Consider the following 70,536-nt stretch of genomic DNA (forward strand, 5'->3'; position numbering starts at 1 on the left):
TTTGAAACAGGGTCTCACTGGACTGCAAAGGGATTACAAGTGTGTACCACCATGCCAGCCCAGGTTCATCTTTAATACTTAACATCAAACTGTTTTTCTAGAGTGCCTCTACCAGCTTATGTAACAACCAGTATATAAGAAATTCAGCCAAGGGCAGGGGTGCACACCTGCAATCCTAGTACTTGGCAGGCTGAGACAGGAGGATTGCAGGTTCAAGGACAGCCTCAGCAACTTAATAAGACCCTGTTTCAAAAAAAATAAAAAGAGCCAGGTGTGGTGGCACACACTTGTAATCCCAGCATTTGGGAGGCTGACACAGGAGGATCGTAGTTCGAGGACAGCCTCAGCTACTTAGTGAGGCCCTTTGAAAATCAGTGAGACCCTGCTTCAAAATAAAGAATAAAAAATAGGGCTGGGGGTGTCTCTTGGAGGTAGAATGCCCCTGAGTTCCATCCCCAGTACAATAAATAAATAAATAAATAAATAAATAAATAAATAAATAAGTGGGTTGGAGGTGTAACCCAGAGGTAGAAGATCTTGGTTTCAATTCCCAATACAAAAATCAAAAGAAAAGGAAAGAAATTCTGCAGCTCCAAATCCTCACCAACACTATTTATTGTTAGTCTTTTCAGTTTCAGCTACACTGGTAGAAACTTAGAACTAAGCATCCCACAGTGGTTTTACTTTTCATTTCCTCAGGGACTAATTAGTTGAACAGCACCTGCCGATGTCTCTTTTTCAGTTTCCTAACTGAGTCACCTGCCATTTTCATACTGACTTATAAAAGTTCTTTTTATCTTAAAAAATAAAAAGCTTTATTGTCAGACATAGTGGCACACACTTTTAATCCCAGCGCTTGGGAGGCTGAGACAGGAGGATCGCACAGGTTCAAAGCCAGCCTCAGCTACTTGGTGAGGCTCTCAGCAACTTAGTGAGACCCTGTTTCCAAATAAAATATAAAATAGGTCTGGGAGTATAGCCCAGAGGTAGAAAACCCCTGGGTTCCACCCCTAGTACCACAAAAAAAGCTTTATTAAGGTATAATTAATAAATAAATTGCATGTTTACTATATACAACTTGATGGGTTGGGGCCAGTGCATACAGCTGTGACACCATCACCACAGTCAAGATAACAAACCTCCATTCCCCCCAGGGGGTTCCTGGTGTCCCTCCTCTCAGCCTCTCTTGCTCGACTCCCTGTTCCCTCTCTAACCTCAAAGGGCACAATATTTCTGACCTCTAAAACTCATGCTTGCACCTCACACCCTAATAATAAAAATCCAATGGTCACACACAGTTAGCAGGCGGTCTCGCCTTTGCTGGGGCCACCCCAAAGTCCTCAGGATATTGACAGAGCCACCCAAAAAGTCCTCTGGGTATTTCTGAAGAAACTCCATTCTCAGCCTGTCCTCCCATCCAAGGTACCACCTTCAGTGGTACCTTGACCCTCCCCCATCAGAGTAAGCCCCAGGCCCTGAAAGCCAGAAAGCCAGTGCACACCCAACTCCCCAAATCCAAAGAGTCAAGAAGCCCCAGGGGTACACCTCTGCCCAAAACGAGGCTAACCACAGACACATCTGTGCAGCACAGCTCAGCTTCAGCCTGCATTCCTCCATTCCTAGGAAGCCCCATCTCCTCCTCCAGAGAGACAGAATGCAGCTGGAAGCCTGATGTCAGGCTCCTGACACCATGGTCTACAGTGAAGGTTGTGTCGGCTCCGCTCCAAGCTAAAGGCCTCCACAACATCCGCTCCCCCATCCTTCCTCCATCCACGGTGAGCTCAAGTGAGCCCAATGTGCGCTCACACTTACTGAGCACTTACTAGTGCCCGGCTCTCTTCTCGCCCTTCACATGCATTATTTTAAGCATCTAACCTTCGGCAACCCATGGGGCAGTTACTGTTACTGTTCTGATGCAGAGGCTACCTGACTGTCAGGTCTCTGGTGTGCCAGCACCTGAACGGCTGCAGGGCCCTCCCATCGGCTCAGGGCGCCTCTCCGCTTGCTTCTTTCTGAGACAGTCACAGCCCCTCCCTTTCTGCCTGGGCTGCTGGGAAATTCAAGTCAACGCCGATTCTCAAGTGCAGCAATCATACCACATCTCATGGCCTTGGTTTTGTTTTTTCCCCAATGAAGAGGCCTTCGTTTTCTATTTTATCATTAATCATAGCCTGCTTCTTTCCAGAGAGGACTTGGGAGGCCACACGCTTCACAGTCATACCCAACACTAGGCTCTGAACATAGAGATCTGATAGGCCGAGCTGCCTGGCAACGGATACTGCAATTAAGCCTCAAGGCATCCAGGGCGGAAGAAAAAATCTGACCTGCTACTATCTGCAGGAAGTGGACTGTTTGCTCTGTTGGGACATGGTTTTTTCCCTTAGAATAGATTCTATTAAAAAAGTGCTCACATGGGTCTTGATAAGAGAAATGCTGAATGATGAAATCCATTGACTATGTGCTAAAAAAATATATTTTTACAGCCAAAGGAAAGCATTATTTTTTCATGTGACTCTTGACCAACGCTGAGGACACTGCACCAGCAATGCTCAGGGACATAGAGTCCTCCAGAAGGAAGGCCAACTTGCTCCAAGGACAGACTCTTCCAGTGCAGGGTGGTCCAGCAAATACCAGAACTCCGAGTACCCAGAGATTAGCTGACAGCTCAGCCCTCGACAGATGCCCTGAACACCTCTGAGGCCAGAATTTGCTGAGCCACAAGTGGAGTGGTCCCTTGAGGACAGGCCAGGTCCTCCCAGTCCCGTTACTCAAGCTGAATGGGTAGGTGGAAGGCAGCTGGATGGTTAAGGCCAGCCCCATGTCTCTCCTGCCCCTGGCAGCTGCTCTCCCCTTCTGTAGAAATAATGAGCCCCAATGTGTCCTGAGGTACATGGCCACCCATGGTGTTTCCCAGCACTCCTTGCAGCTCAGGGGAGTCACGTAACTGAGAACTGGACAATAGGCTGTGACGAAGCTGGAAACATACTCTCCCTTGCCTTGTTGCACTTTGGCTGAAACACAGAGATGATGGTGGTCAGCTGTCTTGGCTCAAACTTGACCATCAGCCCATGGGGCAACAAGAAACAGCCTGAGACTCACACTTCCACGGGGCTGTGTTCTGGTCTGGGATAGAAAATGAAGGCTCCATCTTGTTCTAGCCACTGTTATTTTGAGTCTAATGTAATAGACAAACCTATAGACTAATGTTCCTGTGAACCCCGAGGCTCCCCAGGACACAGCACTGCCTTCCCTCCCAGGAGCCTCCAACCCAGCCCTGGGCATTATGTTTGGCTGCGTGGACCTGCCCTGAGGCCAGGTCACACCGGGATAGCACCCTGGCATGGCACTTGACACTGTCCCTGTTCTACATGTGGGGAAATGAGGCTCCGAGGCAGGGATGATCCTCCCAAGCGCTCAGAGGCCATCACCACTGGAGCCCGTCTTCCAGCCTCCAGCTCTGCCTGCTCCAGGCTCTCAGCCCCACCGCACCTCCAAGAGAAATGGGTGTTGTTCACCTTCTCAGCCGAAGAAGCCGTTCTGTCTGTGAGGAAGTGTCCGGTCTACTGGACAGGCTCTGACCAGATGTCAGAGGGAGGCTCCTCTGCCTTATAAGGGAGAGACAGAGGGGAAGGAGGTTAAAGGCACAGGGGGGGGAGGGGGCTGGGAAGTGAGAACAAGGCCAGCTGCCCCCCCATTTCAATTAGGTCTTCCCCAAGGGCAGCAGCTGGGAGCCCTGTGGGCACCGGTGAAGGCCTGAGGCCTGTGCCGACGCTCTAGCTGCCACACGCCACGGCACATCAGTGGAAGGAAACCATCTGTGCCTGCAGTCACCACCACCTCAGCCTCACACTGTGTGCCGGGCTTTGTGACTAAAGATGGCTTGTCCCCAACACAACCCACCGAGTGCCAGGCCTGGTGGCCATCCCACAGAAAGGCCCTGGCATGGACAGTGACCCGTGTGCACTGAGCTGCTGCCACACTTCAACTCCCTCCCGCTTAGGGGCGGACCGCAGCAACTGGCTTACGGTGCTCAGAGTCTGAAGGGATCTCAGGCTAGGCATAGTGTATAATGGCGATTTTTGTCACTGTGACCAAAATCTCTAACAAGAACAACTTGAAGGAAAATTTTGCTTAGCTCACAGTTTCAGAGCTAAGTTGGCCAAATCTAAGGCAGAAACATCATGGCAGCAGAGCAGAGGAAAGCTGCTCAGAGCAAATGGGAAAGTAGAGTAAAAGAGAGGAAGGAACCAGGGACTGGTGGAGTCCCCGGGCCACACCCCAGCGACCCCCTCCACCCTACCTACCTACAGTTGCCACCCAGTGAACCATTCCAGTGTGTGTGTGTGTGTGTGTGTGTGTGTGTGTGTGTGTGGTCCTGTGTGGTCCTGGGGAATGAACCCAGGGACATTCTACCTCTGAGCTATACCCCCAGCCCTATTTTTTATTCTTTATTTTGAAACAGCGTCTCACTGAGTTGCAAAGGGCCTCACTAAGTAGCTGAAGTTGGCCTTGAACCCGGATCCTCCTGTCTCAGCCTTTCAAGTATGGGGATTATAAGCATGTTCCACCACACCTGGCTCCAATTATTAATCCATCAATGGATTCACCCATTGATGAGGTTAGAGACGGAGGTTAGAGCCTGGATTCAATCATTCACCTCTGAACCCTTCTGCATTGCCCACACATGAACTTGTCAGGGGACTTTCATATGAAGCCAGAACAGTGATGGAGCCTAGAGGACCAGGCCCGGGATGACATGGACATCAGGGCAGGTCAATGGCCCAGCTTCACTCACATCTCCAAGGGGCACTATGACTCAACCGGGACCATCAGTGGAGCCAAGGGACTCTCCCAGGGGATTCTTCATGCCATGTAGGCTTCTCACAACTGGATGAAGGGCTGAGAGAGGTCCAGCTGAAGGACAGCATTCCAGGACACCCTGGCCACGCTGCCTGGCCTTTTATCCTCTATGCTTAGCTTCCTCTGTCCTCTAGTGGTAGCAGCAGTCACAACCCACTCAATTTCAAGGAGAAGGAGTAGCCGGGCATAGAAGTATACAACTGTAATCCCAGTACTTGGGAAGCTGAAACAGGAGGATTATAGGTTCAAGACCAACCTCAGCAACTAGTGAGATCCTGCTTCAAAAAGTAAATAAATAAAGGTCTGTGGATGTAGCTTGGAGATAGAATGTCCCTGGGTTCAATCTCCAGTACCAAAAAAAGAGGGGGGAAGGCAGATGAGCCCCCAATTCCATCGGAGCGATGACAAAGAATTTAGGACCCTGCCTTAAACTGCCACAGCCACAACACAGTAAGTGAGGGCCACTGAAGTCCCCTCGGCTGGTATATATTTATGAGGTCAGATTGTTCCAGCGTTTAAAAAAAAAGTACTCCCCTTTCCACAGCTGATGCCAGTAACTCTTGGGAAAGCCTTATCTTTGCTTTTAGGGGACTTTTGTTCTAAAGCAGCTCCCCTCAGCCCCCAGCCCCCACCACCCTTGGGACTGGCTCTTTGGGGCTTGAGCTTTCTTAAGCTACCAGATCTTTCCAGAGATAACAGAGGCTAACAGAGGATGCCAGAGAACTGGACCATTGTGTGTTACTGAAATTCCCTCCTGACTGGATGCCTAGGAGGGAGGGAAGAAAAGGGGGGTCTAAGGTCAATTTGGCCAATGTCACCATTGAGCCAGAGGCTGGGCCTCCCCAGGAGCTTCTGCCTCACCCCCATGGCACACCCCCTGCCACCACAGCACTGGCTTCTGTAAGACAGGACTCCATCCAGCCCTGTGCTTCTGAGTATTCTTGCCCCCTCCTGCCTCTAAATGCTGAGGGTACACACATTATCAGTGGCACAGCTGAACAGGCAGCTATTCCTGTCCCCAGTCACTGGCCACTATCAGAATATTTGGTTTCTTATCTCTTTAGCCTTCATTCTCTGGCTTATTCCTCCCGCAATTGCTTTCTCACCTCCCATAAGCCTCTTGGCCTCTCAGGAGGCTGATGTCCCTGCTGCTGGAAGATGGAGGACTGACAAGGTTTCCCTTTGCCACCCCATCCCTTATATCTCCCCCAATACACCTTTATCCCATATGCAAATTTCATTACTGAAACACTGGAACAATTTCAAACAGTAATTATCCAGCCGGGCGTGGTGGCGCACGCTTGTAATCCCAGCATTCGGGAGGCTGAGACCGGAGGATCGCGGTTCACTGACAGCCTCAGCTACTTAGTGAGGCCCTCTGCAACTTAGTGAGACCCTATTTCAAAATAAAGACTAAAAATTAGGGCAGGGGGTGTAGCTCAGGGGTCGAATGCCCCTGGGTTCCATCCCAAAACCCACACACAAAAAAGTAATTATCCCTTTAAAAAGAGAAACAAAATCCTGATGACCTTGGGTTCTCTTGAGTTTCACAAGGAATGCACCTAAAGATGGGCTTTCCAAGGGAGGGGCCCCACACACGCCCCCATCCCTCTGCTCTCCTACCCTCAGGGATCCTGACCCCTCTCTCACCATCCACTCCCTCCTTCTGGAAATTATCTGGCTCCAGCATTCTGTCCCTCATCTGCCTTCAAAACATGCCTCAGAGATGATTCCTGCAGCCCCAGATACACCTCAGACCTCAGCAGGGGGAGAAGAGGTAAGGCCTCGCCTGCCCACCCTCAGGAGCACTGAGGGAGAGACTTAGAGGAACTGCAAGCTGTCGGTCCCTAGGTACAAAGGGAATCCTGGAATTTGCTGCCTTCTCAGAATCCCCACTAGGTGGCACTACAGACCCACCAGTTCCTTCTCAGGGGGCTTGCGCCTAGATGACGTCAGAGCATCTCCTAGCGACCAGTTCAGACTGAGGAGGAAAGAGCATTCCACGTTTGCAAGGCACCTGTCTTGCTCCAGAGGTCCCATCATTCTTTCCAGAGTCTTCCATTTCTTCTTGGTCCCCAGGGCCTGCTAGAATCAGATCAAGGGAAGGGTTTGGCCGGGGTCCCTTGGATTCAGAGCTCTACTATGAACAACTGAGCGTCCCTCTAACTCCCTTTCCACACTTTGAGTGCCTTGAGAGATTGTATGAGGGATCTTTAAGCTGAAATAGATCCCCCCTCCCAGCCCATGGCATAGGTAATGGAGGATGGGAGTGAGAGACACCATAAGGCCTGGTGCAGCCTCAGACAAAGCCCCTCAGCTGCCAAAGGCCGGGACTCAGAGGAGACAGAAGCCAGTGTGTCTGGAGAGGGGGGGACAGGTGGCCTTTGACCTGCTCACCAAGCAGGCTTTCCAGACCTCTTCATTAAATAAGTAGCAGTGAACAGAGATCACCCTTCCCCAAGCTGGGAGAGGGAAAGAATGGGGGTACCTGCTTTTTTTCAGTACTGGGGATTGAACTCAGGGGCACTCTACCCCCGAACTATACCCCCAGCCCTATTTTTTTTGTTCTTTATTTTGAAAAAGGGCCTCACTAAGTTGCAGAGGGCCTCACTTAGCAGCTGCAGCTATCCACAAACCTGCAATTCTCCTGTCTCAGCCTCCCAAGTACTGGGATTACAAGCATGCGCCACCATGCCCAGCTGGGGTACCTGATTTTTACCCACTCCTAGTCGGGGAGGCTATGCTACCCTCTGGCTAGCCAAGGAGGGTTTGCGAGTCAGCTTTTCATCCCTGTAGCAAAATGGAAAGAAGGAAAGGTTTGTTTGGGCTCGTGTGGCAGAGGTTTCAGTCCGTGGCCTGTGGGCTCTGTTGACTCGGGGCCTGAGATGGGCAGAGATTCATGGCAGAAGGGCATGGTGGAGCAAAGCTGTCCATCTTATGGTGCCCAGGAAGCAGAGAGAGGAAGAGAGAGAGGCTGAGGGCAATAAATGCCCTTCCAGGGTACAGCCCCCATGACCTACCTCCTCCCACCGGGCCCTGCCTCCTAACGTTTTTTACCACTTTCTAATAATGCCATCAGCTCTAAGGCCGTCAATGGATGAACCCACTGTGGAGGTTGGGGCCTCAGGATGCCCTCCCTGCCCAAGAGCCATACCTCTGGACATCACTGCGCTGGGGATCAGGCTCCAACACGGGAGCCTTTGGAGACAGCCTGACCCAAACCACAGCAAAGGGGAAGGTCCAAGCACCACGGAGCCCAGTCCTCCCCAGCAACATGATTATGTTTTGATCATGTTCCTAATTTTATTTCAGATGTACACCCCTTCCCTGACCCCAAGAAGCCCCAGTGCTGTGCTGGGAACTGACTCCTCCATCAGTTCTAGTCTGGGCATACAAGACCATGGCCACCCAGTCTGGTCACAGATAATGGCAGTCACGATGAGCCTGTGAGCCTCTTAGAAAGCCTCTTCACCCTCCTAGGACAGCCTTCCAAACTGCCTCCCTCCCTCCCAAGACCTAAGCCAGGAGACCAAAGTCTTGGGAGCCTCTGCTCCTCAGGCCACACGGGGGCTGCAGTCTGGTGGGGGCTGCGGTGTCTGCCTCTGGTCGGTCTCTGGAGCAGAATCCCACACAGTCTCCAACCCTGATGTTAACCCCAGCACACTTCTCAAATATGTGCTCCCAATGGGTCCCCACACCCACCGCCCACCTTGGGGGAGCCTACTGGGCAAGGTCCAAGGAATGCAGATGAAGGGAACACAGCCAGCCCACCAGAGAGGCAGACAAATGATCCACAGGGTGCTGAGTGCCAGAGGAAAGCCTGCCCAGCGTGTGCCTGAGAGGCCGGCTGGTGCCCTCGAACCTGAGCAAGAGGTTCAAACCAAGCCTCAGTGCTGCTATCAGAGCCGCTGCGGGTGGGGCTGCAGGCCTCAGGCCCCAGGGTACCCAGCATGCAGGTAGGGCAGCGGGCAGCCTCCTGAGAGGTGTGATTAGAAGGGAGGGTGGCTGTGGGGGCAGGAGGGGAGAGGCTAGGTGGGGAGGGCGTGAGGAGGCTGAGGATATGATGTTATCTAGAGGGAAGCAACCAGACAGGAGTCTGGGAGTAGCCTTGAGCACAGGGCAACATGGTCCAACAGGAATTCCTACAGTGGGAAGCATTTTTATGTGATGTCCACCGTGGAAGCCACCAGCCACATGTGGCTCCTGAACATTCGAAATGTGGCTAGTGAGAATGATTGATTTTATCACTTTGTTTAATTTTAATTAATTCAAATTTAAATAGCCACAGGTGCCTAGTAGCTCCAACACCGGCTAATAATTCATTCTTTCTTTCTTTCTCTCTCTCTCTCTCTCTCTCTCTCTCTCTCTCTCTCTCTCTCTCCTCTCTCCTCTCTCCTCTCTCCTCTCTCCTCTCTCTTTCTCTCTCTCTCCTGGGAATTGAACCCAGAAGCATTCTACCTCCAAATTCCATCCCCAGATAGATTTTATTTCTTACTTGGAAACAGAGTTTCACTATGTTGCTGAGAGCCTCACTAAATTGCTGAGGCTGTCCTTGAACCTACAATCCTCCAGTCTCAGCCTCCCAAGTACTAGGATTACAAGTGTGTGCAAGCATGCCCAACTGGCTAACCACCTCTATTTTTTCTTTGTTCTTTTTTTTTTCCAGTGCCGGGGATTTAACCCAGGGGCATTCTACCTCCGAACTATACCCCCAGCCCTATTTTTTATTCCTTATTTTGAAACTCACTAAGTTGCAGAGGGCCTCACTAAGTAGCTGAGGCTGGCTATGAACCCCCACAAACCACCCCATCTCAGCCTCCCCACTTCTGGGATTACAAACACGTACCACCACACCTGGCTGCTAATCACCTATTAAATGTCCCACTGCCCAATACTATTGGGATGGCAATGAAATTCCAACATGCAACCAGGTGTGGTAGCACACCACTAGTTGGTAGCATACCAAGTACTCCCAGTACTGACTGGGAGTACTGACTGAGAGGCTGAGACAGGAGGATGGTAGGTTCAAGACCAGCTTCAGCAATTTAGCAAGATCTCAACAACCTAGTGAGACTATGTTTCAAAACAAAAAATAAAAAATGCTGGGACTATATAGCTCAGAGGTAGAATGCCCCTAAGTTCGATCCCCAGTAACACACACACACACACACACACACACACACACGTTAACATGCATTTTGTAGGGGACATTTAAGCCCCATCCCACAGAGCTTACCTGGGGGCAACCGCCCCCTGGCATAACTGGGAGTTGTGTCCCAAGCACACGTTCACAGGCTCCTTCATCATGTGGCTTTGTCGCTCCCTCACTAAAGGTGCAGGTTACTCCTTGAATCTGGGTTGGCTTTGTGACTTGCTTTGACCCCTGTATTGCAAAAGTGACACCAACTTCTTAGGACCCAGCACTATTAAAAAAGCTCAAGTCAGCCGGGCGTGGTGGCGCACGCTTGTAATCCCAGCATTCGGGAGGCTGAGACCCGGAGGATCGCGGTTCGCGGCCAGCCTCAGCTACTTAGTGAGGCCCTCTGCAACTCAGTGAGACCCGGTTTCAAAATAAAGAATATAAAAAAAAAAAAAAAAAAAAAAACAAAGCTCAGGTCAGACTCTAGAATGAGAGACCAAGAGGTCAGAAAGACGCCCTGCCACACCGGCTTCAGCTTCCCAAGTCGCTGAGATCACAGGCATGTGTTACTTTACCCGAAACCAGTCAATTCTGATATGTATTCGCCAAGGAAGTGTTTTTGTACTGCTAGAACAATGAAGTACAATGGACCTTAAGTAAAATAGTTACGGCAAAAATGAAATTCTGAGGCCACATTTGCATCTTGCATAAAATTCTTAAACATATTTGGCCATTGTTCCATGTAGAAGTTTGTTTCACATAAGTTATAGCTCAGAAATACATCTTTTATATCACTCTTTGTGGGGAAAAGATGAGCTTAAATTTAGTAATATGGCATTATAATCCTTGGAAATAAAATTAGATTTATCCTGTTGTACTGACAAAAGGAAGTGCTCTATCTGAAATTGCGTGGTCTCATTTTTTTCTAAAAATTTTTCTTCTCTCCCAAAGGGAAGGTTTTAGTACATTTCTTAAAGTATGTTCCCTTGAGATGCTCTTCTAGACAAAAAAGAAGGGGCTGAGAATGTAGATCAGAGTGCAATATGTGCCTAGCATGCATGAGGCCATGATTCAATCCCCGGCAACACACACACACACACACACACACACACACACACACACACACACAAGAAAGGAATTGTTTGGCCAAATTTACTTGGAAACCCTCCCTCTCTCCTTAAAAAAAAAAAAAAAAAAAAAACCAGGGTCTCAGCCGGGCATGGTGGCACACACCTGTAATACCAATACTTAGGAAGCTGAGAGGAGGATCGCAGGTTCAAGGGAAGCCTTAGCAAGTTGAGAGACTCCCATCAACCTAGTGAGACCCTGTTTCAAAACAAAAAATAAAATAGGGCTGGGGTGTAGCTCAGAGGTAGAATGTCCCTGAGTTCAATCCTCAGTAGCACAAAATTAATAATAATAATAATAATAATAATAATAATAATAATAAATAGGGCTGGGGGTATAAATCAGAGGTAGAATTCTCTGGGTTCAATTTCCAGTACCAAAAAATAAAATAAGATAAATTTTAAAAAAGGCAGCCAGGCATGGAGGCACATGCTTATAATCCTAGTACTTGGGAGGCTGAGACAGGAGGATCACAGGTTCTTGGCCAGCCACAGCTACTTAGCGAAGACCTCTGCAACTTAGTGAGACCCTGTCTCAAAATTAAGAATTAAAAAATATGGTTGGGGGTGTTGCTCAGATGTAAAATGTCACTGGGTTCCATCTCTAGTACTGCAAAAATAAAAAAAGGCTGGGGATATAGCTCAGAGTTTCGATTCCTATTACCACAAGAAGGAGGAGGAGGAGGAGGAGGAGGAGGAGGAGGAGGAGGAGGAGGAGGAGGAGGAGGAGGAGGAGGAGGAGGAGGAGGAGGAGGAGAAAGAGAAAGAAAAGGAGGACCTGGGGGTGACCCTGTTTAACTTGGTAACACAGTAGTCCTCAAGTTTGTTTGCCATGGAACCCCCTCTCATGTACACCTATTAGAGCCGATGGGTTAGAGGAGCAGGAGCTCAACTTGCCTCAGCCCGGGGGAGGGGAGGTGGGACATGTCCCCTGCTTCCTGCCAAATGGTTTTGAAACATTCATCAGTTCTCTCAAATGACAAATGATGAAATATTGTTTCTACTTTTAGTTTATTTTCCCTACAATCCCTGTAACATTTGGTATGTGATAAAGGCTTTTTAAACAAAAAGACACATTCAAAATTGGGAACCAACAGGCCACAAACTGTTACATTTACCAGCCACCTGTGTGTCTGACTGCACTCTAGAAGTTTCTATAACCTCTGGGATTCTCTCCCAGGTAGAGAGCACATTCTCAGCCAGTTCCATAGCTCTGTCCCTCTTTACCCAGCCTGCACACCCAGAAAACATGCTGCCTTTCTTCTTTTTTTCTTTCCTTGCAAATCCATGAAGAGTGGCATCTGAAGAATGAAGAGTATTGGAAACATTTTGGAGTTATTTGATTTCCTCACAAACTTCATTATTGCTAAATCCAAATGATGACAGTATCTGCAGGTCTACCAGCTGTCCCCCATAATAAACTCTGCATAACATTTCCCCAAGTTCTGGTCCTGCCAGCAGCATATCATATGATCACTCCAATGTGCCTCTGTTAGGTTCTAGCACCTTCTGGGAGGTGACGTGATTTTTTGCCAGAGAAAGCTAAGGAGCTATGACACATTTACAGTTCCCCCTCCTCTACCCAGTGATCAAAGAAAAAAATTCAAGAAGTGATGCTGTTTGCTCAAAACTCTATCTCCTATCGGCCCTTTTTGTACAGTGAACAAAACAGCAAAAATCCCTCTCCTAATGGAACTGGCATTTGAGCAGATGGCTTGGGCAGACAAGTTTCCAGCTAATATGATGGCTCTTATCATGAAAGCCAGTCCAAGAAGGAGGCAAATGCATCCTGGGCATGGATGTTCTGCAAGAATGGGTTGCGAACAGTGAAAATAGGAGGGCTTGCCGATACTGCCAACCTCAAATGAGCAGCAGCTCTCGGGGGCTGCAGGGTCTAGGCTGCTCCAGAGGATGGGGGTGGGGGGTGGCTCTGCAGAGAGAACCAGAGCACAGTGAGAGCCCAGGAGCCCCTGTGGAAGCAGTGGAGGCCCAGGCTGGGGGCCAGCTGAAATCTGGGCTAGGAGATGGGCAGGAGACCTGGTGTCTGCAGGGAGCAAGGTGGAGGCACAGCCAAGCCGAGCTCAGGGAGCCTGCCGTGGTGGGGAGTGAGTTAGCCAAGTCAAGTCCCAGGGCAGCACGGGGCAGCACGGGGCGAGACGGAACATTCTAGCTCAAGTCCCTCTTCTCACCAAGCCACAGTCCTGTTGGACTAAGGACCCACTACTATGGCCTCATTTAGCTTTAATTGCCTTCCAAAGGATCCCACCTCCAAATACCAGTCACTTTATGTTTCCACACTCTTAACACCTCCAAAAAGGGAATCGATTTTTTTTTTGTGTGTGTGTGTGTGTGTGTGTGTGGTACTGGGATTCCTAGAAGCCCTTCTACCTCCGGGCTACACTCCCAGACCTATTTTTACATTTTTTAAATTTGGAAACAGGGTCTCCTAAGCCAGCGCACGCGGCTGGCTTCAAACCTGCGCGATCCTCCTGTCTCCGCCTCCCAAGCACGGGGATTACAAGCGTGTGCCACCACGCCCGGCAAGGGAATCGATTTTAACGTGAGTTTTGGTGAGGACATTTGAACCATAGTGATGCCCTTTGCTGCACCCCACTCACCCCCACCCCCTTGAATTTGGCATCGCCTGGAACTGGCTCACCTGGGCTGGCTCTCAGGACCTGGCTTTCTGGGACATAGACATCTCAGAAGCAGTTACAATGTAAGAAGTAAGAACCAACCATAGTAGTCAAAGAAAGCACCCAAGGTCGGTACCCAGGAGCAACATCATCCCCCACAGGTCCAAGAACAGAACATGAGCCTAGGGCAGGAGAACAGGAACTGGACGGTGCACAGCTACAGTGGGATCACAGTCAAATGGTTCAGGACAGAGGCTAAGAAGAGGGTCTCATCTTGTAGGGTGAGGGCTAATGAGTGGGGGGTGGGCCAGCAGCAAGGGCCAGGCAGGCCCTTCCATCCTCTCCTCCCAGGGCTCTTTGTGGATTTCAACCATTCATGTGCACTATTTACTGAGCTCCTATTATGAGTAGTACTTGAGTTCAAGTACTCCCCATGAACAAACACTATCGTGGGCCCTGCTCTCATAGGGCTTATACAACTCCAGAAAATGGACATCAGTGTATATCTGAACACATGAAGGAAGACCCAAGGGCAATCCCAGGATGCTATGGGAATGTCTCCCAGAGACCTAGTTGTCTGGAGGGTGTCAAGAAAAGAGTTCCCTGAGGAAGGGACCTCTCAGGCCTTAAGGAGGAGAAGACTCAGCCAGGCAGACAGTGGGCAGGGGGAGCAGGAACAGCACTTTCAACATCTAGAGAAGCCAGGTGTGGTGATGAACCAGTACTTGGGAGGCTGAGACAGGAGGACTGCAGGTCCAAGGACAACCTCTGCAAATAGGGAGACTCTCATCAACCTAGCAAGACTCTGTTTCAAAATTTAAAATTTGAAAACCAGCCTGAGAGTGTATCTCAGAGGTAGACTGTCCCTTGGGTTCAATCCCCAGTACCACACACACACACACAAAAAAAGTCGAGGACATGGGGCAAGTGGCTAAAGATGCAGAAGGAGCAGAAACCCAGGAAGACTCCCCCTGGGAACCCAGAGAGGATTCTTATAGTCTATTCTGTGAGCAACAGAAGCAGCACTGGGGCAGGTGCAGTGATAAACAGGAAAGTGGCAGGACCAAGACCATCAGGAGAAGGACAACACTTTCCAAGAGGTAGAATGGTCCCCGTGTGGTGATGGGCTGGCTGCGGCCAGCAAGACGAGAGGGGAATCAAGGACGGCTGCTAGGGAGGAGGCGGTACCACTGGCTGGGAACAAGGACAGGCAAGAGAGTCGGTTCCTTGGCTTGAACCAAAGCCCCATGTCAGTGTCTCCGCGAGCCCTGCTCTGGCTGGCACTACACCCTGCCTACCACGTTCCTGCCCCTCCGCCTGGCTCCGCGAGTCCCGCCACGCTGGCCTCTTCCATCCGTAGGCACGCCCAACTCATTCCCGTCTCAGGCCTTTTCACCCGCTGTCTCTCTGGCAGGAACACCGTGCCCCAGCAATTCCTTGGCTGGATCCTCCTCCTGGGTCATTTCTTGACTCAAATGTCACCTCCCTGGAGAGGCTTTCCCTGAGCATCTTCTGTAGCATAGCCCCTAGATTCGTGGCATGGTCCCTAGCTGCAATTACAGCATGTCCTCATTTACTGCGCCATCCATTACCCCTTGCACCTGAATCTGAACTTCGAGCTGGATGGGACACCTGTTCTCCGGCACCCAGATTGACGCTGCCCAAGGTAGCTTCTCCAGAGGACTCTGCAGAACGGATGTCCCAGCTCAAAGCAGGGCACACAGAGGCGCCCTCCAGCACGAGGAAGGGGCTGGGCTAGGAGAAGCCGGCCAGAACTCTGAGGAACTGGCAGAAAATGCTAGAAAGGAGGAGAGGCTGGCCAAGCTAGGGAGAGGGGAAGACAGGCAGGAAGCAACCAAGACGCCCTGGGGCATAGTCAGCAGCTGGGGGAACCTGGACTAAACCCAGGCTAGGCTGCCAGAGAGGTGCCCAGATCGAAAGCGCCACCATCTCATCCTCTGAGCCCAAGTGCTCATTCCCATCACCCCACTCTCCTGGGAAGAACCAATGTCACACTTGGGTCAGTCCAGTCACCTCCCAGACTAGAGGAGAGTAGAGCCAGCAACTGCAGAAATGGCCAGGAGAGGCTAAAACAAGGCCTGAAGAGAGGATATCCAAGCACTGTCCCAGGGCTGGTGATCAGGAGAGGGGTGGTGGCCATGCTGGAGAGGACTGAAGGACGAGTAGGAGGCCAGGAAGTAGGGGTGACACGCAGGGCGGATCCTCAAGAAACTTGGCCATAGAAGAGTAACTGGAGGAGGCAGTGGGGGCAAAAGAAGGCTATTTTAAGCCAGAAGAAACCCGAGTGTCTCCATGCCAGAGCCAACAGAAGAGCAAATAAAGAAGCCCAAGCTGGGGGTGCCGGCAGCTGGGCAGGACACAGAGGGGTGTGGAGGCAGAGCAGCTCTCCTTGGCTGCTCCTCTGTTCTGTAAGAACTAGGAGGTGAGGGCGTCTGAGCAGAGGAAGAGGCTCTGGGTCCCAGGGGCTGAGGAAAGCAGTGTGGTGAGTTAGAGCTGGCTGCAGCCATGGTCAGGCAGTGCCAAGCCACAGGGAGTTCTGAGTGCCACCAGTCTTCCCAGGGGTGTGATGTTCTTCGGGGGCATTCAGCAGCCCGTGTGCAAGTCAGACACCAGTCATCCAGGGCTGAGGTTTCACTGGGACAGTTCTATGGAAGGAGTGAAGTTAGGACATGGGCAAGAGTGACTGCGGAATCCAAACGGGAAGAATGGGAAGAGTCTGAGGGGCAGGGAGGAAGCCAGGCCACGAGTCAAGAGACCCCAGTGAAAATGTCAACAGGAGCCGAGCATGGTGGTGCACACTTGTAATCCCAGCACTTAGGAGGCTGAGACAGGGGGATTGCAGGTTTGCGGCCAGCCTCGTCTACTTAGAGAGGCCCTCTGAAACTTAGTGAGACCCTGTTTCAAAATAAAGAATAAAAAATAGTGTAGCCCGGAGGTAGAATGCCCCTGGGTTCCATCCTCAGCATCATAAATAAATAAATAAATAAATAAATAAATAAATAAATAAATAAATAAATAAATAAAAATAAATAAAGTCAGCATGAACAGGCTAAAGGTACAGCACCTGAGTACTCAGTGAGTAGATGCCAGGGCTCTAAACGGGACGTGGGGACAGACAGGAACCAGGGGCGTGGGGTCTGTGACTGAGGCCTCTGCAGCTGCAGGAAAAGCCCTGGATCCCTGGAGTGGGCTGATGTGATTCTTCATGTTTGTTTTGCTTTATATTGCTTTCTTTTGCCTAGGTGAGACATGTGCATTGTAAACATTCATATAGTACAAAGAAAATGTACTATAAGAAATAAATCTAGTCCTCTCCCCACAACAGGTTCTGCAGCCCCAAAGAACCGTGTTACCACTTTCTTATGTGTTGGGGCTCCTTTTTCCAAGGCTAAGGGGTACTGGGGTGTAGCTGGAGAAAGCAGCCCCTGGGATCGCAGCTTTAGGGACTGTATATGGTTTCTCCTCCCTGGACCTCTTGCTTCCAGCCTCCATGATGAAAGAGCGCAGCCTTGGCCCCTCCCTTTCTACACTTCCTGCTGCCATTCCCTGAGACCCACAGTCTCCAGCCTTACATGGGCTGAACTCAAAATCTCTAAACTGCAGCCGGGCGTGGTAACACATTCTTGTAATCCCAGCATTTGGGAGGCTGAGATGGGAGGATTGCGGCTCACAGCCAGCCTCAGCTACTTAGTGAGGTCCTTTGCAACTTAGTGAGACCCTGTTTCAAAATAAAGAATAAAAAACCGTGCTGGGGGTGTAGCTCGAAGGTAGAATGCTCCTGGGTTCCATCCCCAGTAACACACACACACACACACACACACACACACACACACACACACACATCTCTAAACCATGAGCAAATAAGTCTTCTTTCCTCTAAGTTACATGGTCAGTTCTCTAGTAGCCATGAGAATGCTAATGCATATGGTCACCCAGCCCAAAGGTGGGGAGATCGAGCCACAGAGAGGTGCAGGGCCCTTCTCAGGCCACAGTTAATAACTGCGGTGCCACAACCCAACCCATACCATGGGATTCGCCAATGAGGGACCAGGTGAGGGCCGCTCATTACTGGGTACCTCTAAGCTGGCCTTCACCAATCCCAGATGAGCCCCCTCTGCTCTTGGAGCTTTGGCCCCAGGCATGTTTTGCTGCCCATTTTTACTTCAGTCTTGTGAGCCTGCTCTTTACTAGACCGTGAGCTCTTCCAAGGCAGGGCCACTCCTCCTGTCCAGTTCCCAGAGTGAGCCAAGCCCAGCGTTCACTCACTGAAAGAAATCGAGTGCCTCCAAGGATAGGGTGGGTGTTCCCAAACCTCTCACCTTTCCTTCTCTCCTCTCCTCTTCTCTGAGGTGGTCAAGTTTAGAGCAAATGATGACAGTATCACATGACAGTTAAGAGTGCAGAGAGGATCTGATCAATGGACAAGCTCATTACCCACTGGATCCTCATAGTGACATGGAGGAAGAAACTGAGGCTCAGGAAAGTGTGCGACTTGGAACTCACAAAACCCAGTCTCATTTCATAGCTCTGGGTGCCCAGGTAGGAGTCTAGATTAGATCTCCATCAACAGATCCACTGGTTCAAACAAGTGGTGCTCTTGCCCGCACTGGCCACAGGGGGGCAGCCAAGTGCTGGCGCGAGGGCCACCTTCTTTCCCTCCACCCCCTCCCCCCATCCACCCCAGAAAGACTTGGTTCTGAGAGTGGAAGAGAACGGTCACCACTAAGACCAAAGGAGGGCAGCCAAGGCTGAGCTTACTGTATTGTTACCTGCTAGACTAGGTCAAACCGGAGGGGGATAATGAACCACTAATTCCAAGACTTGTCATGGGCTAAAATCAAACTATATGCCTGCAATGTGCATTACCAGCATATTTAGTAACAAGCCACAGAAAGTGATGGGGACACTGCTAGATTGCTGGGGCTCCCTACGCCTCCAAGTGGGTGGCACGGACTCCAGCCCTCAGCAGAGACAGGCCCATGGCCTGTCAGACCATTGCCCTGCACCAGGCAGCCAAGGGCTGCCCCATGGCTGCAGAGACCTGGTGGGCAGAGGACACAGCTAGCATCTCCCTGCACCAAGCACTCAGTGTGTGGCCAGGTCAGTGCCCCGGACACCCAGCAGTCACAAGAGAGCTCATTAGTTCCTGGAGCTCCTATCTCCGGGGCTGCACCCAGCAGTACAGCACTGCTGTAATCCAGTGAGGTTGAGTGGTGCAGAGGCAGTAGCTGGGTGCAGGGATCCCAGGAGGAGGAGTCACCACAGTTCAGGTATCTCTGAGTCAATTTGTAGCACAAATGGGTTGATGGTGGCAGTGATTCCCTGGTGCAGCAACTGGAAGGAGAGCTCCAGAAGGACCACCCACAGTTGTAAATCTGTAAGAGATGGCCACCCCCATCGCAGCTGGAGAGAAGCTGTACTGTGTGGTGGCCAAAGAGGGGCTCAGATAAGCCCCAGAAGCCTATTCCAGTTCAGGTTGAACTCAGGCTGGAGGAAGGCTAAGGCAAGATCCCAGCCAATCAGTGCCCCAGGCCTGCCCCTATGGACAGCGCAGGCTCAGCAGGCTAACCCAGCTCACTGGTACAGGATCCTTTCAGGACCCTCAGACCTGCACCCAGCCCCCACCTTTCAGACCCAGCTGGAGCCCGAGAAGAGGTGCCAGCAGCACCCACTTTACCATTTTCCAAATTATTTTTGTTTTAGTACTAGGGATGGAACCCAGGGACATTCTACCTCTGAGCGACACCCCCAGCCCAATTTTTTATCCTTTATTTTGAAACAGGGTCTCACTGAGTTGCAAAGGGCCTCCCTAAGTAGTCGGGGCTGTCCTCGAAGAGCGATCCTTTTGTCACAGCCTCCCAGATGCTGGGATTACTAGCTGGCGCCACCACGCCAGGCCCTATTTTTTATTCTTTATTTTGAAACAGGGTCTCACTAGGTAGGTAGCTGAGGCTGTCCTAGAACCACTATCCTCCCATCTCAGCCTCCCAGATGCTGGGATGGCAAGCATGCCCCACCACGCACGGCTCCTCCAAATTCTTTTTCTCCCCACTCAGCCTGACCAGGGTCAGAGTTCCATAGGAAACATCTCAGTATCTTCTCCCAGGAACACTGAGGTCCCCAGCATAATCCACACCCATTCTGCACACTGAGCTAAAGGAACACCAGAGGCAGAAGTTGGATGAAAACAGCCTTTGCTTACCCTCTCCTACACCCCAGCCCTGTCCTGGGGAAGAGCAGACACACTAGGGGCACATCCTGCCTTCCCTCTAGCAAGTCACTCTACCCCCAGCACTACAGGAGCTTCAACTAAAGGCCACCCCGAAGTCGTCACTCTGCTCTGACCGTCATCGAGTCCAGGTAACCCTCTGCCCTTCCCCACTTCTCAGGTTCAGGCCAGGAAAGCTGAGTTCAGCTGGCTGGGGAGCCACATCGACGTCAGGAAGACTGTCCCAGCAACAAGGAGGTGTCTGAGGAGGCTGCTGGGGAGGAGGGACGGCACGGCAGGCACCATGGCTCCAAGTCCCTCAGTAGCCGAATGTGTGCGACTGAAGGATCGTCTCTGAGGGGGAGGCCAGAATTTGGACCACCCCCTCCGACAGTGGTGAGAAAGCAGGCAAGGAGAAAAGACAGAGCAGGGGAGCAACCAAAGGGAGAAACCCGAAGCCCAGGGTCCGGCTCCAGCTCTGCCATTCGCTTGAGCACGTCACTTGCTTCCGAGTTTCAGAGTTTTTCTTGGGGTTCTCTAAGCTTCCCCTTTTGTAAAACAAAGGGATGTCCAGGTATCTGGAGCCCCTCCACCCCAGTTGGAGAAGAAGAGAGGACAGGTGAAAAAGCAGAATGCATCCTGATACAATCCCTTCCCTAGGGTCCATCCAGCAGAGCAAGGTGCACACGCATGCACGCGGACACACACACACACACACACACACACACACACACACACACCTCTCACGGCCCCGAAGGTGCTGAGAGGTGTCCCCCTGAGGTGCGAAGTTGGCAGCTCAGCAAGGCCAAGGTGGCCAGCTGTCAGGATTCCTGCCAAATCCTGAGCTGCCCAGCAGGACTCACACCTCATGTGGGCTTCAGTTTTGTGGCTGCTGGGCTCACACCCCCATTCCACCCCCTCCTCACAGGCATCCAGCAGGACTCACTCCTCAGAGGGGCCCTGCCCTGCCCCAGCCAGCAGGGTGAGGTTCTGGAGTGGGAGGGACGAGAGGTCAGCCACCCCCAACAAACTGTGCAGTCCCCAGAAGCCCCCCAGGAGCTCCTGCTCACACAGCTGAGCAAGGGGAGGGGCAGTGGCCGCTCCCCCAAACCAGCTCGGAGCTGGCCTCAGCCTGGAGTCACCTTGTCGACACTCTGGGCCACCCAAGCCCTTTCCTCCAGATGGTTCTTGTCCTTGGAGAGTCAGAGGCAGGAGACCCAGACAGAGCCCCACAGCTGGGAACCCTCAGTCCCACTTCCCGGAGCAATGTGCTCCTGAGGCCTCTCAGCTGCCAGCAACCTGGCCATCCACACGTCCCGCACCACACAAAGCGTGCTCTAGGCTACAGCCGCTCCCCAAACCTGAGTAGGAGAGGGGGAGGCACATCTCCTCACCCCAGGGCCACCCAGAGCACATTCCCCTCTGGGGTCCTCAAGGCCAGAGTGAGTTTTACTCAGACCCCTTCCAGAGAAAAGTCTCCCAGAGGAAAGGAGGGGAGCAAGCTGAAGGCGAGGCTGGCTGTGCCTCCTGGGGCTGTTTCTTCTTAGCCCACAGTGCAGAAGGCAGCACTGGGCCGACTGGGTTGGCCTTGGTACCTGGTGGAGCTGGGGCAGATGCGGAGCGTGGGCAGAGGCGTGGGTACCAGGAAAGGGCTCCAGAGCACACTGTGGCCCCTCCAGATTCCCTCCTGTTTGATCTGCCTACCGCCCCCTCCCACGGTTACACACACAGCGGCATCTGTTCCTAGAAAAAGAACATAGGGGGAAGGGGGACACTTAAGATGGGAGGACGGGCCTCAGTGCGGCAGGGGACAACCCAGAGGAAGGAGAGGCACACCAGATAGCTGTGGCCCAGCCCTGTGAACCTAGAGCCCAGAATCAGCCTTGCCAAGAGCTGATTTTCCAGACAATTGCCTGGCTGCACTAAAGAGAGGCACCCGAAATAAGTTACTACTACCCCCTCATCCCCCAGTCCACTCCCATCCCCTCACCTGTGCAAGGCACAAGAGCTTCGGGGAAGGGCCCTCAGTTCCACAGCAGGAGTGGTGGTGCGCTGGCCGGCACCTCGCGCAGGACTCTAGTCACCTCTGCTGGTCTCCACCTCCTGGGACCCGCGCTGCTCAGGAGCCAGCAGTGCTGTCAGGCCCTGGGCTCGGAGGAGGAGAGCCCCAGCCAGGAACAGGACCCCACAGAGCACAAGCAACGCCAGCACGCCCAGCACGGCTGCCTGCACCACGCGAGGTCCCTTGGCGGGCTCCGGCAGCACCCCCGACTGGTTGCAGCAGCTCAGCCAGGGTGCAGGGGCCGCTGTGCTGGCCTGTGACACGTTCATGCTTCAGTGCTGGCTGCCCAGATGTGCTTGGGCTGCCAGATGTGCCAGAGCCCTGGCCGGCCTGCAAGGCTGTACAGGGGAGGGATGAAGAGCGGGTCCCAGGGGCCCTATATCCCCAATCCTTGCACAGAGGGCTCAGGCCCCTCCTCGACAGAGAGCGCCTCCAGTGTATTTTTCCTTGTCTCCAAGATCCACACACCACATACATCCAGCCAAACAAACCCAGGGGCCCTGTCCCCAAGGATCTCCTCTCTTAGCAAAGAAAACCAAGAGCTGGTGTCTATCTCAGAGCCCTGAAAAGATCCTCAAGCCCAGCCCAAGTGCTGGCTGTGGCACAGTCCATTTTGAACAGGAACAGGACAAACAAGGGCTTTTTGTCCCTAGATCAAAGTTCAACGCTGTTTGTTGGCCCACAGGGCTGCTGGAACACGAGGCAGACGTGTAGCCTTAGGGATGTTTCCCCTGGGGCAGACATGCAGACCAATGCCTTTCAGACTCCAGGACAGGGGAATGGAGGCTAGAGCAGGGTACCCGGAATTCAAAGCCACTCTCACTCCCTTCCGCCTGCCACTTAGGCCAAGGAGAGTCCAATAGGGCCAACAGGAAAACAGATCTGAGCCGTCAGAGCTCCCATCTCCTACGTGGAGTAATCATAATGCCAAAACGGATGGGGTGTTCCTCTTCTGTCCACCAAGGACAGCAGCCTTGGGGATCCTGCAACCCAGCCAGAGTGGGAACATGGGCAAAATCTGAATGTGGATAAATAGGAAGCTGCCAGGAGTGTGGCGCACGTTTGTAATTCCAGTACTTGGGAGGCTGAGACAGGAGGACCACAAGGTTTTAGGACAGCCTCAGCAAGTAGGGAGACTCTCATCAACCTAACAAGACTCTTTTTTTTTTTTTTTTTTGCGGGTCTAGGGATGGAACCCAGGAGCATTCGACCTCTGAGCTATACCCCCTGCCCTTTTTTGTATTCTTTATTTTGAAGCAGGGTCTCACTGAGTTGCAGAGGGCCTCACTAAGTAGCTGAGGCTGTCCATGAACCATGATCCTACGGTCTCATGCTGGGATTACAAGTGTGCGCCACCACGCCCAGCAAAGACTATGTTTCAAATAAAAATAAAATAGGACTGGGGATATAACTCAAGAGACAGAATGCCTGAAAAAAAAAAAAAAAGGAAAAAAAGTAGGAAGTCTGGGAAAGCTGGGATAAAAACAAGACCCTCCTGCCCAGATCTAGAAAATCCTGTACAAGTTTGAACCCTTTTTCTTTTTCTTTTTTCTGGTACTAGAGATTGAACCCAAGGACATTCTGTTTTATTATTTATTTTTGAAACAGTATCTCACTAAGTTGTGGAGAGTCTCACTAAGTAGCTGAGGCTGCCCACGATCTATGATCCTCCCTTCCAAGTACTGAGATTAAAAGCGTGTGCCACCACACCTGGCTTGAACCTTCAACCTTATTTTTTTAAAAAATAAGCTGGGCATGGTGGCGCACGCTTGTAATCCCAGTACTTGGGAGCTGAGACAGGAAGATCACAGGTTCACAGCCAGCCTCAGCTATTTAGTGAGGCCCTCTGAAACTTAGTCGGACCCTCCCTGTTTCAAAATAATAAAGAAAAATAGGGCCAGGGATGTAACTTGGAGGTAGAATGCCACTGTGTTAGCTGGACATGGTGGCACACGCTTGGAATCCCTGCACTTGGGAAGCTGAGACAGGAGGATCGCACAGGTTCAAAGCCAGCCTCAGCTACTAGTGAGGCTCTCAACAACTTAGTGAGATCCTGTTCCCAAATAAAATATTAAAAAATAGGTCTGGGAGTATAGCCCGGGGGTAGAAAACCCCTGGGTTCCACCCCAGTACCAAAAAAAAAAAAAAAAAAAAATCCAGCATAGTGGTACATGCTTGTAACCTAGAGAGGCTGAGATAAAGAGGATCACAGCCTCAGCAAACAGTGAGACTCATCAATTCTTTTTCATGAATAAAAATAAAATAGGGCTGGAATATAGCTCAGAAGTAGACTGCCTCAGAAGGTGGCCAGAGTGGTGCATGCTTGTAACCCCAGCATTTGGGAGGCTGAGACAGGAGGGTCTGGGTTTACGGCCAGCCTCAGCTACTTAGTGAGATCCTGTTTCAAAATAAAGAATAAAATATAGGGCTGGGGGTATAGCTCAGAGGTAGAAGGCCCCTGGGTTCCATCCCCAGTACTGAAAAAAATAAAACAAAAAGACAAAAAAAACAGCTTCAGCAACTTAGCAAGATTCTTAGTAACTTAATAAGACTTTCAAAATAAAAAGGGCCTGGAGGTATAGCTCAGAAGAATGCCCCTGGTTTCAATCTCCAGTGACAAATAATTAAGTCACAAGGATGGGGTGTAGCTTAGTGATAGAGCACTTGCCTGGCATCATGAGCTCCTATGTCCACTTCCCAGGACCACAGAACTAAAATAAAGTAAAATAATTTTAAAAATTACTGTTAAGCCGGGTGTGGTGGCGCACCCTTGTAATCCCAGCATTTGGAAGACTGAGACCGGAGGATTGCAATTCGTGGACAGCCTCAGCTACTTAATGAGGCCCTCCGCAACTCAATGAGACCCTGTTTCAAAATAAAGAATAAAAAATTGGGCAAGGGGTGTAGCTTGAAGGTCAAATGCCTCTGGGTTCCATTCCCAGACCTGGGGGAAAAAAATCACTGCTAGCAAACACTAGTTACCAGTCAACATCACAAAAGGAAAACAGGAGACCCACTCCCACCCCAGCAGACATGCCGTCAAGGACTTTCCTCCCACTCACTGATACCCAGAGATCAGAAGTAGAACATTATAAAACCTATCAAGAAAGAGCACATGGCCTAAGGATGGGGTTAGCATAGAAAAAACATGCAGATATCTCCTGGCCGTCCTGGCTACCTACTATGCTCCAGGATCAAGGGCAGAACACCTACTCCCCCCAGCTCTTTTCCCTTAGCACCCCTCTCTACATACTTATTCACTTAAGTTAGTTAGAACTGCCCCAGATGCAGCCAAAAAGCATTGCAAAATACAGAAGAGACCACAGAAGCATAATATACAACAGGGACTGTGTGCGTCTGTAAAAGCGAGCGTGAGTACCAAAGCAAAGCCCCACGTCAGCAAGGGCGGCGCAACCTGGAAGTTCACCAGATAGCAGGCCCAAGCTGGCCAATCTCTCCCAAGACATCCCACAACAAATGACCTCTCCAGTGTAGATGGGACCCATTGGTGCTCTAGGAAGACCGAGAAGATAATCTTTGGTACTGTCTGGTTTTACCATGAAGTAAAGTTTTACCATGAAGTAAAACCAGACAATACAAAAATCCAGGATGTCACGGCTTCCTTAGGAAGAGAAATGGCTCAGTCATACCCAAAAGCAGCAGACCTTAAACCTTCCTTCACTCTGAGCCCCACATTCATGGGACCAGCCATGCTCGCACGGGGTGGGTAACACCTGCCTGTGTGAATGTTCAAAAGAGCGCAAATGAACTCCACCTACCCACTCCCTCATCTTGGAATAATGCCCTCAGCAAACACCATGTCCAACAGGAAGGCCACAAAGCACTAGTGCCACAGGGCAGGACACAAGCCAAGGGAGACAGCTGAACCCAAACTCGCCTCTCAACTTTTATTCACCATCCCCATGGAGGCTCTGCCACAAAAGAGAGAACGGGAACCCCACCGAGGGCCGGGGCGGCGACAGGCAGGACTTGACAGTCATCAAAGGTTACCAGGATGGCAGCCAGAAACAAGGAAGCCAGGGGCTGCCCCTTTCAAGTCTCCCCAGGACCAGATCAGACTCCAGAGCCCCAAGAGCCAGACAGTACAATGCCCAGAAGCCAAGGTCTAGAAGCCATCACCAAGCTCCCAAGGCTCCAGCCAGGTCTACAGGGCAAGGGTGTCTTTAATAAGCCTGCGCATGGTGGTGGTGACTGAGGTGCCCAGGGCATCGGTGATCTGAAAGGAGATCTTGTAGAGGTAGGGCTGCACGTCCCGCAAGCCTGTGTCAAACACGTTGTCCACCTCCGACTGCGTGGGCATCTTGGGCAGGTACTCGTGCCGGTTCATCACCTCCACAATGTTGATGATCTTCTCGCAAAGCTTCTCGCCCACCTTTTCCCGGCAGATCTGCCGCTCCTGCTCGGTGGCCAGGGCTACCACGTGCACTTTGACTGTCCACACCTCCCATGGGATGCACTCATCTGAGAAAGGCCAGCGAGACTTCTTCTTCTGATAGAACTCCAGGGACATCTGGCCCAGCCCATCACCACCCGAATTTCGTAGCGCATCCTAGGGAAGAAGGGGTAAGAGATGAGCGAAACCAAGCCTCTGGGTTCCCGCCCCCTGAGCACCTGCTCCTGCGCCCCTGGGAACTACGCGCTCCCATCTCCTCAGTCCTTCAGGGATGGCAGGGAATGGTGCCCAGAAAGGGTTAAGGGTTTATGTGTGGTGACACAGGAAACCGCCGGCCTGTGTGGCTCAAGCAAACCGACACTCTCTTCTCCTAGCCCAACTCGTCCTGCCTGGGTAAGAACTGATGCTACAGGAGTCGCTCTGGTCTGTAGCATGTCTTCTGTGCCAGGAACTTTTTTTTTGTACTGGGGATGGAACCCGGAAGCGTTCTACCTCCAGGCTGCACTCTAGCTCCTTTTTATTTTATTTTTTTGTGGTATTAGGGATTGAACCTAGGGGCATCCTACCTCCTAGCCCGTTTTTTTATGTTTTTCTTTTGAAACAGGGTATATCGCCAGATTGCTGAGAGTCTCACTAGGTTGCTGAGGCTGGCCTCAAGCCTCTGATCCTCCTATCTCAGCCTCCTAAGTACCAGGAATACAGGCGTGCACTGCCATACCCAGCTCTGTGCCAGGAACTTTTTTTTTTTTTTGCTTTTAACTACAGCAGTGTCTATTTATTTATTTTTAATATTTTTATTGGTGCATTGTAATCATACATCACATTGGAATACAAGACTTGAGAGGATATACAAGCACACATTATCCAATTAGCCCTCATCCAACTCCCATCCCATCCCCCCCCTCGATCCCATGCTTGATTGGTGATTATCTTTGATACATTTGTTTATGTACCTCCTGAGTTTTTGTTTGTGGGTTTTTTTGGTGGTACTGAGGGTGGAATCCAGAGGCTTTCTACCTCCAGGCTATACTCCCAGACCCATTTTACATTTTATTTGGAAACAGGGTCTCACTAAGTTGCTGAGAGCCTCACTAAGTAGCTGAGGCTGGCTTTGAACCTGTGCGATCCTCCTGTCTCAGCCGCCCAAGCTCGGGGATTACAAGCCTGCACCACCACGCCCGGCTTACCTCCTGAGTTTTAAAAAGGTTCCATCCTCCCCATCCCATCCCCTCTGATTGGTCACCTTAATTGCTTCTCAATAGGGCCCTTTCTACTACTCAACCTCCTCCTGTTACCCCTTTCCTCCTAGTTTTTGCTAATTAGGGGAAGCATCTGGTTTTTATTTTCTGTGATATTTCTCTGTGCATGCCGCACTGCAAGTTCCGATCCCACTCTTGACGGCCCCAGTAGTGGCCTGGCAACCCGGAGGACTCTGATTCCGAACTTGCTGGCTCCAGCACCGGCCTTGCCTCATAGAAGGCCCGGATTCTGGCCTCGCTTCTGTGCCAGGTGCTTTTAAACAACGCCATTGGCTCTTCTCAACAATCCTATGAGGTAGGTATATTACCTCCATTGACTGAGATAAAAGAAAGTACATAAAGACAGGCATGGTGGCGCACGCCTATAACTCCAGTGCTTGGGAGGCTGTTACAGGAGGATCACAGGTTGAGGACAGCCTCAGCAAGTAGTAAGACTCTTATCAATGGTAGATTGAACCTCTGGGTTCAATCCTCAGTATATATAAAAAAAATGAGGTACACAAGAGAAGGTAATTTGTGAGCCGGGCGTGGTGGCGCACGCTTGTAAATCCCAGTACTTGGGAGGCTGAGACAGGAGAATCACGCAGGTTTGAAGCCAGCTTCCGCTACTTAATGAGGCTATCAGCAACTTAGTGAGACCCTGTTTCCAAATTTAAAAAAAAAAAGGTCTGGGAGTGCAGCCCAGACGTAGAAAGCCTCTGGGTTCCATTCCCAGTACCACCAAAAAAAAAAAAAAAAAAAAAGAAAGAAAGAAAAAGAAAAAAACAGCCACACTAGAGTTTGAATGCAGATTGTACAACTGTGAAATCCTTCCTTTCCTACTGAACTCAGGTCCTCACTCGCTTTAGACAAGCACCCTGCCACTGAGTTACATCCCAGCCCTAAACTCCCCCCTTTTGCCTTCATATCCAGGGCTTTCCCCTTCCACAACCCACTCCTTTGGTCCCTATCTTTCACATATTCTCCAACATTTCCTTCTCCCTAGATAAACTCTATCTGCTTTCTCCACTGTCAATTAACATCCTTCTGCCTCATCTCATGACACCCAAACTTCCACACGGGCTTTCACCTTATCTTTATAAAAAGCAGGAAGTGCTGAGACCGATTTTGCAGACAGCCTCAGCTACTTAGTGAGGCCCTTCACAACTCAGTGAGACCCTGTTTCAAAAATAAAGAAAAATCTAAGCATGGTGGCACATGCTTGTAATCCCAGCATTCAGGAGGCTGAGCCTGGAGGATCGTGGTTCGTGGCCAGCCTCAACTACTTAGTGAGACCTGTTTCAAAATAAAGAATAAAAAAATAGGGCAGGGGATGTAGCTTGGAGGTCAAATGCCCCTGGGTTTCATCCCCAGTACCACAGAAAAAAGAAAAATAAAGAAAAGACTAGCAGGGCGTGGTGGTGCGCCCTTGTAATCCCAGCATTCGGGAGCTGAGACAGGAGGATCACGGTTCACAGACAGCCTCAGCTACTTAGTGAGGCCCTCCGCAACTCAGTTAGACCCTGTTTCAAAATAAAGAATAAAAACTAGGGCAGGGGGTGTAGCTCAGAGGTCAAATGCCCCTGGGTTCCATCCCCAGACCCGCAAAGAAAAGACTAAGAAATAGGACTGCGGGTATAGCTCAGAGGTATAATGCCCTTGGGTTCCATCCCCAGCACCAAAAAAAAAAAAAAAAAAAGCAAGAAGTGGTGACTGTGAGGCCTACTGATCATGTTTATATAAAATGAAACCAAGAAACAGAATGAGGATGGGAACCTGAAGGACAGAATCTTGGAAGTTTCTCCTCTGAGTAGCACATAGAACCAAATAGTTCAAGTATTCTCCCTTTCCCACCCGACAGCTGTAAGTGGCCCCATACTCCTCCTCCTCCTCCCAGCTAGGAAGCACCTTTCCACCTGAATTAGTATAGACCCAGAGTAAGAATGCCTCAATCCTGAACTGCTCACCAGGGAGGTCTCTCGGAGGTCCCTGGATAAACAGAGGTCATGCAACCTTGACACATGGTAAAAATGGCTAACAATTCAATACTTACTGTGTGCCAGGCTCCAGCCAAACACTGAACACACATCTGATTCATTTAATCCCTGTAGTATATGCACCCAGTGGAGTCCCTTGCCCTAGGTCAGACATGGATGGCACGGCCCAGTGCCAGGGCCCATGCTTGGTGCCACCCTGTTCTGCATGCCTCAGTGCCACATGGAGGACAGAGGAGGAACACCACCACCTCTCTTGAAGGGCATCCAGGAAGCTGCACAAACCTGCCCTTTCTGGGCTTATGAGGAAGGGGACGGGGGAGGCAGGGTTTGAATACTGTGGCTGGGTGAGAGTCCATCTGACACCAGGAGGACCCCTAAAATGAGCATACCATGCCTGGCAATGGAGGGGCTCTGCAGACATTTGTGGAATGGAAATTAGACAAGAAGGGAGGGAGAGGGGAGGAGAGAAAAACAGAATAAAAGTAAATTATCCGTTGGATATCTGGAAGGAAGAAAGGAAGAGAAGAAAAGAGGGAGAGAAAGGAAGAAAAGTTTCTCTTAGGTATTTATAATTTTAAAATAGCCACTCACTGCCGGGCGTGGTAACGCACGCTTGTAATCCCCACGCTTGGGAGGCAGAAACAGGAGGATTGCGCAGGTTCGAAGCCAGACTCACTGGCTTAAGAGACCCTGTTTCCAAATAAAAAATATTTTAAAAAAAATAGGTCTGGGAGTGTAGCCCGGAGGTAGAAGGGTTTCCAGGAACCCCAATATCACCAAAAAAAAAATATATATATATATTGCCACTCACTGAAATAGTGGAACACTGTGACTCTCAATGAAGACAACGTTAAAAACCATACTGCCATTCCCACCACCTGGGGTCAGCATCAGCAGCCTGGTGTGTCCCTTCCACAGAGCCACAAAAAAACACATGCCACACTGCCCAAAGGGACAATCTATCTTGGGTGGCAGCTGTTGGGCCAAACAACCCTACCTCTGAGGAGTCTCAAAAGGGAGAGGCCCAGCTGGTAAAAGGAAAAGTGGACATAAAAGCAGAAAAGAGAAAGGCACAGAGCCAGAGAAAGTCAAGAGCAAGAGAGCAATGGCCTCTCCAAGGGAGCCTGGACACCATCACTGCAAGGGCTTCATGCTCTGCCTTCTTCCCAGGGGAACTTTGTGCCAGCACCCCCACCACAGCCAGACACACATGCCCTCCTCCCTGCGGAGTCAGCTCCGCAGAGCCTGAACAAATCCAATTCAGTCTCAGGAGGTAAGCTGCTCCAACAGCAGCAGGGTGGAGGGGCATTCCAGGGCCACCTGCCATGGCCGTAGCACACGCCTACCTTGAATTCCCCAACAACCTTGCGTAGGGCACGGTCCAGCTCCTCAGAGGAGACGCGCACATAGGTGAAGTCGATGAAGTCACAGTCCACATCCTGAGTGCCCACGGTGCCGATGGAGTAGGTGCCCTCCTTCTTGTAGTGGAACTTGCCTGTGCTGCGGTGCAGAAGCACTGTGTGCAACACGGCCAGCATGGCCTCCTCCACCTGCCGCCCCTCCACCGACACCTCCAGCACCTCCGAGCGACAGTTCATCCTGTAGCCACACCAGAGCAGGTGACAGGGCAAAGACTGGGAGCTTCACCCCACCAGGGGCCACCTGCAAGAGGAGCCAGTCAGAATGCGGGCACCCTGGATGGGAACCCTGGCCTGCCACGGCCCCCCTGTGGGATCCCAGGCAATCAAGGGAGACAGCAAGAACCACCACCTGGGAAGGTCTGAGGACTGGACATGTGAGCATGCACAAACCACCAATGCAGTACCTGGCAAGTAGTAAACGCTCACTAAGTACTGGCTGCTGAAATTCTTTATGTTGTTACTCACGAGAGGTGAGGCAAGGCTCCACTACACCAGGGGCGGGGGAGTGGGAGGGAGAGAACAGAGGAGAACCAGAACTTAGTAAGTCACCAAATACAAGCCTAGAGGAAGAGGGAACACTCAAGTTTCTTTTTGCTTTCTTTCTTTTTTTGATACTGGGGATTGAATCCAGGGGCATTCTATCTCCAAGCTATACTCACAGCCATACTTTATTTATTTATTTATTTATTTATTTAATTTTGTGGTATTTGGGGATGGAACCCAGGTGCATTCTACCTCCAAGCTACACCCCTTCCCTATTTTTCTTTTCTTCTCTTTCTCTCTCTCTCTCTCTCTCTCTCTCTCTCTTTTTTTTTTTTTTTTTTTTTTTTTTTTTTGGTGGTACTGGGGTTCCTGGAAACCCTTCTACCTCCGGGCTACACTCCCAAACCTATTTTTTTATATTTTTTATTTGGAAACAGGGTCTCTTAAGCCAGTGAGGATGGCTTCAAACCAGCATAATCCTCCTGTCTCCGCCTCCCAGTGGAGATTACAAGCCTACGCCACCACGCCCGGCCTATTTTTCATTCTTTATTTTGAAACAGGGTCTCACTGAGTTACAGAAGACCTCACTAAGTAGCTGAGGCTGTCCTCGAACCCGGATCCTTCTCTCAGCTTCCCAAATGCTGTGATTACAAGGGTGTGCCACCAAGCCCAGCTCACAGCCATATTTTTAAATTTAATATTTTGAAACAGGGTGTTGCTAAGCTGCAGAGGGTGGCCTTGAACCTTCGATCCTCCAGTCTCAGCCTTCCAAGTACTGGGATTATAGGCATGCATCCCCACACCCAACTTACTCAAGTTTATCTGCTTTGCTTAGGCCTGCAATTTGCAGCCTGACAAGGAATTTATCAGTTATTCTTCTGCTGAGGGGATCCAGAGCTTGTGCCTCAAAACACTGGTTTTAGTTTTGTTATCACATAAAACAAGTCTCACCCCTTTTCCATAAGTAAGCTTTTCCTGTATTTAGAGGCAGCTCTTGTGTCACTGAATCGCCCCCTCCCCCATTCTAACAAGTTAAAGGTCCTTAATCCCATAGACACGCTGCTGGACACCACATATGCTGCTGGACACCATATATCGTCTCCTAGGGGTCCTGGCAGCTCTCTTCTGAGTTTATTTCCATTTGTCTCTGCCCCTCTTAAACACTGGTGCTCAACACTTGACCCAGGTCAGCCTTTTGTGGACTGCCAGTGATCAGGCTGGCTGGCCTCTCCCTTGGCAATCAGCTCCCGCCTACCCTTACTACCAGGTGTTATTCTCGGCTCTCCTACAAGGTAGCCATTCCTGTAGGGCAGAAAATATTTCCTACTCATCACAGTAAACTTAGGTCCTGGTACCTACTACAAAGGAACAGCCCAGGGAATCCTGCCATACACATTCCAGGTCCTTCCAGGGGTAAGGGTTGCTGGGTTTGTTTCTCTAAGAACAAAGGCTTGCTTTTTCTTTTTTTTCTTTTTTGCTTTTGCCCATTTCTGCCCTCTAGCTTAACTCCATCCTGTAGTTTCCCACTTAGAGCCTCCCAACTCCGGTCCACAACTTCCCCGCTTGGGTCCCCTACAAACTTTTATTTTTCTTTTGCAATACTGGGGACTGAACTTAGGAGCATTCTACCTCCGAGCTACACCCCCCAGCCCTATTTTTTATTCTTTACTTTGAAATAGGGTCTCACTAAGTTGCAAAGAACCTCTCTCTGAGTAGCTGGGGCTGGCGGCGAACCTATGATCCTCCTGTCTCAGCCTCCCAAGTACTGAGATTATAAGGGTGCGCCACCACCCCCGGCTCCCCTACAAACTTTCATACAGGCCACAATCTCCCTCCTTTGGCCCCGAGCTCAGGCTCTACTCAACGTCAGCGCTACCCTCTGCCTGAGCCCAGGGCCCTCCGCACCGCAGCTGCATCTGGTGCTCCGTGGTTCTCGCGCTCGCTCTGTACCCACACGCTGCCGCGGCGAGCGGGGGAGCTCACCAGGGACGGTCTCGCCCAAGGCGCCCCGAGGGGGCAGAGGCTGGCGCGCTCCTGGAGCTCGGAGCAGGCTGGAGTGTGGCCGGGGACCTGGACACCCCTTCCCCGCCTCCGGCCTCCGCTCGGGGGCTGGGCGGCTGGATGGAGAAGCACACCCATGGCTACACGGCTGCGGCGCGAGAGCCAGGGCCGGACCTGGGCCCGGGCCGCGTTCTGTGGCCACCGCCGCCCGCGCACGTCCGCGGCGCGAGAGACCGGACCCCGGCCCGCGCCTCGCCCCCGCCCCGGCTCCCGGCGCCGAGCCCGCACAGGACCGGCTGGCGGGGGACAGAGACCGCCCTACCTTCCCCAAGTCCTGCCGCGATGCACTCCACCCAGGCGCTCCCCGCCGCAGCCCGACCGACCACCGCCAGCGGCGCCGGGACCGGAAGCCCCGCCCGGGCGGTGCCACCCGCGCCCGAGGGTGCCCTGCGCCCCGCCCGGCGCCCCGCGCCCGCCCCGTGGCCGCCCCCGGGTCCGGGGCCCCGCCGCAGCGCGCGCAGGAGGCTGATCCCCTCTGGAACAGGGGCTATCCTCTTTTACTGACTATTCCTGGGCTCGTAAGGTTTGATGGAGAGGCGTTTCCCCCCCTGATTTGGACGAGTCCATCCACTGCCACCAGCGAGAATGTTGTTTGGCTGGAACAACTCAACTTCCGCCATAGAGATGGGAGGGAAGGAGGAATCCACGGGCTCTACGCTGCCTCCCTCGGCCGAGAGGACTCATGGGCGGTGAGCCGGCCTCTGAGACTTGGTCCCCGATTTGGAGCTGAGCGTCCCAGAGAGGGAGGGCATCGATCCCCAGAGATCCGGGGCAGACCATCTAGAGAGGGGTGCCGGAGCTGAGCGCACGCCGGTGTGCTGCATGACGCCAAGTGGATGGCAAAACTTGAGCTGGTCCAACATGCATAATAGGCAGGGCCCTTGGCCCTCAACCCAAAGATGCTACAGAAAGGGTCTTTCTTCGTACAGTAGCACCACCTGGGTCTCTACTATCCCCGATCTGGTGACAGTTCTTGTAAGGCTTGTAATTTTTTTTTTTTTCCAGGCACTGGGGATTAAAGTCAGGGGCATTCTACCTCCGAGCTACACCCCGAACTCTATTTTTTATTCTTTTATTTTTGAGACAGGGTCTCACTGACTTTCGGAGGGCCTCACTAAGTAGCTGAGGCTGGCTGCAAACCTCTGATCCTCCCGTCTCAGCCTCTCAAGTACTGGGATTACAAGCATGCGCTACCATACCTGGCTCCTAACCTTCCTGATTTCCTCTATCAACAGGGATCTGTTATATGAAAGACCTTCCTGGCCTATAGAGTGTCCTATGAGTATTAGTGAATTTTTAGTGCTGTATACCTTCCTAGGAGCACTTCGCTTCTCTATAGATTTATAAACCCAGGGCTGCCCGAGTTTCAGTTGTTCAAGACCTGCAGAGCCTGGCTTTCAACTTCTTCCAACAGGGGGCACTCCTGAGTTGTCTAACTTGAAGATTAAGATTCTGGTTTTCCTAACACATCTCCCAAAACAATAATATAGATAACATTTATTGAGTAGCATTAAAAGAGCATGATTCTAAGCAGGGAGCAATGGCACACACTTGAAATCCCAGATAGGTCAGAGGCTGAGGCAGAAGCATCACAAGTTAAGGGCTCCCTGGGCAATTTAGTGAGAGCCTGTCTCCAAACTAGAAAAAGGAATGATTCTAAATGTCATATATTTATACCTGATACCTTTCAATCCTACCAAGTGGAAGGTTAAGTAACTTACTCAAGGTCACTCAGGAGGCCACAGAGCCTGGAATTCAAATCCAGTGCTTTTATGCCTCTACTGATGATGGTCCATTTCTAGTTTCTCCAGTATCACACCCTCCAATACACTCCACCACCAAGGAGCATGCTAGGAAATGTTTAACTCTCTGGTTGGAGCTGCCTTGATTTGTAGTGTTTTTGCCTTTTTCTATATTTTTTTCTTTCTTTCTTTCTCTTTTCTTTTCTTTTTTTTTTTTTTTTTTTTTTTTTTTGTACTGGAGATTGAACCCCAAGGCATTCTACCTCTGAGCTACACCCCCAGCCCTATTTTATTCTTTATTTTGAAACAGGGTCTTACTAAGTTGCAAAGGACCTCACTGAGTCACTGAGGCTGTCCCTGAACCTGCAATCCTTCTGTCTCAGCCTCCTAAGTACTGGCGTTCTTACAAATTTTCTACCATGGTAATTTCAAGATAGAACAGCACTGAATTCAGAGTCCAGAATGAATGGGTTCATCTTTTCATCAGGAATACAATAGATTCCTTTGTGGTAGCACCTGCCAGCTCCAGCATACACTGTCACCTGCCCTCCCTCTCCCACCTGTTCTTTTATACCCAAATGTACCACCCCCTCCTCTGGCCAGGCTTCTCCCCTCCCTGTCCCCTTTCTTTCCTACCCATGGTTCCGCTGTTGTTCAGCCCTTGCACCATCACAGATGTGGATGATTCTTGCTGGGCAATCAGTGAGTTTCCCCAGGGGCTGGACAAAGAGAAAGCTGCCTGCCCTGCAGACCAGCAACCTCTTCTAGAGCCTGCAAAAAACCAGAAGACCACCAGGAGAAAATGGTGAAAAGGGAAAACCTATAAGAAGGAGTTGGAGGGCCTAGGGTGGGTGGAACCAGTCCTGGTAAGGGGGAAGAACAAGGGCCTAACCCCCACAGCCTATCAGCAAATAAGGGGAGTGCCTGACATCACTTCTCTGCTGATGTACGCCATCCCAGGCCCTTCGCTGCCACTATACAGCATTGCAGTCCCATCTCTGAGCCTCACTAGTCACCGTGCCAGCACTTCACAGGCACTGCTGTGCCTCTCGAGGTAGGGACAAGTCTACCCTCCAACCCCAGTTTACAGATGATAAAACTGAAGCTCAGCGCCATGAAGGGTTTGCTGCAGTGGTTAATTTTATGTGTCAACTTGACTGAGAAGTTGTCTGGGTTATCTATTGAGGGAGGGGGTCTTGACCAAAAGAGTGGGACTGTGTGGTATGAAGTGTCCTCTCCAATGCCCTTACTCCCGATAACCAAGATGCAAGTGTTCATTCTTTCATTAATTCATATGTGTTACATATGTGTAACTGTCCACATGCCAGGCCCAAGTAATACCAAGGAGAACAGGTCACAGTTCTAGCCCTCTGGGAATGCAGAGTCTTACAGAGAAGGTGGACCAGTAAACACACCCGGGCAAGAAATCCTAACACATGGTTGGTATAAAAAATAAATAAATAGCCAGGCGTGGTGGCGCACGCTTGTAATCCCCGCGCTTGGGAGGCTGAGACAGGAGGATCGCACAGGTTTGAAGCCAGCCTTAGCTACTTAGTGAGGCTCTCAACAACTTAGTGAGACCCTGTTTCCAAATAATATATAAAAAAGGTCTGGGAGTATGGGCCGGAGGTAGAAATCCTCTGGGTTCCACCCCCAGTACCACCAAAAAATAAATAAAAAATAAATAAATAAAGCTGGACGTGGTGGTGCACACTTGTAATCCCTGTGCTTGGGAGGCTGAGACAGGAGGGTAGCACAGGTTCGAAGCCAGCCTCAGCTACTTAGTGAGCCTCTCAGCAACTTAGTGAGACCCTGTTTCCAAATAAAATATAAAATAGGTCTGGGAGTGTAGCCCAAAGATAGAAGGCCCCTGGGGTCCATCCCCAATACCAAAAAAAAAAAAAAAAAAAACAAGCAGCAGGGTCTGTGGGAGCCAAGATGGAGGCTAGTCCTGTTATCCCAGAGTGGTGCTGATGGCCTGAAATAGAAAGTGGCACATTCGGGCCGGGCGTGGTGGCACACTCTTGTAATCCCCGCGCTTGGGAAGCAGAGACAGGAGGATCCCGCTGGTTCGGAGCCAGCCTCGCTGGCTTAAGACACCCTGTTTCCACATAAAAGAGTTAAAAAATAGGTCTGGGAGTGTAGTCCGTGGGAGTGTAGCCGGAGGTAGAAGGGCTTCCAGGAACCTCAGTACCACCAAAAAATTAAAAATTTAAAAAATAAAAAAAAATTTTAAAAAAGAAAGTGGCACATTCAACTTTTTTTTTTTTTTAATTGGTGGTACTGGGGGTGGAACCCAGGGGCTTTCTACCTCCAGGCTACACTCCCAGACCTATTTTTTATACTTTATTTGGAAACAGGGTCTCACTAAGTTGCTGAGAGCTTCACTAAGTAGCTGAGGCTGGCTTCGAACCTGCGCGATCCTCCTGTCTCAGCCTCCCAAGCGCGGGGATTACAAGCATGCGCCACCACGCCCAGCTGAAAGTGGCACATTCAAGCCCGGTGTGGTGGTGCATGCTTGTAATCCCAGCATTCGGGAGGCTGAGACCGGAGGATTGCAGTTTGCAGACAGCTCAGCTACTTAGTGAGGCCCTCTGCAACTTAGTAAGACTCAGTTTCAAAATAAAGAATAAAAAAAATAGGGCAGGGGGTGTAGTTCAGAGGTCGAATGCCCCTGGGTTCCATCCCCAGACCTGAAAAAAAAAAAAAGTGGCACATTCAGAGCACAGAGGAGTCCCAAGCCCTGCCTGCTCCCAGCAAGGTAGAAGTGACTGGGCACCAGAGGAAAAAAGGTCGGTTGCAGAGAACAGAGGACAGCAACCCGAGGAGGTGGCCAGGCGGGCAGTTTGGAGGCTCCCAGAAGTGGTGCAGCGGGGGTTATTCTGGAAAGGCTTTCTGGAAAAGGGGAGAGGCAAGGCTGGGGGAGAGGTCTCTCTGAGGGATAAGGGTGAACAGGACTTTGAGGGAGAAGAGGTGAGGTTAAAGGAAGCCAACTTCTCAGCCTGGGCCTAGAGCTCCAGCCAGCCAGGCAGACAGGCCAACTTCTCAGCCTGGGCCTAGAGCTCCAGCCAGCCAGGCAGACAGGCCACCGAACAGCACGCTCTCAGCCTTGCCCACAGCAAAGGCCTGCGAGGGACCTTGAAGGCAAACCCAAGGCCATAGAAGTAGGCAGCTGGCATTGCCTGGTGAGTGTGGCCTCAGATGGCCCACCTCATCCTGGGATGTGCCAGAGGAGCTGAGCCTGAAGCTGGGCCTGAAGGTCACCCCAGCCGCTGCAGATCTGACCCCAGTGGCGTCACAGGGAGTGACTCAAGCCCCAGCAACAACAGTAAGTGGGACTCACGTGAGGTCAGGGGCTCTTGACGGTGGCCAGCCAGGCTGGAGAGCCAGCACCCTGTCTGCACACCCTGTGACTGCAGCGAGGCTGTAGGGGCAAAGAGACCCGTGGCCTCCTTCTGACATCTGCCCCCTGGGATCTGAGGCAGGGCTCCTCTGCCTTCCACCCGTTCTAGGATGTCACTCCCAGCTCCCGCCCTCCACGGCAGAGGAAATGGCTGGGCCAGGAGAAAGCAGCAGAGAGCGTGAGAAAGAGGCACCTCCCAGCCCGACCTGCCGACCTCATCAGGCAGCCCCAGCCCTGGACCAGGCTGGGGCATGTGTCTGCCGGCTATTCGGCTAAGGGCTGAGGACCTGGGAAGGGATGTGTGTCTTGTTCTCCTGGAAAGTCTACTAGTTTGTCTGGCCAAGTTGGGGTGGGTGTGGGGCTTTATTTCTGGGCATCTGTCCCTAGGAGGTAAGGGATCATCTCTCCTCCCTGCAAGGGCTGTGTATCTGCTCCTTTGGGAGGCGTGGGTCTATCAGTCATTCCTAGGAGAAAGGCTTCCCAATGACTGTCCTTGCAAAAGGGAAAGGCTGTTTATCCATCTTGGTAGGGGAGGGTCTGTATCTCTACCCCTGACAGCTGTTTTTCACGCCAGGCAGGGGGCATCTCTTTATCTATCTTCATGGTATCCCAGCTACCTGGACCCTTGGAATGGGGTGTAGATTTCCTGCTTGGTTACCCCAAGGCCAGGCTCCCTGGTGGGGGCCCCAGGCTAGAAGGGCAGTGCCAGTCAGCACCTCGTCTGCCTGGCTTGCAGCTGGGCACTGCTCCCTGCTAACACAGCATGTACCAGGACAGGCCTCCCAACACTCCCCTCCCTGGCCCAGCTACTATCCCCAACCCCCGCAGCCCTGGGAGTCTGATTTATGGTCCTGAGTTGAAGCTGGACGGTGCCAGCGCCTGGATCAGACCTTGAGCAGACCTCAAGTGGCCCCCCCAGCCTGGCAGGGTCAGAGCTCAGCAGAAGGTGAGGGGAAGCCAGGGCCATGGAGAGTAGCCGAATAAGGGAATAGGGGTGGTAGTCAGGAGGCCTTGGCCAGAGCCTCCAGGTCCCATAGCTCTCAGGCCAGCTCTGAATCCAGCTGGGGACCCTGGAATGGGACCCTGCCTCAAAAGGTGCAGGAAGTATTGGGTAGGAAGAAGGGTTTTTCCTCAGCCTGGCATTAGCTCCTTTCTGTACCCACAGCAGGGGGCTGGAGATCTCAAAATCTCACCAGCCAGCCAGGTAGAGTGGGACATACTTGTAATCCCAGCTACTCTGGAGGCTGAGACAGGAGGATTGCAAGTTCAAAGTCAGCCTCAGCAAGTTATAGAGACCCTGTCTCAAAATTAAAAAATAAAATGGGCTGTAAGTGCAGCTCAGTGGTAAAGCACCCCTGAGTTCATCTCCAAAACAGGAGGAGGAAAAGGAGGAAGAGGAGGAGGAGGAGAAAAAAAAGCTAGCTAGCCAGTCTAGCTCTGTACCCAGCAGTTGACAGAGCTCTGGGCACAGCATACAGGCTGATGCTGAACACTGGCTGCTCTGGGGGCACAGAACAGGTACCCATTGAGCCGTGGGGCTGCAAAGCCAGGCCTGGATGGAGCCAGATAGACAGAGGTTCACCCCTCAGCTTCATCCTCTGGGGAAGCCCAGCAGCCCTGGGGTGTCTGCTACAGTCAGGGACTGGTGGAGAAGGGGCTGGGGCTCGCCCCACTTGCATTTTCTCTTCTTCTCTTTCTTTCTTTCTTTCTTTTTTTTTTTTTTTTTTTTTTTGGTACTAGAAATTCAACCCAGTGAGCTGGGCATGGTGGCGCACACTTGTAATCCCAGAATTTGGGAGGCTGAGACTGGAGGATCACACAGGTTCGAAACCAGCCTCAGCTACTTAGTGAGGCTCTTAGCAATTTAGTGAGACCCTGTTTACAAATAAAATGCAAAATAAAAGCCGGGAGAAGTGGTGCACGCTTGTAATCCCTGCACTTGGGAGGCTGAGACAGGAGGATCGCACGGGTTCAAAGCCAGCCTCAGCTACTTAGTGAGGCTCTCAGCAATTTAGTGAGACCCTGTTTCCAAATAAAATATAAAAAAGGTCTGGGAGTATAGCCCGGAGGTAGAAAGCCTCTGGGTTCCACCCCGTAGCACCAAAACAAAAAACAAACAAACAAAAAAAAATACAAAATAGGTCTGGGAGTATAGCCTGGAGGTAGAAAGCCTCTGGGTTCCACTCCCAGTACCACCAAAAAAAAAAAAAAAGAAAGAAAGAATTCTACCTCCAAGCTACACTTAGGTTGCTGAGAGCCTCACTAAGTTGCCGAGGCTTACTTTGAACCTGAGATCCTCCTATCTCAGGCTCCCAAGTACTGGGATTACAAGTGTGCGCCACCACTCCAGCTTTCTAAGTTAAAACTCGCTGGGGTCCCAGGCCCAGCCCTCCTGAGAGGAAACCCAGCATGGCCCTCAGCAGGACGCAGCCCTGGCAGCCTGTGGCCTCAAGGCCGTGAAGGCCCTTGCTGCTCTGCTGCTCACTGTCAGCTCAGGCCCCACACACAGACTCTCTAGGCTTCTCTGCAGCCACAGAGCTGGCTGCCACGCTGCTGAGCGTGGTGGCACAGAATGGACCAGTGGACAGCGCAGCTCCACTACAGCCCACCTGGCTATGGCCCTCGGGAGCTTCTGGCCTCCTCGAGGCTGACCTTCACCACTGCTCTCCATAACCAAGACCTGGCAGCCAGAACCCAGGTGCAGGGCGGCTTCCACCACCCCACTCCCAGGGAAGGACCACCAAGCACAGCCCCCTAGGTATACAACATCCCCCCCACCCCAAACCCCAGGGCACAGACTACCCTTCCTGAGTCACAGTGGCACCCCTGGGGCTGGGGAGGGGCCAGGGCCTCTGGACGCCAGGCACTGGGCCCAGCGTGGGTGGGTGGGTGGGGGCAGACGGGGAGGCAGTCTTCCTGGGTCCCAGCATAAGGACAAACAGCAGGCTTTGAGGCCTTGGAAAATCCCGCCCGGGATTCCAGGCCTTGCCGGCGTCACTGCCTTTTGACTATTGTCCCCGTCGGAAACGGGCCCAGCCCCCGGCCAGCAGGGACAGAGCAGCCATTGTGAGGCCCCTCCAGCTTCAATGCCCCCTTGTTCATCCTCCTGGGCCCCTAGTGAGATGTGGGGGCCAGGCCCTCCAGGGGCTGAGAGGAGAGAAAAGGGCCTGCCTTCAGGCTCCAGCCCTGGGTGGGGCTGGGTGGGGCTGGAGGACCAGCCCCCCACCCTGTACCCCAAATAGCAGAGTCCTGGAAAGACACAGCCATCACTGCAACTTCTTTTATTGTCTGGTCCTCGGTAGATACACCCAGCTCAGATATAAGCCAAGAGACCTTGGGAAAGTCATTTCCTCTCTCCCTCTTTTTTTGTTGTTTTGGTATTAGAGATTGAGCCCAAGGGCATTCTACCTCTGAGCTACACCCCTAGCCTTATTTTATTTTTATTTTGAAACACCGTCTTGATAGATTGATGAGTATCTCATTTTTGCTAAAGCTATTCTCAAACCTGCAATCCTCCTGTCTCAACCTCTCAAGTACTGGAATTACAAGCATGTGCCACCAGGCAGAGCTAGATTATCCTTTTTTACAACAACAACTAATATTTATTAGGTGTTGATCATGTGCCAGGCACCATTTGAATTGTTTTGTTTTGGGTACTCAGGATTGAACCCAGGGGCATTCTACCATGGAGTTAAACCCCAGCCCTCCTTTTTTTTTTTAACTTTGAAATAGGGTTTCACCAGGTTGCTGAATCTCACTATTTACTGAGGCTGGCCTCCAACCTTTAAACCTCTTGTCTTAGCTTCCCAACATTTGACATTACAGGTGTGTGCCATGATGCCCAGCCTGAATCTCGGTATTTGTATTCACTCACGTAACCCTTATGCAACTCCTTAGCCACTTTACAAAACAGGTACAACTTTGCCCTTTTCTTTTTGTACTGGTGATTGAACCCAGGGACATTCTACCTGAGATACACTCCCAGTCTTATTTTAGTTTTTATTTGGAACAGGGTCTCACTAAGTTGGGGAAGGCCTCACTAAATTGTTGAGGCTGGCCTCAAACCTTTGATTCTTCTGTCTCAGCCTCCCAAGTTCTAGGATTACAAGCATATGCAAACACACCCAGCCCTTACTTTTATTTTTGAAACAGGGTCTCACTAAATTACTGAGGCTGGCCTCAAACCTGCCTGCTATCCCCTGAACACAGTCACCCAATCTACTGGGATTACAGGAGTATGCCAACTTGCCCAGTTTTAGCTTGCGAGATTTTGTTTTTTCTCTTTTCCCATGCTGGGGACAGAAACCAAGGCCTTGTGCGTGCACGTGCTGGGCAAGTGCTCCCTACCCCTGAGCTACACCCCCTGCTCTGGATTAAAGATTTCAACGTGGACAGGCTGGCTGCAGATTCCTTCCTTTTTAGCACATTCCTGTGTCTGCACCCTGAGGCGGGGACAATCAGGCTTTCCTCGTCGGGTGGTAGTGAGGGGTAGAAGTGACAAACATTTGAAAAGGACCTACCCTGCAGTTGTCCAAGGTTGTTTTACTATCACAATGGCTAGAGGTCTACAGGAACCGGGGTTCTCCCGTGACCCACCCCCTCCTCTGACCTGCTAAGTACTGTCATCCTATGCCTTCCCCAGGCCCTGCTCTGTCCCCACACCCCTGTGCAAAATCCTCGGTCCAGCCACAGCAGTGTGAGGTTCCCCAGAAAACTCTGCTCCTACCCACAGCAGTCACCACACTCACTGCCATACTGATCTGACAGGGAAACTGAAGCTTCTCCGACAGCAGTGCAGAGGCGGAGGCAGCCTGAGGACCCCAGGACCTGACTGCCTATTGCCAAGTGCTGGCTGTGTTCACAGAAACCAGGAGAGGGTATGTGGTCGCGGGATCCCTGGGGAGCCTGCAGGCTGGGGCTGGAGCCCTGAGGAAGGCCCTTACCTGTCCCCCACTCGAGTTCAACCCTATTTTGTCCAACCTCCACCCAACAGGGAATACCCCCCATCCCCCAGAGGAGGAGACTCAGTCCCTGGGCCAAGAGTAATGAGAAACAGTGGTGAGGGTGTGGTCTTCAGGAGTGCTACCAGGCTCAAGGAGAGGATGAGGCAGAATGGGTATGAGCACAGAGAAGGGGCAAGGCCTTACCTAGTGGCCAGCTACCTTGGGTCTGCGGTTGCTGTCGATCTAGGTTCATGTTTCTAAAAGGGCGACCCACCGGGCATGGTGGTGCACACCTGTAATCCCAATACTTGGGAGGATGAGACAGGAGGATCACAGGTTCGAGGACAGCCTCAGAGAGTAATGAGACTCTCATCAACCTAGTGAGACTTTGTTTCCAAATAAGAAATAAAATGGAGCTGAGGGTATGTTGCTAAGGTAGAATGCCTCTGGGTGCAATCTTCAGTACCACTATATATATGTATACATATATTATATATAATAAATAAAATAAATAATAAATGAATAAATAAATGAATGGGTGACCCCAGGCCACCTGCACCACAAGCACATGGGTGGTAGCTGAAAGCACAGATTCACAGGCCCGGTCCATCACCAAATCGGACCCAGGAATCTGCATTCTCAGCCAGCAGACTATGCGGCTGATGAACAGCGGGGGTGGGGGAGGGCAGTAGCTGGAGAACCTACATGGACACTTGGGCACAGGTAGGGGCCCCAGAACAATCTTGCCAAGAAGGCAAGGCTGAGTGCTGCAGTGGTGGTGGTGGCGGGAGGGCTCTTGAAAACAGGGAAGCCAGGCGTGGTGGCACACGCTTGTAATCCCCGCGCTTGGGAGGCGAGACAGGAGGATCACACAGGTTCGACGCCAACCTCAACTATTTAGTGAGGCTCTCGGAACATAGTGAGACTCTGTTTCCAAATAAAGTCTAAAAAAATAGGTCTGGGAGTATAGCCCGGAGGTAGAAAGCCCCTGGGTTCCACCCCAGGACTGCCAAAAAAAAAAAAAGAAAAAAGAAAACAGGGAAGAAGCCGGGTAATCCCAGCATTTGGGAGGCTGAGACAGGAGGATCGAGGTTCAAGGACAGCCTCAACTACTACAGCCTCAGCTACTTAGTGACACCCTTTGCAACTCAGTGAGACCCTGTTTTAAAGAAAACAGGCTGGGTGTGGTGGCACACACTTGTAATCCCTGCGCTTGGGAGGCTGAGACAGGAGGATTGCACAGGTTCGAAGCCAGCCTCAGCTACTCAGTGAGGCTCTCAGCAACTTAGTGAGACCCTGTTTCCAAATAAAATATAAAAAAAGTCTGGGAGTATAGCCCGGAGGTAGAAAAACCCTGGGTTCCACCCCCAGGACCACCAAAAAAAAAAAAAAAAAAAAAAGATAGAAAACAGGGCTGGGGGTGTAGCTTGGAGGTAGAATGCCCCTGGGTTCCATCCCCAGTACTGGAGAAAATAAAAAAGAAAAAAAAAAGAAAAAAGAAAACAAGGAAGAAAACTTGAAACTGAGTGACATCAGCTACCACCAGCTTGGACTCACCTCTATCCAGACCCAGGATGAATGACACAAACCCACACCTCCAATCCTGAAGCTCTGTGTGGCTGGGTCTATTCTTCCTGTTCCACAGTATAGAAACCAAAATCAGAATGCTGGGAGCGTAGCTCAGTGGTAGCGCCTTTGGCTAACATGCAGGCGGACCTGGGTTCCATTTTCCAGCACTAAATTCCTAAACTGAGGAAGATTATTCTGCCCCCACGCCCTGCCATTAGTGCTGGGAGGAACTCGGGGCCTGCGATCTGAAGCCAGGTCTCTAATCCCTGGGTTAAGCAGCTTCCACTTCAGCCCTGCCAAGGAGCCAGGCTAGATTAGTAGAGGCTTCCCTGTGTGAGAGATGGTCCAAGTGCTTCGCATAAGCTCCACGTGTAACAGGTGTCAATAGGACCTGCCCTTTCCAAAAGGGCAAACTGAGCCTGTTAGCTCAAGCTGGTTAACATCACACTTACCCAGAGCCACTCCTGCCTCAAGATAAATGGGGGGGGGGGGGGGTTGGTGGATGGAAAGACTGACAATCCCAATTTCAGCTACATGTCTATTTTTTATTCAATATATTAAATATATTAATCAGAAAAGTCACATACTATAAATTCAAGAAAAATACACAAATATAAATGTCAGAATCTGTCATTTGTCTTCTTCCTTGAGCAACAGCTTATGTACATCTGGGAAGCAGGCTGGGAAGAGGCAGCACGTGGAGGAAGGCTGGAAAGCCTGCTTGGGCTGGCGGGCGGGCCGTCCCCTCCCCTGCCCCCACCTCCACCTCTTCCTTCCTGTATTTACAGCAGCGTTCTGCTTATTTACAGCACAGCGGCATGTGTTAAAAACGGTTTATCTTACAAAAAACATGAAGGCCAGGGCTGGGCTGAGGGGTAAGACAAATTGTGGGGTCACCCCCGTGAATGAGTCCCCCTCAGCCAGGGCTTGAGCTCCTTGCCAACCTCCTGGAACAGGTAAGGAGGTGGGCTGGTGTGCAGCTCGAGCCCAGGCTAGGGGTGTCTGGGGGTCCGTAGGCTAAAGGCACATGGGGTGGCGTGAAAGCACACAGACACGTGTGTACACGTGTTCAGGGCCAGGGTCAGAAGGGCAGCGTGTCCATAAAGATCTTGTCGACGATGGGTGGAGGGGGCACCAGGTCCTCCAGCTTGAGGTAGAAGATGCGCTGCAGGCCCTGGGTGCACAAGGTCCGCAGCTCAGGCAGTTTGCCCAGCAGCCTCGACAGGCAGCTGGACGGTTGGGGCTCACCCGCCACAGCCGCCACGTGCTCCTTCAGGCAGCTGGCAATGCGGTTCTGCAGCTCCTCCACCCGCCGAGGCTCCTGCAGCCCATGCCGGTCTGCGGGGAGGGTGCATGATTAGCCACCAGCTGTAACCAGACACCCTGAAGCCTCCCCCAGGCCTCCACGGCTGTGGCCCCAGGCTCTTCTCACTCCTCCGGTCCTATGCAAAAGCCTGTTCCCAGAGGAGCCCGTTTTCAAGCCTTGCCTGAAATCTATGGCAGGGAAGCCCTTTATCCTCATATTCCAAGGCAGAAGCCAAGGCCCACAGAGCTGGAGTGACTTGCCCAAATCACAAAAAATGAACTAAATCCCTAACCCCAGATTTCTACCTGGGCCAGGGTTTATTTTTCCCCCACAGGGCCACCACCTGGAGGAGCTGTCCTCACACCTCGCCACTCCTATTCAGCCCATGGCACCTCAGATTTTGTTCTGTACAGTGGGGTTTCCTGTGAAATTTAAGTGAAAGAACAGCTGGGCCACTGCAGCCTCTGTGAAATGAAGGGACCTGAGAACCTCTCCATCTAACGCTTGAGCCCATCCTGCCTGCCTGTGTGCTGAAGCCATGGCAGGGACACCAGTCTATCCTGACAAGTCAGTGTGGGGCCACCTCCAGCAGGGGCACTGATGGGACGGGGTGTGGGCACGACTTCTGGGGTACTGGCCCTGCTCTGTTTCTTAATCGAGGTACTGGTTATACAAGTGTGGTTTGGGGTGGGATGTAGCTCAGTGGCAAAGTGCCTGCTTTGCAGGTATGGTGCTCTGGGTTTGATCCCCAGTTCCAAAAGAAGAAAAAAAAAAGACCCTTAAAAAAATAAGTTACACCGGGCATGGTGACACACGCTTGTAATCCCAGCATTCAGGAGGCTGAGACCAGAGGATCACGGTTCAAGGACAGCCTCAGCTACTTAGTGAAGCCCTCTATAACTGAGTGAGACCCTGTTTCAAAATAAAGAATAAAAAATAGGGCAGGGGTGTAGCTTGAAAGCCTGGGGGTGTCACTCAGCTTGGGGTGTCACTCAGAGGTAGAATGCCCCTGAGTTCCATCTCCACACCCGCAAAAAAAAAAAAAAAAAAAAAAAAAAGTTACAAGTGTGGTTTGTGAAAATTTATCATGTAGCCGGGTGTGGGGACGCATGCTTGTAATCCCAGCATTCAGGAGGCTGAGACCAGAGGATCGCGGTTCGGGACAGCCTCAGCTACTTAGTGAGGCCCTTGACAACTTAGGGAGACCCTGTTTCAAAATAAAGAATAAAAAATAGGGCAGGGGGTGTAGCTTGGAAGACAAATGCCCCTGGGTTCCATCCCTAGACCCACACACACAAAAAATTATCATGTGTGCACTTTTCTGTAAGCTGTGTAACTAGCAGGGAGTTTGTCTGTTTGTTTATTGTAGTAATGGGGATTGAACCCAGGGTATTCTACTTCTGAGCTATACTCCCAACCCTATTTTTATTATTATTATTATTATTATTATTATTATTATTATTATTACTACTACTACTACTACTACTACTATTACTATGATGGTGGTATTAGGGATGGAACCCAGTGGCATATTACCTCTAAGTGACACCCCCAGCCCTATTTTATTTTTACATATTTGGAAAGAGTCTCATTAAGTAGTGGAGGGCCTCACAAGTTGCTGAAGCTGGCCAAAAAACAGCAATCCTCCTATTTCAGCCTCCCAAGTATTGAGATCACAAGCATGTACCACTACACCCAGCTGACAGGCGTGTGTGTGTGTGTGTGTGTGTGTGTGTGTGTGTCACACTGGGGATTTAACCCAGAGGCATTCTACCTCTGAACTAAAACCCCAGCCTGATTTTATTTCTTATTCGGAAATAGGGTCTAAGTTACAGAGAGCCTCGCTAAGTTGTCATGGCTGGCTTTGAACCTGCGCTATCCTCCTGTCTCAGCCTCCTAAATACTGGGATTACAAGCATGCGTCACCGCGCCCAGCTGATAGGGCTATTTTAAAGACAAACTAAAACCCTATGTCAAGCTGGATGGGCATGGTGGCAGTGCATACCTGTATTCCCAGTACTTGGGAAGCTAAGCCAGGAGGATCCCTGGTTCAAGGACAACCTCAACAATGTAACCTAGCTAGACCCTGTTTCAAAATATAAAAATGAAATTGTTCAGATGTAGAACATCCTGAGTTCAATCCCCAGTACCACCAAAAAAAAAAAAAAAAAATCCCTCTGTCAGATGTATAGCACCTGTAGCCCTATGTTGGGCAGTGTGGGGTCATTCGAAGGCTGTCTTGTCAGATGTATAGCACCTGTAGCCCTATGTTGGGCAGTGTGGGGTCATTCGAAGGCTGTCTTGGGCTTTGGAGTCAAAAACAAATGAGCCTCTCTCCAATACCAGCAGTCTCCACTTTGCGGGGATGGGGAGATGAGCACACAGCAACTCAGGGGCCCAGAAGTGCCAGCTGCCAGCCTGCCCAATGTCCTGGGATGGTATTCTCCTGAGGACCAATCACGCCAAAACCTACCCCCTTGAGCCCAGCTCCATGCTGGCCACTCACTCACCAGTGATGAGGACGAGAGCAGAGAGGCAGGCGAAGGCCGGGACATCAACGGCCAAGCTGTGCAGGGATCTCGAGAAGGCCAGGATGCTGTCAATCCAGTCGCCAAAGCCACGGGCGCACTGCAGCCGGTGCAGCACCAGGCCTGAGCAGAAGATGAGCTTCCCCTCACCTGGCTTAGACCTGGCGGGAGAGGTGTGGCCAAAAGTCAGGGCTCAGGGTGGCCCGTGGGCAGAGGAAGAAAGAAGTGGCTAGGAGGACAGCAGGAAGCTCACCGGTAGGCCAAGCGAAGGATGAAGAGCTCCAGGAAGGCCGACTCCAGGAGCAGGTCCTGGTCACCCGGAGACAGCTCAGCAAAGCCAGGAATCTTCTCAGCCCACTTACGGATAACGTCCAGGGACCCCGAGAGCAGGTCATAGAACTGCTGCACATCACCAGCATCTTCCTTCCCAAAGTGAGGCAGCACCAGCTCCTGAAACTGGAAGGTGGGAGGGTGAGCAAAGCAGGCAGGGCCCACACGAGCCACCACATACGCCATGTTAAGCGTGGACGCCAGACCTGGGAGTGACAGTGGCCCCAGGTTGGACCCACGCACCTGCTTGTCAATTTTTACTATCAACCCAGGGCCATGATTGCTTTTTCTTTTCTTTTCTCTTTCTTTTTTTCTTTCTTTTTTTTTTTTTTTTGTGTGTGGGGGTACTGGGGATTGAACCCAGGGTCATTCTACCTCCAAGCTTTATTCCCAACCCTATTATTAATTATTAATTAATTTATTTCTTTAACTTATTTTTATAGTGCTGGGGCTTAGACCCAAGGGCAATCTACCTCTGAGCTATACCCTGAGCCCTTTTTTATTTTTTTATTTTGAAATAGGGTCTTACTAAGTAGCTAAGGTTGACCATGAACCTGCAATCCTCCTGTCTCTGCCCAAGTAGGAGGATAATGAGCATGCACCACAATGCCTATCTATTATTCATTATATTGAAACAGGGTCTCACTAGATTGATGAGAGTCTCACTACTTGCTGATGCTGTCCTGGAATCTGTAACACTCCTGTCTCAGCCTCCCAAATACAGGCGTGCTCCACCACACCTGGCTAGGAACTCATATTTCTAAGTGGCTACCTCCTTCCTGCAGGTGATACATGTTCCTATCTGGTGAGCCCAGAGGTTGGGGAACCTGAGGAGGGATTCTTTCTAAGGATGCACAAATGCAATACGTGTATTTGTAGCGGCCTCCCCAGTGCAGGGGCAAGGCAGGAACAGGGCCTCACCTTGGAGTAGTCCAGTTTTGCCGCGCTGGGACCCGAGTCCAGGTGTGCCCGGACGAGGGAGGTAAGGAGATTGGCAGGGGAGGCGTCAGGGGGCTGCTTGGGTTTTGAAGGTAGCCGGCCCCGCCGCCCCTTCAGGCTGTCTGTCCGGACAACTGCAGAGAAATAGGCAGGGGTGAGGAAAGAAGGAGCCCTCGGAACAGACCTTCAACCCACCACAGCCAAGAAGCACAGGGCTTAAGCCCCGAGACCCAAGGCACCCCTTGAGGCCTTCCCCACCTGAGCAGGCAACCCACCTCCCCTGAGGCCCGCAGCCAGGAGGTGGGGTGGGTGTGAGGTCTGACGGAGGGCCCCCATGCCGACACCCACCTTCCTTCACCATGCCCACAGCCAGGCACTTCTGGAAGCGGCAGAACTGGCAGCGGTTCCGCCGCCTCTTGTCCACAGGGCAGTCCTTGTTTGCCAGGCAGATGTACTTGGCGCTTTTCTGCACTGTGCGCTGCGGGGGGGCGGGGGGGGGACACGGAACAGGCTGTCAGAGTGTGGGTGGGGAGGGGGAAGTCCAGGGGAGGGGACTCTCCAGATCCTGCTGCCGACGCAGACAAAAGCGCTCTCTGTTCAGAGCTATTTTTCTAACATTTGGGTGGCAGGAGAGAGAGAGATGAAGGGGTGGAGGGAAGAGAAAAGTCCTGAAGACACTGGGGGCCGTTTCTGCCTCAGGAAGAAGACCCCCACACCCAAAACTGGGGACTAGAGGCTCCCCAGCAATCCAGACACCTGTCCTTCTTAGCCCACCTGAGTCGCCTGCCCTTTCCTAGGGACAGAGAGAGGACCAAGGGCTGGGGGCGGGGCCAGGAAGCTAAGCAGGCACCCAGCACTGGGACAAACACGCAGCCTGTTCCCAAGTCCACCCCAACCCTCAAGAACCAAACCCTCTGCCTTGATCCTTTCATGCCATGCCAGGAACACGAGTGCTGGGGCTCCCCTTCCCAGCCGGATCTTGGGGTAGCAGAGGAGAACCAGAGGTTGGCTACCAGGACTTCTCCTCCTGCGCAGCCCTGCAGCCCACACCCTCTGCCCATCTCCTCCCTGTTCCAGCTCTCTGCCTGCGACTATGGGTCCCCCGGGAAAGTGGCTATCTGACAGGCCTGCCCCTGCATGTGGAACAAGACTAGCTGGGAGGAGGGCCCAAGGGAGCCTACCACAGACCCCCAAGTGCCGAGAGACCAGTCTACACCCACTTCCCACAGCGCCATACCCAGAGTAGCATACCTTGAAGAAGCCCTTGCAGCCCTCACAGGTGCGGACACCATAATGCTGGCATGAAGCGCTGTCCCCACACACGGCACAGCGGCCCTCGCTTCCGCCGGGAGCACCGCTACGGGCCTTGGCTGAGGTGGCAGGCACATCCAGCATCCCTGGGCCATCCAGGTGGGGTGAAGTCGGTGCCACGCCTGGGAAAGCAGCCGGCATGGAGAAGCTCTCTCCATCCCCCAGCTGGCGGGCAGCCTGCGAGGGGAACAGCTTCAGGGAGTTTGGGGCCAGGCTGGGGCTGGGGCCGGTGGGGGCACTGAAGGAAAAGAAGGCCGGTGGCTGCGGGGGCCCAGAAGCCTTGGGCAGCTGCTCTGTCCATGCCCGCAGGCCTTCGTAAGTCTGGCTGGGGGAGAAGTGGCCAAATGAGCCATCCCAGGGAGAGAGCTGGGACGGCTGGAAACTGGGTGTGGATGGCGACGGGGCCGAGCAGGGACTGCCATAGTAGTCAGAGCCACTGGAGGACAAGGTTTCATCTAGTGGGCCACTCAGGGTGCCGGGGTAGCAGCCGTACACCTGGAAGTCCTCAAACTTGAAGGAAGCAGAGGCGGGAGAAGTGGCCGAGGATGAGGACGTGGAAGAGGCCGAGGAGGAGGCCGAGGAGCAGGGCTGGGCTGTCCCGGGCAGCTGGTAGAGGAAGGTGTCAAACTCTCCCGAGTAGCCGTCCATGAAGGTGCTGAAGCTGGGCAGGGCAGTGGGCGCAATGGGAGCCGCCTCAGGGCTGGCCAGGTCCATGGTGGGTTTGCTGAGCTCTGGGGTCAAGGGGTCGCTGGCCAGGTAGTCACGCGGTCCTGGGCTTGGTGCTGGTGTCCCATATTGGGCTTGGATACAGGGCATCTCTAGAGAAGGAGGAGACCCAAGGGAAGGAAGGGGAGGAGTCAGTGAGAGAGCCTGCGGCTTGGTCTGAGAGAACAGGCCCCAGGCAGGCAGGTGGAAAGCCTAGGGCGGGCACAGAGGCAACAGGGCCGTGGCCCACCACGGAGCTCAGGAATCTCAACCCTGGCCCAAGCACTATCTCAGGCTCTCCTGGGCAGTGGCCCAGCCTGAGTGGGCTTAGTCGGAAGGCCAGCCACACCCCAGTCAGTCTGGAAACCCTAGGGAAGGCATCCAGCCAGCATTTCTCTGCTGGAACAGGGGAAAGCTGTGTTCCTCCAGCCCCCTGACCCTCCCCTACCAGGGAAGGCGTGAGCAAGTGGGGGCTGGGAAAGGGTGGGTGGGAGAGGCAGCCTGCAGAGCCTCAGCCCTGCCCCCTGAAGCAGATGCCTCTAATCGTGTACTTCCCAGGAATATTCCCAGGCACACCCCAGCCTCTGTATAGTCCTCCTCCTTCTCCCCCCCATGGTTCCTGGGGAGATAGCAGAACAGGGCTTCCAGGCTCAGCTGTCTGAGGTGGCCTAGGTAGCAATGTAGCCATCCAAGCCTGCCCCACCCCTACCGCCACCCAGCATGCCAAGCAAAGGCAGCAGATCCTATGTGCACCCCAGTGTTCCATCTGGGGCTGGGCACCCCCTTCTGTACTCCCTGAGAGGCTCCCAGAAGCAAAGAAGGGAAGCCAGGCCTCCTCACTGTCCCTAGCTCCCCAGGGGATCCAGTAACCTGGCTCCAGACATTTAAAGGCCATATAGAAGAGAAAAAGAGGTGGGGCAGGAGGATCAGAGAACAGCTCCCTGGATGTCCAGGAGAACCAACAATCCCTAAGAGGAATTTCTCTGCCACCCTCAGTTATTTTTATAAGAGTACTCTCAAAGTCCAGCAAAAGATTTCAAGTAGTTATGCAGAAAAAGGAGCTTGTTGGTGAGTGAGTGGAAGACATCCTGCTTTCCACTAAAGTGGTATCTATACCCTGAAGCATGCAGGAACTCAGGCAAAGGGGGTTACATACCCCCATCCTGAAAGCAACTGAAGGAACAGAGACAATATCATTCAGGGGAGACCCTTAAGTTCACAGACTGGTCAAAAAGTATGCAGAGGAGGCTCCAGGACAGTCTCTCTGCCTGCCCCCCCCCCCCACACACACACCTCCCTGTCTGGGGTCTGCACAACTCTGGCCTCCCCAGCCAGGATAGGAAGGCAAGCTGGAGCACAGAATACCATGATCAAGGGCTACAGTGATGGGCAAAGGTTGTTACCACCTCCTGGACAAGAGCCCAGGAAGTCCTCTGTCCCAGCCTTTCTCTCACCCAGAGAGGCCCCAGACAAGGCAGCTCCAACCCTGCCCTGATGCTCACTCAACCAAACCAGAGAGCCCCCTGAACTTCAGCCCACCCACCAGTGGACAGTCCACAAGCATTAGGCATCAGCGGGAGATAAGGGAGGCCACATGTCCTGCACTAGGACAGCCTGGCAGGGATGGGTTGGGGGTGGAGGAAGAAAGTGCGGCCTTGCAGGACTAGGTGTTCGTTCCAGCCTTATTCAAATCCTGTTTCTCCACTTGGACAGCCCACATCCGGATCAACCCCACCAACCTGCCCCGCCCTTCATGCAGGTACTCAGCAACAGAAGATATGGACCTACGTCTAGCCTCATGGGGGGGGGGCAGTCCTACAGGGAGGAGGCGGGGCTGAAGGAGGGAGTGGGAGAATCCGGCTTCAGGCAGGTCCTGGCAACAATGTGGTTTGCACCTGCTATGCTGAACAAGCCTCAAGCTGTACCCTACCCTACGGGGATCATGGGGGAGGGCACAGAGGTGATCAGCCATTGAAGCTGGAATGGGGGGGTATCTTCTAGGTAGCACCACACTAAGAGTCCAACATTAACAACTTCCAAGTAGGATTCCCAAAGACAAGGGTTTCCACATCCACCCCCCACAACACACACACACACGCGCGCACACACACACACACACACGCACACGCACACGCGCGCGCGTTCCAAGCCACTGCAAAAACAATCCTCCCTGTGCTTCCAGAAACCCTGGCTAAGAAGACTTATTCCAACACATAAGTACCCCTCCACAGTTCAACCACCGACCTAGCGATTTCCTTAAGTAATCCAGAGGACTCCTAATGTAGTTCAGACAAAAAGTTCCGAGTAGGGAAGCCCTCCAAACCCAGCCACAGCCTCTGAGATGTTAAGAAAACAATTGAGGCCTGGGAAGAGTGGCTGCCAGCCTGGGCAGGAGACCCTTTTGAAAATCCAATTCTAGCTGGAGTCCCACTGTACTAGGACACCCCCCCACCATCCACACCCAAGGTCCAAGCCACTGTGTGTCTATTTGGGGACTGGAGTCCCACTGTACTAGGACACCCCCCCACCATCCACACCCAAGGTCCAAGCCACTGTGTGTCTATTTGGGGACCCTGGGAGAATGAATTAAGGCCAGCTGCCTGCTAGACAAACTCCCACTCCCAGCGCCAACTTCAACCACTGGGCTTTCCACCTTGCAGACACCCCACCCACACACACCCAAACCCTTAACCTGACATCCAGGAGTTTCCACTTATACCTGGGTCTCTCTAGCCGCTACCTCTCAGTACTAAAGCTGCGCTCCACAACAGCCCTCCTGCATACTAATCCTACCACATCCTTTCTGCCTGCGAGTATATCCATCTCTCTCATGCAGCACCCCTAAAAGCAGATGCACGTTTCTGCGGGGACACCTACCCAGCCGGCTCCTGCTCCCTTGCCCAGGACCAGTGGTCCGAGTCGCAGCCTGGTCCCGCGTGCGCTCCGCAGTCCTTCTCGAGCACTCGCTAACTTTCGCAGCCTCCGCCACTGGGGCTCCCCGGGCGAGCCGGACCCTCCTCTTAAGCGCTCCGTGACGCACGGGGAGGGGCGGGGGCGCCACTGACGCACGCGGCCCTCGAGCTTTGGCCATACAAGGGCGCGGGGGGCGGCGCGGTTCCGGCGCGAGGCGGCCAGGGGGAGGCGCGGGGCCGGGGAGCCCGAGGGGGCGGAGCGAGGAGGGGGGGCCTGGAATGTCTGCGCGCGTGACGCACGCGGGGTTCCATTGACGCAAGGAGCGCGGATTGTTTGATCTATAAATAGTCTCCTCGCGCCCGCTGCGCCGCCTAAAAATAGCAGCTCCTAGACCCACTAGACTCCCCGCGCGGGACCCGGTACCAGGTCCGGACCCCCCCCGCCCCCAGGTCCGAAATAACCAGCTCTGAGGGCCAGAGTCCGAGGAGAGGGCGCTCGAGAGCCAGGACCGCAGGGCTTCCCCGGACCTGGAGCTCGTCACCCTCCGGCCTCACCCCCCCACCGGGTCCTTCTGACTCTTCGCAGTCGGTCCCGCCTCGGTGCCCTCCCAGCCCTTCCTGGAGGCCCCGGGTGTCGCCCTCTGCCGCTGCTGGGTGGCTAGGGCAGGCCGAAGGCAACCCCGGGACACACCCTAGGGAACATGCACCCCCATCTGCCCTGGACACAGTTTGTGTGTTGGAAACATCTTCTCTAGCAGGATCCCAGGCAATTACCCTGGGAACGTCAGAGCGCCCGTTTATTCTCTCTAGGCACTTTCGCCTGCAGAGTCCTTCCCCTAGGGGAGAGGTTTGCCAGGCCCAAGCTCAACCAAGGAGCTCTGATCCCCACGCCGAACTTGGTTTCACTAGTTCCCCCACCATCCCCTGCCCCTTACACAGTGAACACACCTTAGTTGGGAAATTACCGAATTTCAGAACCGGGTGGGGCCTGTAAAATCTCTTGTGCCAACTCTTCTCTATTTACTTACGTATGTATGTATGTATGTATGTATGTGTGTATGTTATGTATGTTGGTGACTGGAGATTGAGCTCTGAGGCATTCTACCTCTGAGCTCCACCCCCAGCCCTATTTTATTTTTATTTTGAAACAGGGTCATACTAGCTTGATGAGAGTCTCACTACTTGCTGAAGCTGCCCTCATACCTGCTATCCTGTGTCTCAGCCTCCCAAGTACTGGGATTATCAGCATGCACACCACAGCCTGTCTTTCCCATCAGGCTCAAGAGAAACAATGGCAATTGCTCAGGTCACACAGCCAGGTTGTGGCACACTGGGGTGGCACTCAGGGCCAAGGACTACATCTCCAGGAGATGTTCCACGCCCTTGCACCCCGCCAATACCCACCCCCTCGCAATCTGGGACCACCTGCCCTCCACCCCACCACCAGCAAGATGGAAGAGTCTGAGGGTCACCACCTGCCCCGCAGAACAGGGAAGGGCCTGCCAGGGCTGTATCAGGGGCCAGACCAGGCTGCAGCCATCTGGAGCCTTCCACGGTCTAGCCGTCACCCCACCACCTCCATCCTGCCCCAAGTTGGGGAACCCTCATGGAAAAATAAGGGGGAAGAAAGAAGGATTAACATCAACGAGATGAAGACACCTCCTCCATTTCTCTTCTTCCATCACAGTCAATGCCAAAATAATCTGTCTCCTCTGAGCCCAGGCTCAGCTCTTCTGGTTACCCTATGGCACCTCCCTCTGCCCCTGAGCACTTCCTGCTCCTCATTCCTACTCCCAGCTCCCACAAGTTCCCCACACCCTGTCTCAGCCCCCTCTCTGTCCACTCATAAACCCCACAAGCACCTCAAACTTCATAGTTATAGACAGAGCTTATCACCTCTGTACCCCTTGCCCACCACCTCTCTTTACTCATGATGCCCGATATGCAACATTTTTTCCCTGAAATTCTTTTTTGGAACATCTATTGGGTCCCCAATTCTTAGTGCTGGGCCCAGCCCACACCACTTCACTGGTGCAGCAGACCAACTGAGTGTATGTGACCAATGACCTCTTTTCTGGTCCACATCAAGAAATCCACCCTTGAGCCAGGGTGTAGGTCAGTGGTACAGCACTTGCCTGGCATGCATGGCCATGGCTTTGATACCCCGCACCAAGAAAAAGGACAAAGAAAGAGAAAACCACCCTTACTAGGCCTGTTCTCTTTTTTTAAATTCTCAATGTCTCCCACAGATGGAGTACCCTTGATTTGACACTGATCTCCAGTGATCTGGTTAGAACCTGCCAGAACTCCCCCAGCCAACATGCAGTCTTAATGTGGATGAGTCCACAGAGAGCCCCAGGTTTCCCCAAACCATCTTCCAAAGACCTTCAAGGCCACCTGGGTGAAGGGCAAGAGTGGGCAGGATGGCACCAACTAGGATCCCAACTCCACCTCAGTCCGTGTTTGTGTTTCTCTTGGGTTTTTGTCTTTGTTTTTGTTTTTTTTAGGTACTAGGATTGGAACTCAGGAGCATTCTACCTCTGAGCTAGACTCCAGCCCTATTTTTTTTTCTTCATTTTGAAACTGTGTCTCGCTGAGTTGCAAAGGGCCTCACTAAGTAGCTGAGGCTGTCCACCAACCCAGATCCTCCTGTCTCAGCCTCCCAAGTGCTGGGATTAAGAGTGTGGGCCGTCACGCCCGGCTTTCTTGGGCTTCTGCAGAAGATTTTGCTTGAATTTTTGTGGGATCCTTTTGTGGGAAATGATCCTACAACTTAAAAGAAAGGAAATTTGGAACCACTACATAATTCAAGTCCTCCCAGTTTGCACATTGCCACCAAAGGGTTCCAAGAGGAGCAACACCTTCGCTCCAGAGCACAAAGCAAGTCTGTGCTGGCGAAACCAGCTCCAACTGCGTCACATTTGGCTCCTGCCTTGCCCCCCATTCAGCCCTGTGCCTCCCTCCACCCTAGCAGAGCCTTCCTCTGAGTGTGTGTGTGTGTGTGTGTGTGTGTGTGTGTGTGTGTGTGTGTGACTGGGATCCCAAGCCCTTGTCTCCTTTTTCTCCCCTCTGTGTTAGGTTATGTGCTCTTCTTTAGTGCTTGCGTGGATGGCCCAGGGCTTTCTACCTCCAGGATATACTCCCAGACCTATTTTATATTTTATTTGGAAACAGGGTCTCACTAAGTTGCTGAGAGGCTCACTAAGTAGCTGAGGCTGGCTTCGAACCTGTGCGATCCTCCTGTCTCAGCCTCCCAAGCTCTGGGATTACAAGTGTGCACCACCATGCTGGCTCTTCCTCAGAAAATTTAAAAACAACAAGTAGCCAGGTGTGGTAGTAGACACCTGAAATCTCAGTACCTGGGAGACCGAAACAGGAGGATCACAGGTTCACAGCCAACCTCAGCAACTTAGTGAGGCCTTATTTCCAAATTTAAAAAGGCTGAGGGTACAGAGGTAGAATGCCCCTGGGTTCAATCTTCAGTACCAAATAATAATAATAATAATAGTGATGATGATTATGATGATGAGGAGGAGGAGGAGGAAGAGGTGGCAGGGACGGCAGCAGCTGAAGGTGTAGCACAAAGGTATAATTCCCTTGGGTTCAATTCCCAGTACCACAAAACAAAACAGGTGTGTTACCATGGTTTGACCTGTGTGGAAGACCAGCCCTAGCTCAGTCTCAAAGGTTGAGCCCACCTTGATCTCTAGCATCCTCCTCCTTTCCCCACCGCCTCACCTCTGTAGAAAGTAGCACATACTATCCTATGGGGAAGATCCACTATGAGCCCCAGGGAGCTGGTGTGTGGTAAGGAGCTGTCCAGATTCCTGGTATCATCAGCACCCCAACCCCCAGAACTGTGCTCCAGCCCAGGCCCACCTCTCCAAGCTACAGCAAGCTTGGAGGCTGCAGCCTTGCTGCCTTGAGGTCAAGGGCAGAGGAACTGCATCTGCCCAGGGTCATGCCTTCAGAGGCAGGGACATACCACACTCCTAGAACAAGTCCCATAACTAAGGAGAAAAAGGCAGAGTTCCTCTATGGAAACACAGCCCGGCCATCCACGCAAGCACTAAAGAAGAGCACATAACCTAACACAGAGGGGAGAAAGGAGAAAAGGGCTTGGGATCCCAGGCTTCATCCTTGCTGATCAGAGGCTTCCAGGAGGGAGACATAGGGCTCTGCAGGGTGACGTCCGGCTACACTGGGACTCCAGGGACAGGCATGACTGGTGCACACTTGGGGAGCAAAAACAGGTCCTAGACTAGACAGAAGCCCTCAGTGGACTCCCAGGTTCAGGCTCAAGAACAAGATCAGGAGCCAGCCATGGAGGTACGTGCTTATAATCCCAGTACTTGGGAGGCTGAGACAGGAGGATTGCAGGTTTGCAGCCAGCCTCAGCACCTAGTGAGGTCCTCTGCAAATTAGTAAGACCCTGTTTCAAAATAAAAAGTAAAAAATAGGGCTGGGGTATGGTTCAGAAGTAGAATGCTCCTGGGTTTAATACCTAGTACCACAAAAAAAAATAAGTGGACTGGGAGTGGTAGTGCACGCTTGAAATCCCAGCATTTGGGAGGCTAAGATAGGAGGATCGAGGTTCGTGGCTGGCCTCAGCTACTTAGTGAGGTCCTTTGCAACTTAGGGAGACCTTGTTTCAAAATAAAGAATAAAAAATAGGGCTGGGGGTGTATCTTGGTGGTAGAATGCCCCTGGGTTCCATCCCCAGTACTGCAAAACAAAACAAAACAAAAAACAGGTATGAGTGCTATTGGAATGGTATATTTGGGTCCCAGGGACTTATATGCTCAGGCACCTCCCCCCATCAGAGTGTGGGCATGAAGACAAGGGCACTGTCTCCCATGGTGGCAGGAGGACCCTCGCATCTTCAACATAAGTAGCCTAGAGCAGGCCCCAAATGAGCAACCAATGTCTATGCTGGTTCCCCAGCCAAGAAGATGGGCATGGAGTTGGGAATAGAGAAAATAGATCTATAAAACTGCACAGCCCCTTTCTCACACTGCTCCCCACACCCTGGGCTGGGCCCCAACCCTGTTGAACAGAGGGCAGGAACTCACCCTACTTTCACCAGGAGCATCCGTACCCATGGGCCTCTGTGCGCTTCCCATGGGGTGGGCAGAGTGAGCTCTGCTTCCTCTCACCGAGCAGTAGCCCCGGGAGCTTCCCCTCCTCAGCCCCAGGGCCCACTACCAGCCCTGACCTGGCCACTTCCTCTTCCTGCCCTGGCAGTGGGCAGGGGGATTTGTTATGTGGGCAGGGAAGAGCTGCCCCAGGGGCTTCCCACGGGCAGCTATGGGAATCAGGGTGAGGGGTCAGGCCCAGGCCTCTGACTCTGGTCTCCTGGCTCTTACCTAGGCCCTGCCATGACCATACATGCAGATACGTTCCCCAGAACAGGCCCCCAAGGATGCCTACCCTTCCTCCCACTATCAGCAAGAGAGAAAGATGGAAGACGCATCTTGCACCAGGGCCAGCCCTCGCCCACTCCACGACTGTTACCCCATCAGCCCAGCACAGAAAACATCAAAGTGGCAGGAGAATTCAACTCAAAAGAAGGTAGAGGTTCAACATCAAAATGGAGTGCTGGCTGGGGCCTGGCACCAGAGGCCTGCAGCAGAATCTCAGGGCTGGTAGAGGGGCAGAAGACTCCAGGGTCCTCAGGTAGACTAGGGAGCCAGCAGTTCTTTCTCACTAAGAGCCCCACTTCTCCCCCTCCAGAGCTGAGCGAGAGGAAATAAAATTGTGCAACCAAGTAGGTTGCCACATGCCTATAATTCTAGTACTTGGAGGGCCACAGGTTCACAGGTTCTAGATCAGTCTCAGCTAATTAGCAACACTTTTTTTTTTTTTTTTTGCGATACTGGGGATACAACCCAGGGGCATTCTACCTCCAAGCTATATCTCCAGCCCTATTTTTTATTCTTTATTTTGAAACAGGGTCTCACTGAGTTGCAAACAGCCTCACTAAGTAGCTGAGGCTGTTTATGAACCACTATCCTCCTGTCTCAGACTCCCAAATGCTGGGATTGCAAGTGTTCACCACCACGCCTGGCTCAAGACCCTTTTTCAAAGTAAAAGATTTTTTAAAAAGGACTGGGGAGCTGAGTGTGGTGGCACATGCTTGTAATCCCAGTACTTGGGAGGCTGAGACAGGAGAATCAAAGATTTCCAGCCAGCCTCAGCTGCTTACTGAGACCCTAATTAGAAAATAAAGAATAAAAAATAGGGCTGGGGGTATAACTCAAGAGGTAGAATGCCCCTGATTTAACCCCCAGTACCAAAAAAAAAAAAAAAAAAAAGGACTGGGGTTGTAGCTTTGAGATAAATGAGATAAATGTCCCTGGGTTCCAGTGGAGATTGGGCTCCACCCAACATGGGGAAAATTCCAGACTCTGTATGCAGCAAGTGTTCAATTAATACTCTGGAGAAAGCTGATTAAAGAGGTCAGGCTATGGCCACAGGGGCTATCTTCAATTAATCAAGTAATTTCTCTACCCCATCTCTCTTAAAGACAAAAAGAAATTAACTCAGAGCATGCAGAAATAAGGTCAGACCTGAGGAAGAACAGCCAGACAGAACTGGAGAGCACAGACAAGATCATGGAGTTCTTGTGGGAAAGGTCGCCCTGGGCCTCATCTGCACCCTCCTCACAACAACCTCAGGGCCCTCCCAGTGTGCTCAGTTCACAGCTAGCTCTCCTTGTTGGAGGGTCTCCCAACACCCTGCAGACCATTAGCACCCGCCAAATTCCCCTGCCCGAGATCTCCACCCGAGCCTCCGTGGGCAAAACTTCAAATTCCAAAATAAAACCCTCTGATAACACGCCCCAGCAGGAAAGACTGATGTACTTTCCTATTGTTAAAGTATTTTTAGTTGCAGGCTCTGGATTCATTTAGAGACTCACGTTCAGAAAAGGGAAAAAAAAATATTTTTTTGAGAACTGAGAAGGAGAGCGCAAGAGTCTCCCACGTAAGGAGCCACTGCCGACTCGGTGCCGGCCAGAGCCCCTGGCCCGCCGCCCAGGAGCGTGTTTGTGGCAAGCTGGTGCGGGGACTTGCCAGGCCTCCCTCCAGCCCAGCGTCTCAGGCACCAGAAGCAGCTGGGAGGCTGCAGGGTGAGGAGGGCAGGCCTGGACTGAGGCTCGGCAGGAAGCCAGCCCGGGGGGCCCAGAACCCCTCCGAGACCACTGCCCAGGCAGCCCATGGGCCCCAAACTCACTCCAGGGCCCTCTCCTGGCTGAGCAAACCAGGGCCTCATCCAGGCCAGGTGGGCAGAGAGGAGCGGCGGCACCAGTGGAGAGAACACTGGTGTCACCTGCCTGCTTCCACATGTTCCACAGGTTCATGGAGGGTCCCGAGCCCACCTCCCGACATCCCACCATGGCCACACAGCACTCTTGCTCCCCGAGATAGTCGGTCACCCTTGTTTCCCCCTCCTCTTTTCTCAAGGCCAAAAGACAGTCACCATGGAAAAAATGCAAACAGCCCAGCTGCTGAGCTCCCGTGTCCCCATTCCTGACACTCACCAGCTTTCCCCCTCACAGTCTGCTTGGCCCTTAGAGATCTGGACCAGGAAGGAAGAGTCCAGGGTTGATGGGGCTCTTCCTGCGGCCTCGGGGAGCCCTGCGGGGAGAGATGGGACTGCCTGCACAGCCTGTCCTCCTCCGCTGAAGCCGCACACTGGCTGAGCAGGCTCTGGATGTGGAACTGTCTCCAAGCCAGCAGGTCCTCCTCTGTTATATAGCAGAAACCAGAGCCGGCCTCTGGGGATGGGGGGAGCTGCCTTGGGGCCCCCTTGGCTGGGGCCTGACTTTGGCCCAGGTCAGCAAGAGCCTAAAATAGTCAGCTGACGGGAGCCCCGGAGTGAGCGTGACCCTGGGCCTATGCCCAGGCCTGGCAGACAGGTGCCCACGTCACAAGACCAGCAGCTCTAGCACTCACGGGGCCCTGGCTGGCAGCCCCTCGGGGTGGCCTTGGCAGTATATTCGGCATGGGAGTTCCACCCAATCATCACCATCCCCCAGACAACAGGGTAAACACAGGAATTCTGCCCACCAGGGCTGCTGTGTGCCCAGAGGGAAAGCTGGATACTGGGGAAGCCAGGCTGGGGCTGGGGCTGGGGCTGGGGCTGGGGCTGGGAAGGGAAGCGGAGGGAAGACACTTGGCCACTGCCGTCATCTGAACTCACGTGCTTCCCAAGTCCAGGTCTCCGGCTGACCAGGAACATCTGCCCTTCCACTTACAGTAATTCCTCTCCCTGTCCCCAGCCCAAGTTGGTGGCCTGCAGCCTGCTGCCAGCAGGAAGCCAGGTGCACACTCAGTCCAGCTCCCAGGCTTCTGCTCCTTTCACCCAGGCTCACGGCGGACGCCCTATCCTCCCCATCCCAGCCACATCTCTGGGACTGCCCCTGGAACACCAGCTTCGCATGCGGCAACAGGGCTGTGGTAGGAGGCTGGAGGAAGACATTAGACCAGCTCCTGCCTCATTTGGGTTTCCCCAACCCTTAGGGGGCTGTTGCTCAGAAATGGGCCTCTGTCCAGGGGAAGGAGACAGGGAGTCCCAGGGCTTCTGCATAGAGTGCCAGGTTCCACTCAGCTCCCTCAGGCATGGTGACCAGTTCTAGTGCCCTCAGCCCCTACTCAGGGTCTTGGGTGTCCAGGAAAAGGCCTTGCCCACAGGTCAGCCTGTGTCTTCTCTGGAGATACCCTCGAACCAGGGTGTTCTCCACTGTCAGCCAGGCTTCTGGACTTGCCAGGAACCCAGAAGACCTGAATTCTAGGCTTGGCTCCACATGTCCCCACTGTGGGACCTGGGGGTCATGTCTGCCCCTGTAACTGGTTTAGCTCACCTGTAAGAGAACGGGGTGGGCTAGAAGCCAACAACCTCCCCAGCTGTGGTCGCAAGTTAAGATTTCCCTTCTTGGGGAGGTTGGGTGAATGGTAGTGGGTCTGTCCCTGCCTCCCCATTTGAAGAGGACACATCCCCACACCACAGACTCTACAGGGGTGGTCACCACCCTCTTGGGGAGGAAGGAATAGTCCAGGCTTTCTTTCATGTACTCCCCTGGTACAGTACTTTGAACACAGGCAAGCTATATTCCCCACCCCAGCTAACCTACCCCACCCCCTCAGCTTCCTGGAGCAGCCACCATTTCCACCATGGCCTCACCAGTCCCTGTCACCTGGGCGCAAAGCCTCCAGCCCATCCTGCTCAGAAAACAGGGCTTCCTCGTCCCCACCCCCGCACTGCTCCAAACTCTAAAGAAATCAAGTTTCCCCACGCGGAGCAGTACTTTGCCTGCCAGCCACCTCTGCAAGGGCTTCCCCTCCAGCCACCAAACCACATCCGCTTCAGGCCACTCCACACCCACCTCTGCCCCCCACCCCACTTGCACTAGGGCAAAAACAGGCACTTACCACTTGGGATGGACTGACAGGCCTTGGCTAACACACCATCTCTTCAACCTTCAGGACTTGGCAGGAGCCAGGATACCATGGAGGGGCAGGGGCTGGCCTCTGACCATGGTGGAGGCCTGTGAGGGAGAGCCAACAGGAGTGAACAGAAACTGGCCAGCAAGGACATCCCCTTGGCCTCAGGGGAATGCACATCAGAGCCTAGGGGCCATGCCCCAGGCAATCTGCCCTGCAGACGTCATCCGAGGCATCTCAGAGCCACTGTGCAAGTGCCCAGCCCCTCAGCCTCACACCCCAAGCTGGCCCTTGATATGCACAAGAGCACCTGGTAAGAGGAGAGAAGGTAGCTACAGTGAGGAAGGAGAAAACCCCTCCCTCCCTAAAGGGCTCCAACTCAGCCCCAGAAGCCTCAGAGGCCCCCATGGGGCAAGATATTCCTTGTCTCTCCCTATCTCGGGCAGCCCTGTCTTCTAACTGGAACAAGGGGATTTCAGGAGTCTTCTGTGATGGAACTCCCATCCCCAAACAGGAGCACAGATGCTGTGTCCCAGTTTGTCTAGGTTCAAATCCTGGCTCCATCATTTATGCCCTGGGCAAACTACATAATCTCTTGGGCTGGGGATGTGGCTCAGTGGTAAAGCACTTGCCTGTTATGAGCAAGGCCAAGGCTCAGGGTCCCAGCACCACCAAAAAAAAAAAAAAAAAAAAAAAAAAAAAGGAAGAAAATCTCTTTCTGTCCCATGTTTCTCAACTATAAAAATGACAATCTGAGCCAGGCGTGGTGGCACATGCTTGTAATCCCAGCATTCAGGAGGCTGAGACGGGAGGATGGCGGTTTGCGAACAGCCTCAGTTACTTAGTGAGGCCCTCTGCAACTTAGTAAGACCCTGTTTCAAAATAAAGAATAAAAAAAATAGGGCTGGGGTGTGGTTCAGAGGTAGAATGAGTTCCATCTCCAGTACCGCAAAAATAAAGAAAAAAAAATAAAACTGAGTGTGGTGGCGTGCACTTGTAATCCTGCATTCGGGAGACTGAGACAGGAGGATCGCGGTTCGCAGACAGCCTCAGCTACTTAGTGAGGCCCTCTGCAACTCAGTGAGACCTGGTTTCAAAATAAAGAATAAAAAAATAGGGCAGGGGGTGTAGCTCGGAGGTTGAATGCCCCTGGGTTCCATCCCCAGACCCACACACACACACACAAAAAAAGATAAAGAATAAAAAATAGGGCTGGGGTGTGACTCAGAAGTAAAATGCCCCTGAGTTCCATCCCCAGTACCAGAAAAATTAAATAAATAAGTAAGTAAGTAAATAAATAAATAAAATAGGGTTGGGGGTGCAACTTGGAGGTAGAATGTTTCTGGGGTCAATCCCCATTACCACAAAGAAACAAAAACAAATAAAAATGACAGTCTGAAGCTGTGTATGCTGGCATACGCCTGTAATCCCAGTACTTGAGAGGCTGAGATAGGATTGCAAGTTCAAAGCCAACCTCAGCAACTCAGGGATGCTATCAGCAACTTAGCCAGAACCTGTTTCAATAATAATAACAACAACAAAACAACAGGCCTAAGGATATAGCTTAGAGGTAGAATGCCCCTGGATTTAATCCCCAGTATCACACACACACACACACAAAAGGAATCTATAACTACCATCTCTAAAATTCATAATCGGTCAGGTTTGTTGGCGCAGACTTGTAATCCCAGTACTTGGGAAGCTGAGACAGGAGGATCGCAGATTCAGGGCCAGCCTCAGCTACTTAGTGAAGCTGTCCACAACTCAGTGAGACTGTGTTTCAAAATAAAGAATGAGCTAGGCATAGTGGTACATGCTTGTAATCCTAGTACTTGGGAGGCTGGAGGGTTGCAGGTTCAAGAATAGCCTCAGCAATTTTAGTGAGGCTCTCAGCAACCTCAAGACCCCATTTCCACATAAGAAATAAAATCTGCCTGGGAGCCAGGAGTGGTGGTATACCCTTGTAATTCCAGCATTTGGGAGGTTGAGACAGGAGAATCATGGTTCAAGGCCAGCTTCAGCTACTTAGTGAGGTCCTTTGCTATTCAGTGAGACCTTGTTTCAAAAATAAAAGAATAAGCAGGGCATAGTAACACACGCTTGTAATCCCAGTACTTAGGAGGCTGAGGCAGGAGGATCGTGCAAGTTCGAAGCCAGCCTCAGCTATTGAGTGAGGCTCTCAGCAACTTAGTGAGACCCTGTTTACAAATAAAATAGAAAATAGGTCTGGGAGTGTAGCCCAGAGGTAGAAAGCCCCTGGGTTCCATCCCCAGTAAAACACACACACACACACACACACACACACACACACACACACACACTAAACTACAGGGCTGAGGATGTAGCTCAGAGGTAGAATGCCCCTGGGTTCCATCCCCAGTACCACAAAAAAAGAAAAAAGAAATCGGTCTGGGGGTGTAGCCCAGAGGTTGAATGACTCTGGATTCAATTCCCGGCACCACAGCTGTATGTAGTGGCGCACATTTGTAATCTCAGTATTTTGGGAGGCTGAGACAGGGGGATCGCGGTTTGCGGACAGCCTCAGCTACTAGTGAGGCCCTTTGCAACTTGGTGAGACCCTGTTTCAAAATAAAGAATAAAAAATAGGGCTGGGGGTACAGCTCAGAGGCAGAATGTCCCTGGGTTCCATCCCCAGTACTGAAAAAAAAAAAAAAAAAAAAAAATTCCCGGTACCATAAATAAATAAATAGGACTAGGGGTGTAGCTCTGAAATAGAATGGCCCTGAGTTCAACCCCTAGTACCACAAAAAATAAATAAAATTCATTACCATAGGGTCATCATTAGGCCTAAATGAGTTAAAATGTGTAAAGGACTTGAACAGCACTGGATATGCATATGTGCTATATATCAATTTTAAGAGAAACTGCATGAGGACACACAAAAATTAAACCCAGACCCCAGGTTTCCATTCCAAAACCACTTCTGGGCACCTGGTCCCTCCTTCCAGGGTAGGAGCCAGCTGTGTACCCCATCCTCCTCAGCCTCAGCTCTCCATGGCACCTCACCCCGCACCCCTCTCCCACTGGACGAGGGTTTGGAACTCTCCTCTTTCAGGTGGGCGCAGTCAGGGCAGGACTGGCTACGTGTGGCCGTCACTGACTACTGGACTGCCCTTCAGGCCCAAATGAGATCTGGGAAAGAGGGCTCCGTGATGGGAAGTGGGAGGGGAGGAGGAGGAACGCCAAGGGTGAGCCTAGGGCTTCCTCAGCATGTGGTGCCCAGCCCCTCCTTCGCAGAGCTGCCAGCGCTGAGTCTGAGGGACAGGGCAGGACGTGAGGGCATGGGAGAGGAGGAGGGGAAGGGAGTGGCTTAGAGCACTACAGAGCTTGCAGCCTTTGACACAAAGCCAGCCAGGCCCCAGACCTGCCCCATCTGTGCACGCTGCTTCCCAGAATGACAGCCAGCATCACCTCCCAGACCCCAGGAGTGGTCTGCAGGTCCCCAACCTCCTTCTTCTCCTTACAGGTCCCTGGATGGGGACAGGGAGAGAGCTAAATACCACCTACCACCCTCTGCTCGCCTGAGCACTCAGGTCTTCCCAACCTGTGTCTGAGAACAGAGGCCAGAGCTCAGCACACAACTGGTTTCCAGAGAGTGGTTCACAATGTCCTAGTACAGTTATCTGATCCCATTTCCTGTCCCAGATCAAAATCCCATCCTCAAGGATAAGGGTGTAGATCAGCGCCCAAACATGTGCTTAGCATACACAGGGCCCTGGGTTCAATCCCCAGGACCACAGAACAAGATAAAACAAAAAGACCATCCTCCATCATCACCACAAGCCTTTACTAAGAACCTACTATGAGTCATGCAATGGGCCATGAACATGGAAGACCCACAGAGGAGCAAACCAAGACCCAGGGCCCTGAGAGGTCATGCTGGGGGCGCAGCCCGAGGCACCCGGCAGAGGGCAAGCCTGGGGCTGCGCGGGCTCAGGTGAGAAAGTGGTTGCCCAAAAGGGGTGGTGCAGCAGGCCACTTCAGCACCCAGCTGCTGCTCCCGCCTCTCTACTCCACTCGCTCCAGTCCCATGGGTCTTCTTTCCCCACCCACAGTCTTGGCATCCTCGGGTTTCCTCCACCCAGAAGGTCACTGTCCCCTGTCAGGCTGCCTGGCTCCTCCCCATCAGTCAGTTTCCGCTCCCCTCTCATCTGCTCAAAGAGCCTCCAGCCCACACCCCACATACATTAGCCTACTTTCACTCTCTGCAAGATCAATATTCATGTGTTCACTTGTCATTGGTCTACCCATCCAGAATACAGGGATGTGGTCTCTCCCCACAGGGCAGCCTTCTGTGTAAACCGCAGAGCACTGCAGATGCCCAGTACAGGAGAGGGGGCCCTGCACGAGCCTGCATTGGAGCTGGGCTGGAAGGTAGGTGGGCTAGGTGAGGAGAACTTTCCAGCTAAGGAGTTGTCCCTCCCCCCTCTTTTTTTTTTTTTGTATTTGAATTCAGGAGCGATCTATCTCCCAAGCTATACTCCCAGCCTTTCTTACTTGGAAACTGGGTCTCACTAAGTTGCTGAGGCTAACCTCAAACTTGTGGTCCTTGAGACCCTGTTTCAAACATAAAAAGAACTAAAAAAAAAATTGGGCTGCAGGTGTAGCTTGGAGGTAGAATGCCTCTAGGTTCCATCCCCAATACCACACACACACACACACACATACACACACACATCCCTTGTGGTCCTCCCACCTCCACTTCCCAGTACTGGGATCACAGGCACGCCCCACTGCACCCAGTTCCTTCCATTCTGGAGTAGATCCAACAGGCTAGTTCTTCTTTATGTTAAGTCATAACCTTAACTCCAAAAGCTCCAGCCTTGGATTCCAGTCCATGTCTGCACAGACCACTGGAAACATCCTCCTAGTCTGTACTAGCAAGTATTTGAGTCTCTTCTTAATCAAGCTCCCACCCTGTACCAAGACGGAGTTACAGACCCTTCTGCATTCCTGGTGGCCTGTTGGCACAAACTCTGCCTTGGCCAGTGCCCCACCCAGAAATGGGCCCACTCACTACTATTATTAACAAAATCAGCAGCGGCCAATGTTTGTTAGATGACATGGGTTAGATAACCTTACCAAGAACTTCACCTGCATTTCCTCACATCAGTTTTACAAGGCAGTGAGAAAGGGATTATTACTATATACATTTCACCAAGGAAACTGAGATCTGGAAATGTTAAGAAACCAAGGTAGCCGGGCGTGGTGGCGCACGCTAGTAAACCCAACATTCGGGAGGCTGAGACAGGAGGATCCCAGTTCCCGGACAGCCTAAACTACTTAGTGAGGCGACTCTGTTTCACAATAAAGAATAAAGTATAGGGCAGGGGGTGTAGCTCAGAGATCCAATGTCCCTGAGTTTCATCCCCAGACCTACAAAAAAGAAAATCAAAAAAAAGAAAACAAGGTCACACAGCCAGGAATTGGCAAAGCTGAGATCAGAACCAGAGGAGCCCAGGCGTTCTTCCTACCCCGTCCCTGAATCAGGGTAGCAGGAAGAAGCCTTGGATTACAAAGAGCAGTCCGACAGCCCCCACCAGGGCTTGCGGGAAGCTGGGAGCTGGGGTTGTGGCCTGGACCCCTGAGCTGGATTTCTTACCTCTAGCAAGGCCTGAGCGCTCCTCATCAGGCACATTCATCTTGTTGGACTTGGCCTATCCTTCTTCCCAGACACCATCATAGATTCTTGATTTTTATCATACTGTCCACTTGT

General features: G+C 52.1%; 3 protein-coding genes across 3 annotated transcripts; all 3 read right to left on the minus strand.

Moving 5' to 3' along the window:
• Positions 1–21,334: 21,334 nt before the first annotated feature.
• Positions 21,335–22,323, minus strand: SMIM41 (small integral membrane protein 41; the record flags this gene model as incomplete). The annotated part of the gene is made up of 3 exons (XM_080704882.1): positions 21,335–21,353; positions 21,588–21,735; positions 22,077–22,323. The coding sequence occupies 3 exons, from the start codon at positions 22,321–22,323 to the stop codon at positions 21,335–21,337; spliced, it is 414 nt and encodes a 137-aa protein (XP_080561008.1).
• A 3,896-nt stretch (positions 22,324–26,219) lies between these two features.
• Positions 26,220–31,301, minus strand: ATG101 (autophagy related 101; the record flags this gene model as incomplete). The annotated part of the gene is made up of 2 exons (XM_080705892.1): positions 26,220–26,624; positions 31,050–31,301. 2 exons carry the CDS (start codon positions 31,299–31,301, stop codon positions 26,220–26,222), a joined length of 657 nt encoding a protein of 218 aa, XP_080562018.1.
• Positions 31,302–46,406: 15,105 nt separating this feature from the next.
• Positions 46,407–64,909, minus strand: NR4A1 (nuclear receptor subfamily 4 group A member 1; the record flags this gene model as incomplete). Its single annotated transcript, XM_080705885.1, has 7 exons — positions 64,788–64,909; positions 51,680–52,557; positions 50,777–50,906; positions 50,411–50,562; positions 49,413–49,615; positions 49,142–49,320; positions 46,407–46,663 (listed from the first exon to the last, which is right to left on the minus strand). The coding sequence occupies exons 2-7, from the start codon at positions 52,553–52,555 to the stop codon at positions 46,407–46,409; spliced, it is 1,797 nt and encodes a 598-aa protein (XP_080562011.1). The 5' UTR covers positions 52,556–52,557; positions 64,788–64,909.
• Between the last annotated feature and the right edge of the window lie 5,627 nt (positions 64,910–70,536).

The sequence above is a fragment of the Muscardinus avellanarius genome (assembly GCF_963383645.1).
Source record: "Muscardinus avellanarius genome assembly, chromosome: 11".
Classification (NCBI taxonomy): Eukaryota; Metazoa; Chordata; class Mammalia; order Rodentia; family Gliridae; genus Muscardinus; species Muscardinus avellanarius.